This window comes from Benincasa hispida, chromosome 1 (assembly GCF_027475165.1).
Source record: "Benincasa hispida cultivar pf3 chromosome 1, pf3_genome.v1.1, whole genome shotgun sequence".
Classification (NCBI taxonomy): Eukaryota; Viridiplantae; Streptophyta; class Magnoliopsida; order Cucurbitales; family Cucurbitaceae; genus Benincasa; species Benincasa hispida.
The window spans coordinates 101,546,992-101,619,080 of NC_143478.1; the positions used below are offsets into that span (position 1 = coordinate 101,546,992).

General features: G+C 37.8%; 1 protein-coding gene and 1 long non-coding RNA gene across 4 annotated transcripts; both read left to right on the forward strand.

The window, feature by feature from the left end:
* The first annotated feature begins 6,356 nt into the window (after positions 1-6,356).
* LOC120070308 (uncharacterized) lies at positions 6,357-36,872 on the forward strand. The gene is made up of 2 exons (XR_005479851.2): positions 6,357-6,866; positions 36,674-36,872. It is a non-coding gene; the product is annotated as an uncharacterized LOC120070308 (long non-coding RNA).
* An 11,970-nt stretch (positions 36,873-48,842) lies between these two features.
* On the forward strand, positions 48,843-56,508 carry INT1 (inositol transporter 1). Of its 3 annotated transcripts, none has more exons than XM_039042096.2 (7): positions 48,879-49,225; positions 49,325-49,596; positions 50,328-50,398; positions 51,068-51,403; positions 54,488-54,595; positions 54,676-54,861; positions 55,696-56,508. In XM_039042096.2, the coding sequence occupies exons 2-7, from the start codon at positions 49,449-49,451 to the stop codon at positions 56,329-56,331; spliced, it is 1,485 nt and encodes a 494-aa protein (XP_038898024.1). In that variant the 5' UTR covers positions 48,879-49,225; positions 49,325-49,448; the 3' UTR covers positions 56,332-56,508. The 3 variants fall into 3 exon arrangements, with proteins under 3 accessions (XP_090173069.1, XP_038898024.1, XP_038898032.1); XM_039042104.2 differs by having other exon boundaries at positions 49,332-49,596; XM_090316943.1 differs by having other exon boundaries at positions 48,843-49,596.
* The last annotated feature ends 15,581 nt before the right edge of the window (positions 56,509-72,089 follow it).

A 72,089-nucleotide genomic window follows, 5' to 3' on the forward strand; every position in this document is an offset into this window, starting at 1 on the left:
TACACTGGTGGCCTTCAGTATTTATAGAGCTCAAGAAGCAGCCTTCTTTTCTAATGATTGCAATGATGGGCGGTATTAATTCTCCTACTCTGATGCGCCGATTAATAGTCACCAAAAGTTGAATGTACTTGCTACAGTGTGGCTTTAACGACTTGTCAACTAAATTTGGATTCGACCATTGTCAGCTTTCCATCCCATCATGATTTATTATGTTGTCACTTTGATGCACAATCTTTATGCGGCCACCTTTTTAACAAACTTCTCATGATCGCCGATCACATGACTTATGATCGCAATCTTCTAGCGCGTTGACACCTTGTTCCTTTGGATCGCAATTTTACTTTCGCCATCGCATTTTTCCTGCACAAAATAAGTAAATTAACTGCTTTTATGTGATGGGCGCTTGCGATCGTAATTCCTTTCAGTTTAGCACTTTTAGACATGATATTGCTTATTTTATCATCGCATTCTCTCATTGTTTTACTTATTTGAGTTGTAATAACTTGTATTTCTACCAGTTATCACACCCCCAAATTTAAAGCAATGCTTGTCCTCAAGCATATACTAAAGATTTTCTTTAAAAAGTCAACGACTTTTACCCTACCTAGACTTCTCAAGGTGCCTTATTCAAATTTCATGAACCAATGCCTTCTTAATTTCTATCCTGATCTCTTCCTAAAATATTTCTAATCTTTAGGGACCGCAAGTTTAGCCTTCAAAAAAAAAAAAAACTTTACTCATTTCCAGGACATCGCATGATTTATTTCAAACTTTCCTCAACTAGGGTGTTTCCAAGTGATTTTTATCCTTGCGCGATTTAGATACTCTTTTTGTGATCTTGCACTGATCCAAGTGCCCAGCCTTCGTTTTGGCTTGCTCCCACGGGTATCATACGAGTATCCAACTATGAGCAAGGCGCTCTTTCTCATTCAAAACTCGTGCCCATTTCTTTATTTGGTAGCGGAGTTGCGATCACTTAGTTTATGCGTTGATCACGATTCCCACCTTCGTTTTGGCTTGCCCCCACAGGTGTCATGCGAACATCCAACTACGAGCAGGATCTGATCTCAACGTTAATATATATATATATATGTATGTATATATATATATTGAATTTCTAAAAGTAGCAAGGTTGAAAATAACAATACTAGCACCCCCAAATTTACACACAACAATGTCCTCATTGCTGATAGACTAAATAACTCATGTGATGAACTTAGAAAATTTCATAAAAATCATAATTGACTTTCATGAATTGACTGTCCAAAAATTAATTTGACTTTAGTACATGTGGTAAGAAATAAATGCATGAATTTCATCATTGAAATCATAATTGGTACGGGGAAGAATGCGGCGACTAAATAAAGTAATCAAAATTCAATGATTGAGTTAAACAAAAGCGGATGCGATAGTAGAATTTAGCAATATTAAAATGAGATGCGAGAAGTGAAAAATTGAAAAAAAATGAGTCAAGGAAAGACACAAACCCCAAATTTGCTCTGTTGCGTGCATCATTTTTTATCACATCTTTTCTTGCGGTGGGTTGATCCTTTGATTGTGATGGGCCGACCAAACCGGTCGCGTGTTTTTAGGTTATCGCATAGCTCCATCGCAATCGTTCACTACGATCATTGCTAAATATCAAGAGGGTCAAAAGTATGAAAGAAAGAGTTGGTAATTCTAAAGAGTAGTGGTTATGCAAAAAGTAAGATAAATTCATGAAAGGAAAAAATCAAAAGGATACTAAAAAAAAAAAAAAAATCCATCCCTGATGAGTGTGTCGCATATCAACACAGGGACTACTCGTTTCTTCTTCATTCTGGATTCCTTAGGTCCACGGAGGTTTTCTCGCGATGAAAGTCTCCTCCATGATATATCTTGACTCTTTGTCCATTGACCTTAAATGCGCTGGTCCCTTCTTCATTTGTTAATTCGACTGCACTGTGCGAGAATACTTCTTTAATTATGAATGGTCCGGACTAGCGTGATTTCAATTTGCCCGGAAAGAGTTGTAGCCTAAAATTGAATAGCAAGACCTTCTAACCAACCTAGAGATTCTTTTCACACAGTCGCTTGTCATGCCAACGCTTTGTACGTTCTTTGTAGATCTTGGCATTTTCATATGCTTGAATTCTCCATTCGTCCAGCTCGAGTAACTGAAGTTTTCTCTCCTCCCCTACGGCCTTTAGATTAAAGTTAAGCTTCTTCACTGCCCACAACGCCTTATGCTCTAATTCCAATGATGGATGACATGCCTTCCCAAACACCAGGCATACAGGGACATGCCTATGGGTGTTTTATAGGCAGTTCTATATGCCCACAAGGCATTGTTAAGCTTCATGGCCCAATCCTTACGTGAGGGATTCATTACCTTTTCTAGAATCAGCTTGATTTCTCTATTAAACACCTCGGCTTGGCCATTTTTCTGAGGGTGATATGCAGTGGCGATCTTGTGATGGACATTGTATTTGAGCAGCAGTTTGTTAATGATGCAATTGACAAAGTGTAACGCAGTCTTTGTACTATGATGCAAGTCCATGCCATAAACTTGATGACATAGATTTTATGCGATGATGTGTGATACTACTTCTAGATATGTGTTATTAACAAATGTTCTTGTAGTATGTTGTGCGTTGTCATAAGTTTCCTTGCGTTGAAACCAAGTATAATTTCACCGCAAGTTTCCCCGTGTGATCCGAGGTCGAACACAGTGACTGTTTTAGGTTATTGCGTTATGTTTGTGATATATGCGACCAGGGGTTTTTTCAATTTATAAAAGAGTTTTGTGTACAAGTAATTAAACATGCAATAAAGTAAAGTAAGCGGTAAAAATGCGATAATAACATAAATTGCGTTAAAGTAAATTTCGATAAAGTAAATCTAAGCTAAGATGATAAAAGATAAAGAGGTCAAGGCTGGCTGTGAAGATATGCAAAGATCGTGTAATGCGGTGACAAGTCTTATGTATGAAGCAGAAACAGAAAATATAACTAATATAAACAGCGCAAGTTCCTTAATTGCGTTAAAGATATAAGTACTATTCCGCTTTTCCCTTGGCATACACCTCTCAGTGATCGGCCACGTTCCCACATCTCTGTGGTGAAACAAGGATGAACATAATGAACGCAAGGTTGCTTTCATCTCTGAAAGTACTACTCGCTTTAGTTAACGCATACTTCTAACCTTCTCTCGACAGATCAGAATGACATCTTCACTTTTGCTCTCACAGGTGAAGATGTCGTCTAGCATGCCTTAACTAAATGCATTTATCTCTTTAGCACAGATTAAGTTACTCATTTAATCCATATTAATTACCAAGGTATTAAGAAAACTTCATGGAGAAAACAATTAATGGAGGAACAGAAATAGACAAAGAAGTGGGAATGGAAATGATCGAGACATTCAATAAAACTATTTAGCGTTTGATACATGATTTGTGAATGAAGAGATTAAGAAGATAAAATACACTTGATGAAATAGAGTTAGAAACAAATACAAAGAAGCGCCAACGTCTTAGCGCCGATCTGGATGGAGATTTGCATGCCAGCGTGGATGGATGGATGAGCTTCCCTCTTAGGCTTCCTCAATCGGTAGCAGGGATCTAAGCATAAAGCTTCACAGTGGGGATCTGGCAAATTCGCACTGAGACTCACCTCTCAGCCTTGTCTCTTCTTTTCCTGTATTTCTTTCGATCAGTACCCAGCTCAGCTTTTCTCTCAATAATCTTGCATTAATTAGCCCTCGTATCAATTATACCCGTATCCAGTATACCCTCTCTGAATTCTATGGGGGTATTTATAGGTGAAAAGCTTTGACTCTTGGCTTGTGGACCCCACTTCTTGTTATGGAAATTCTGAAGATGGAGGAATAAATATTCTTTCGTTATGCAATCAGACCGTCAAATCTGCACAACGGTTAGTTGTACACGTGTCACAATCCTCTGCGTTTATGTTGCTCAGCTGCATCTTTCGATCGATTGCTCGCATGCGGTGTTGTTTTTATTACCGCATGTGGTTGAAATTTGCTCTGGATCGACTGTCGCATTGCGCCGTCATTGCATTAATCATCTCCTCATTGTGGTTTGACGAGTGCAATGTGACAGAGATGCGTTGTTCAGTTTCTCGTTGATTCTTGATCGCAAGCGGTGACTTGGTTTCCTGCAAAACAGAGTAAAAATATCCTCTTCTACTATCTTGACGATGTTAGTGGGTGTAATTGCGATAATTCATAATTATTGTATTTCTGAGCTACTTTTCATACAATTGATGCATATTCCTTCTCTTTTGGCCGCAATATCTAGAATAGGCAGCATAAATAAGTTGTATTTCTACAAGTTATCACACCCCCAAATTTAGATATATGCTTGTCCTCAAGCATATCTTCTACTAAGGCAATAAAGCTAAATTCCTCTCCTATATTTTTGCGTCGATTGGCTACTCCGAATGCTACACTTAGGCACATTTCTTAACAACGAAATTCTTAACAAGCCCTATTTATTCTTCTATATAACAAAATCCTGCTCAAAGATGCTTTTCTAGTTTTTAAAATAGAATGTTTATCTCTTCTTTGTCAAAACAACTTGATATATCTATATGCGGTGGTCAAACTTTGCGTTATTTATTAGAGACTGTTGGTCATGGTTACACTCTTCGTTTTGGTTTGTTCCGACGGGTGTCATGCGAACATCCAACTATGATTGTGTGCCAATTTCAACTTTAACTCATGATATTCCGAGGAGTTTTCTCTTACACTCTTTTATTTTCTTTTAATTTTTTTTTTCATATGCATTGTTCTTGGAAACCCACCTTCGTTTTGGCTTGATCCTATGGGTGTTATACGAACATCCAACTACAAGCAAGCTCCTTTCATAACTAAACTCTTATCAGGTTGGGAACATTTTTGAAGTTTTCCCTTGCACTGACATTGGAGTATTGTATAATTTTTTTTCTGGAAATGAACGCATTTTCTTGAAGATCACATATTCTTGATCTTATCTGCTCAAACCTTTCCCACCCCCAAATTTAAAGATGAGGAAGGTCCTCATTGCGTTGTTTGGATAGACTAGACAAACACTTAGAGAAAATATTTCAAAAAGAAGGTTTGAGCAGAACTGTGAAAGATAAAAGGTAAAGTACTGCTAAACTAAGAATTAACTAAGTGTGGGTCAGAATTTACAAAGAATGGGAAATGTCTCTAAGTATAAACATATATTACATCATGGCAGCGTAATGAATAACCCAAAAGTAAAAGATCAGAACATCGCAAATATTGTCAAAGGATGATAAAGAAAAAGGCACAAGCAAAAATGAGTGAATACGTACTCATTTTTATTGAACATTAACAAAGTATACAAATAATTAAAAATTAACGCAATACAAAATTGTTGCCTATACAAGGAATCAAAGAATGGAGCTGTTATCTTTTTTAATTTGATTTAGATGGGTGCATACTGAAAATTAACACCGCGCTTTTAATAACGCAAATACATTTTTGCTGAGGACAGGCAACAACGCATGCACCCCGCAACACACCCCATAACTAAACACGTTTCTGGAGGATCGGGTGCACGGTATTGCTACCAGCGCAACACTACCTCAACATAGTGCATTTAGCCAAGGACGGGCAAAGATCACATACGTGTGCAACACACCCCTCAACGCAATGCAGTTGGGTGTAATGGACGCAAGGTGTCTCTTTTTAACACACAATGCATCCATCATCGCGTTATATACCAATTTTCTTCTTTTTAAGTCATAAAAAATGCAAGTCGAAAAGACTTTGCGGTGTCTAATGTTTCATCCAATCATTCACAGAAATTAAAGAACAGTGCTACTAATGTATACAAATTAAAGGAATTTAAACATGACATGAAAAATTAAATTGAAGAGAATTACAGAAAGCATTAAATGCTACTCCTAAAAAGCAGTAAATAACGAGATTTAGAAAGAAGTAAAAGAAAACTGTAAAGAAAGCACGTAAACATAAATAGGGATGCTGATTGAAAGAAGTACTCAGAATTACCACAATCGCTTCCCCCGCAAGCGGTTTTGTAACACCCTGAATTTTCACTTTTTTACATAATTTTAATAATTTTGTTATTGTAGGGCATTTTTGAAATTTTGGATTTAAAGTATAAGTGCGGGAATTTAAGTGTTGACGTGAAAATTATTCAATTTTGAAATTCAATTTGAAAATTAATGGCAGGAATTAATTTTCTTTTAAAAAGGAAAGGAAATAAATAGTATAAAGTGGATTTAGGAAATGATTTAAATGTAATTATATTATTTCCTTTTTAGTTATTATTTTTTTAAATAAAAAGAAACCCATCCCTTTTAGTTATTATTATTATTATTATTATTATTATTATTATTATTATTATTATTTTAAAATAAAAAGAAACTCATCCCTTCTCCCCTAGCAAGAAACCCTTCTCCCCCAAACTTTTTCCTCTTGCCGCTGCTGCCACCCTCATTGCCCAAACCGACCTCACCGCCGCCTCTCCCACTGCCCAGACCGACCTCACCGCTGCCCATGTCTACCAGACCTGAAACTGCCAGTTTTTGTCTCGTCGTCGATCAGCTGCCGCAACCGTAGCTCTAGACGACGTCACGTCGTCACGTCTGAAGGTCTCAGTCAATGGTCGGTTGTGTCGCATGCCACAGATCTGTCGAGCTACGTGCTGATCTTCCTTCACCGTTTGTCGTATCGTTGCCGAGCCAGTCGCCTGTTAGTTTCGTCCACGCCACTCTTCTCCAACAAGCCGACGCCACCGGATCTCTTCAACCCAGACCACTCACTGCCCTCGGACGTCTTTGGCTCCTTCTCGTTGGATTTTGTTTTGATTTCGCCGGAATCCTTGATTTTAGGTAAGGTTTCGGTGATTTCTTGAATTTGTTTCTGTTACTCATTTGGTATGAGTTTAAATTATTTTTTATATGATAATTTTGGAGGTTGGTTTTGGGTATTTTATGAAGATTTTGGAGTCAAAGCTTGGAAGTGACTGTTGATCAAGTTTGCTTTGGGTTCTAGTTCACACTCTTTACTTTATCATCAATTGCTTGCTTGGAGAATGATATATTTAGATTTAATTTTGAGGTAAGTAATCTTACTACTGGAATTGCCTTTGAGGGACTGATTCCTCGAATGTCCGCCAAGGTCCATCCTAAGGCCTTTGCGTTATTTCTTAGGATCTGAATGAGCGCCTCTTCTTTATCCTTACTCAGTGATGCTGAAATGATAATCGGTAACGTGTTGTTACTTCCTAAGTAAGCATACTTAAGGTGCACGAGCAACGGCTTTAACTCTAGCACAGGTGGCTCTTCCAAAGATGGCTTAATTCATTGTGAGGTCCATTCAGATAACTTGAGCGGTTCAAAATTTGATTAAGTATGAATTGCGGCGCAGTCCTCCTCCAATATTGCGCCGATTCCAAGATCTTTTTCCTCCAGCTCCTTTAGGGGTTCATGCCAATGTTCTTCTCGTAGTTCCTCAATCTATTGGCAGTTTTCCATGTCACCTGAGTACTTCAATGCATTGAACACGTTGAATTTTACTTCTTGATCGTCGACCCTGATGGTCAATTCCCCTTTTTGCACATCGATCAGTGCTTGCCTTGTCACACCCCTCCCCAGACCACCTTCTTAGCCTAGAGAAAGGCGTGACTACAGCAGTTACCAACCCTTGGGCTGACACTTACTGCCTAACAACTCTTGCGGAATAACTCTGACACCAATTATAATTCATATGCAACGGGACGTCTTTAGGCCCACAATTTATTGACTTAGAAACATAATATCTTTAGAGTCATTACAACACTAGATTTACAAGTCCCAAAACCCACAAAACCTAGTCCCTATATGAACAATAGTAACATGTGTACAATATTAACCGTAACCACCTAGCAAACGGTTACAAGTCTTTTAGTCCTTTAGTGGCGGAGCAGATACTGAGCTATCTTTAGAGGATTTGACTGTTACCTATGGGGGGGGGAGGGGAGCCAAACAAAACATTTGAAAATGGGGTGAGCTTACGCCCAGTGAGTGACCGAGAAAACATAGTAAATTCTCATGCATGATTTCAGTAATGAGTTTTTAACTGAAACATAAACTTTTATAGTACTTGTACTACAGCATAAACATTTTCCAAGCGTAAAACATATAAAGCTGTTTTAATCATAAAACAGTAAAATCATTTCTCAATCCAACGTACCCTACTATGGGTAAAAGAATCCCAACACCAACTACTAGTCCAGAGAGAACCCTTTTGCTCAATCTCTGACTCTATTCACCTGTGGCCACAATAAGTACCCTCACACATTAGGTACTTCTGCTCAGATACCTTCTCAATGTCCTTCAGTATCGAGCTACTAGGATACCTTCTCAAACGTCCTTCAGTACCAATAGATACCTTCTCAAATGTCCTTCAGTATATAGTTGGGCGGATACCTTCTCAAGTGTCCTTCGGTATCGCATTTTACCAAAACTATTTATAAACGACTTTTCTCTTTAAAGCATGTAAAGTATAACACATATAAAACATGGCTTTAAAGATGTTAACGCATGCTGGATAAAATCAACATATGTAAATAGTTTTTCAACAATATGCATGCGTTCAAACCACAATTCAAAACTTGCTTGGAAACCACTTCATAAAACTAGTAGGCATGAGAATATTTTTGCAAACATGCTTTCTGTAAAATGGTGTAATCAAAATAGTTTAAGTAAAACGTTTTAGTCAAAACATTTTAGCCACTCACCTCGATTTCTTAGGAGCTTTTCACTCTAGTAGCTCCTCGGGCTCCTTTTCACCCCGAGAATCCAGATTCAACTTACAGCTTAGATTACTTATAGTTATGAACCTTATTTTGAAATACTTTCTTCTACAAAATTATTCTAAAATATCTAAGGAAGATTACTCTAAACTTTCAGATCCGAAATCCTCGTGGAATCACAGAATCTTCAAGACTGGCCCAGACTGATCTGACAGTCTGACCCTTCTGCCTTCTTTTCAATATCTAGCCCGGTTCCTTTTAGTTTTTCCCTCCAGAAGCCCCATTCTGAAAACTAGACTTTCAGAGCTTTCAGATGGCTTTGGAATCACTCCAAACGCACGAGTAGATTGGGAGATCTTCTCGTCCAAATTTGATACGTTCTTCTCAACCCTCACTGTTCTCCCTCTCCTTTACGAAATTTATGAATTTGTGATTTGAAAATGAAATCCCAAAGCTCTATTTATAGGCGTTCAAATCTCTCGTGGTGTTGACAGCACCTACTTGGCTGCATGGCCAAATGTTTATTTCTCCCCTTATCAATGCAAGCTTGCATCACCTTGTCCTAAGGTGTTTTCTTCATATGCGTCCACCAAATTTCCTTAGCCCTTAAGAATTTTTCTTATGAAGACGCTTAATTTTGGTTGACGTTTGCCCTTGCATCTTCAACCTTTGTTTGTATTCAATTTAAGGTTCCAATGTATAATCTACAAGAACGCGGCCAAATTCAATGCATAAATACTTGTCCGGCCGTTCGATGCATAGGCGAAGCCCTTCGATCGCGTGGGTGTGACGTTCGAATGCAACACCAGACAAGGCGTGGCTGACGCACAGGCTGCTCTCGCTCTCTCCACTCTCGCTGGTGTCGCTCTCTCCAACTTTCTACTTTCTCTCCCATTTTCTCTCCAATCTCACTCTCTCCCAGTTTCTCTCCAACTTTCTCTCCAATCTCACTCTCTCCCATTTTCTCTCCATCTTTCTCTCTAATCTCGCTCTCTCCCATTTTCTCTCCAATCTCGCTCTCTCCCATTTTCTCTCCAACTTTCTCTCCAATCTTTAGCTATTGTGAACAATGTTCTCCGTGTTCGTTTGCTCACCACTTTGTGATACTTTTACACGGATTTTCCAAAATTTTCCCAAGTAATTTCCTATATTTTCTGCATTTCACATAAATTCCATATTTTTCTCAGTCCTTCAGCCATAACGCACTTCACCTAATTTCTCCATACTTAGCCGAATTTTTCCCCAAATTTTCCAAACTTAATTTCCATATTATTCCACACTAGCTCAACCTACTTATTATTTTTCCCCAACTTTCCAACTCAATTTCATATTTTTCTTTTTGAATCCCCATTCCACACTAGTTGTTTCATCATCCTACTTATTATACAAATTTCATCACAATCTTACCAATTAAAGCTTAACTTAATTTATTCAAAGAAAATCTACTTAACACTTAGAAATTTCCTTCCCCTTAACTTAGGATTTAACTTTCACTTAGTTAATTCCTTTTATCACTTGCTTAAGTAAGGAAAATAGGAATCTAGGTTTCAAATTTACTTCCCCCTTAAGAAAATTTCGTCCTCGAAATTTACTCAAACTAACTCTGGTTTAAGGTTTCACAACAACCACTGTTGTAACCTTTCATAGTCTTGTCTATTACCACGCTTCTACTGCGCTACTCTGATATCAATTCCTTAGTTTGTCAACAATACTTCACCTAGCCACCTCTAAGCTAGATGTTGACCCCACTGTCTACAACATAACAATTCTTCTCAAACTTTAAATGAGAATAACTCAAGTTCATACTTGCCTCCCTCGGTAGATCTTTAGGTATGCATATTCTACCTTCTTTTAATAGCACTTTATCAGTTCTTAATTGGTAATCCGTCCTCAATCCTTTATTCACTTCTTCAGCTAACTTCTGAAGATCAGAATCCTTTAACTGTTCACGTAGAATATCTTCTACGAGCGTAGGATGTACTTGAAATGAAGCTAATAACCCTCCCTTTTTGACCAACTGATAATGCTGCTTTAGCATTAAATAACTTATGAATCAATGTACCCTTCACTGAATTGATACTAGCTCTAGCTGATCCGGTTTTTCGACTTAGAGCATCAGCTACCACATTTTCTTTACCTGGGTGATAGTCAATTGTACAGTCATAATCTTTGATCAACTCGAGCCATCTTCTCTGTCTCAAGTTTAGTTCCTTCTGATCAAAGATATGCTTTAGGCTCTTATGATCCGTAAATATATGACATCGCTCACTAAACAGGTATGTCTCCACAATTTCAGAGCTAACACAACTGCTGCTAACTCTAAGTCGCGTGTAGGGTAATTACATTCATGCTTCTTTAACTGTCGCGAAGCATAGGCTACTACTTTTCCTTCTTGCATCAGCACACATCCTAACCCTTGTCGGGATGCATCACAATAAACTTCAAATTCCTTACCTGGTGTAGGTAGAGTTAATACTGGTGTTGATACTAACCTTTGTTTCAATACCTGAAAACTATGCTCGCATTCCGGTGACCACTCAAACTTCACATCTTTTCTGGTCAGGTTTGTCAATGGAAGAGCTATCTTAGAAAAGCCCTCAACGAATCTCCTATAATAACCTACTAAACCTAGGAAACTTTGTACTTCAGTTACATTCAGGGTTCATTCCCAATTAACTATTGCTTCTATCTTTTGGGAATCAACACTAACTTCGTCAGCTGAAACTATATGCCCAAGGAATACGACTTGATTTAACCAAAAATTGCATTTACTAAATTTGGCATATAACTCCTTTTCCCTTAGAATTTGTAACACCATCCTCAGATGTTCTTTGTGTTTCTCCGCACTACTAGAATATACTAGTATGTCATCCATGAATACTATCACAAACTGATCCAGATAAGAATGGAATATCCTATTCATCAAGTCCATAAATACCGCAGGAGCATTTGTCAATCCAAACGACATTACTAGGAACTCAAAATGTCCATATCTAGATCTGAATACAGTCTTTGGAACATCTGTGCCTTTCACCTTCAACTGGTGATAGCTGATCTCAAATCTATCTTAGAGAATACCATGGCCCCCTTTAACTAATCGAAGAGATCATCTATACGAGGCAATGGGTACTTATTTTTAATGGTCACTTTATTTAACTGTCTATAGCCTATGCATAATCTAAGAGTATCGTCTTTCTTCTTAATAAACAAGACTGGCACTCCTCAAGGCGATACACTAGGTCTAATGTACCCCTTATCCATAAGTTCCTGTAACTGAAATTTTAACTCCTTCCATTCCGTTGGTGCCATCCTATATGGTGCTTGGGATATAGGTGCGGTACCAGGAATTAACTCAATAGTAAATTCCATTTCCCTATCAGGTAGTAAGCCTGGTAACTCTTCAGGGAACACATCTAAAAATTCTTGTACCATAGGTACATCCTCAAGTTTCAGTTTCTTATCCTGTGAAACTGCTACATAGGCTAAATAGGATTCACATCCTTTACTCAACAACTTCCTAGCCTTCACTTCTAATATTAAACTTCCTGGAAGTATTCTTTTACTTTTCACCAGGGTTATTTCTTTTTCACCTGGTTTCCTAAACACTATTTCTCTCTTAAAACAATCCATAGTGGCATAGTGTTTACTTAGCAAATCCATCCTAGGATAACATCAAACTCCAGTAATTCTAATGGAATCAAGTCAACCCAAAAACTCTGATTTCCAATAGTTACTTCAAAATTCCTGTAATACTCATGTACAATTCTTGTAAGGGAGTCAGCTTGTACTTGTCTTATTGTCTCAGACTTTTCAATGTACTGTTTTAACGATGTCTCCAGAGACGAGGTGCCGCAAGAGGTATCATATAAGAACGATTGGTCACAGGGTGGTATACCTTGAGAATTACCTGGGTTACAGTCTGGAGTAATGAAGACCAGAGGGTTGCCTCTATCCCCTTAATAACTGTTCTGATAGAAACTATGGCCCTCCTGGTTGTGATTCCCATCCCAACTTAAAGTTGGGTGATCCCACCAACTAGGGTTATAGATGTTGCCAACCGATTCATCGTAGACAGAATATATGGGTTGTTGATTCCATGGGCAGACTTTTACTGGATGTCCCTCTCCATATTGGACGCAATTCATTGTGGCCATGTGAGTCACTACAGTAACTTGCGTTGATACTTGAGAAAGAGTTCTCTGTTGGTTAGCCACTGTCTGGAGGAGTGAGGTCACTGTGATCATTTGATCGACCAGTGCGCTCATTATATCAGTTGACACATCAGCACTTTCTACTCTTTCTTGCTCTAGACCTCTTACCTCAAGCCCGATATCAATCCACTCATCAGAATATCGTGAGATGCGATCCAAGATATTCTTTGCTTCTGTATATGATTTGTTCATTAATCCTCCTTCTGTGGAGGCATCAGCAACTGCTTGCATTGATTGGTCTAAGCCATTGTAAAAGGTTTCCATCAGAATACTATCGGGAATCCCGACATGCAGATAGCTCTTCACTAATTGTCAGAATCCCACCCATGCGGTGCTCAAGGTTTCATAACCCTTTTGCTCAAAATTTAGCACATCCCTCCATCTCCTTGCATTGACGACTGGAGGGAAGAATCTGTTCATGAACCTATCAACCAACTGTTCCCATGCTTTAATCTCATTTGGCTTTAATGACTGAGCCCACCTCTTTGCTTCATCCCGTAGTGTGTACGGGAAAAGATATAACCTAAGTCTTTCTTGAATCACATCATGCATGGAGAATACGCTACACATGTCTACAAAATTCGTCAAATGCGCATATGGGTCTTCTCCGTGTAATCCTCTAAATTGACCCATATTCTGAATCATCTGCAGCATAATTGGTTTTATTTCAATGCTTACATTCTCCTCAATCGTTTGTCTTACGATTCCTCGTGAGAAGTTATAGAAATCCAGCGCTGCATAGTCTCTCATTGGGACGTCATGATCAGCAACAAGAAATATGGAGCCTTGCGCTGGCCCATTTTCCTTTTGATTCCCTGCGGGAGCCTCGTTATTATAGTCATACTTCTTCACCACTTAATTCGGCCCTGATGAACTCTTGTGCGAATAATACACTTGATCTCTGGGTCCACTTAGAATTTCTGGATCATTCCAGCACTCCTAAGCCGTCAGCCTGCTCTTCGCGTCGAATAGCCAGTATAAAGAGATCTATCCTACAAAATACCACAACCATGCTCAAACAATAAACCGTTAACCATTCCCCAGCAATGGCGCCATAAACTTGTAACGCAGTCTTTGTACTATGATGCAAGTCCATGCCATAAACTTGATGACATAGATTTTATGCGATGATATATGATACTACTTCTAGATATGCATTATTAACGAATGTTCTTGTAGTATGTTGTGCGTTGTCACAAGTTTCCTTGCGTTGAAACCAAGTATAATTTCACCGCAAGTTTCTCGGTGTGATCCGAGGTCGAACACAGGGACTGTTTTAGGTTATTGCGTTATGTTTGTGATATATGCGACCAAGGGTTTTTTCAATTTATAAAAGAGTTTTATGTACAAGTAATTAAACATGCAATAAAGTAAAGTAAATTGCGATAAAGTAAATCTAAGCTAAGATGATACAAGTTACAGGTTTCATGATACAAGATACTGAGGTCAAGGTTGGCTGTGAAGATTATGCAAAGATCGTGTAATGCGGTGACAAGTCTTATGTACGAAGTAGAAACAGAAAAGATAACTAATATAAACAGCACAAGTTCCTTCATTGTGTTAAAGATATAAGTATTGTTCCGCTTTTCCCTTAGCGTACACCTCTCGGTGATCGGCCACGTTCCCACATCTCTGTGGTGAAACAGGGACAAACGTAATGAACGCAAGGTTGCTTCCATCTCTAGAAGTACTACTCACTTGAGTTAACGCATTCTTCTAACCTTCTCTCGACAGATCAGAATGACATCTTCATTTCTTATCTCACAGGTGAAGATGTCGTCTAGCATGCCATAGCTAAACGCATTTATCTCTTTAGCACAGATTAAGTTACTCGTTTAATCCATATTAATTACCAAGGTATTAAGAAAACTTCATGGAGAAAACGATTTATGGAGGAACGAAAATAGACGGATAAGTGGGAATGGAAATGATCGAGACATTCAATAAAACTATTTAGCATCTGATACATGATTTGTGAATGAAGAGATTAAAAAGATGAAATACACTTGATGAAATAGAGTTAGAAACAAATACAAAGAAGCGCCAACGTCTTAGCACCGATCTAGATGGAGATTTGCTTGCCGGTGTGGATGGATGGATGAGCTTCCCTCTCAAGCTTACTCAACAGGTAGCAGGGATCTAAGCACAGAGCTTCACGGGGGGATCTGGCAGATTCGCACTGAGACTCACCTCTCGGCCTTGTCTCTTCTTTTCCCAGATTTCTTCCGATCAGTACTCAGCTCAGCCTTTCTCTCAATAATCCAGCATTAATTAGCCCTCATATCAATTATACCTGTATCAAGTATACCCGTATCCAGTATACCCTCTCTGAATTCTATGGGGGTATTTATAGGTGAAAAGCTTTGACTCTTGGCTTGTGGACCCCACTTCTTGTTATGGAAATTCCAAAGATGGAGAAATAAATATTCTTTCTGTTATGCAATCAGACCGTCAAATCTGCACAACGATTAGTTGTACACGTGTCACAATCCTCCACGTTTGCGTTGCTCAGCTGCATCTTTCGATCGGTTGCTCGCATGCGGTGTTGTTTTTATTACCGTATGTAGTTGAAATTCAGCTCTGGATCGACTGTTGCATTGCATCGTCATAGCGTTAATCGTCTCCTTATTGTGGTTTGACGGTCGCAATGTAACAAAGATGCGTTGTTCAGTTTCTCGTTGAGCCTTGATCGCAAGCGGTGACTTGGTTTCCTACAAAACAGAGTAAAAATATCCTCTTCTACCATCTTGACGATGTTAGTGGGTGTAATTGCGATAGTTCATAATTATTGTATTTCTGAGCTACTTTTCATACAATCGAAGCATATTCCTTCTCTTTTGGCTGCAATATCTAGAATAGGCAGCATAAATAACTTATATTTCTACAAGTTATCACAAAGTGGGATCCTTCATCACTTATTATGGCACGTGGGGAGCCAAAACGAGTGAAGATATTTCTTCGCAAGAATTGTAGAATTTCGTCGCATCGTTTGCAATGCATGATACCGCTTCAATCCACTTGAAGACATAATTGACGGCCAACAGGATGTATTTGTGACTTGATGGTGGAAATGGTCCCATGAAGTTGATGCATTAATTTATGCGATGAAATAATGTTAAGGAATGCAATGGTGGAAAATGCATTGTGCATGCAAGTTTTCTAAGTAAGACCCAAGTATAAATGCTACTGAGTTTCCTAGTAAGCCCAAGGTCGAACACAGGGATTAAGGAAAACAGTATGCGATGTTAATTTTAGATCACTTTGCGGTAACATTTAAATCAAGGTGTTGGTTGGTTTATCGTTTAAGGTATAAAAAGTATGCGGCGGATTTGAGGAAAGAGTAATTATGCGACAGATACACTGAGTATGCAGAGGAACAGGTTGAGAAGGTCTTTAGCTAGCATTTCCTAAGAATGCGTTCAAGCTATGCGATCATGCTACACTCATGCGACAGTAGTTCATTTTCCAATGCAAATGCAGTAGCTCCTAATTCTAGGACGCATGCGATGAATGCAATAATGTCTATAGAGCTTATTCTTAAGTCTCTACTTCTCACCTATGCGATGACAAAAGATGCACATAAGGACAAGGCGACCGCATGCTCTACTTCTCACCTATGTGATAACAAATGAAGATGTCGTCTAGCATGCTTTAGCTAAACGTATTTTATAACTTTAATACATATTAAGTTCTTGGTGATTCATATTGTTCATCAAGGGATTAAGAAAACATCATGAAGAAAGTGACTAATGGGTGAATGGAAATAGATAGAAAATTGTAAGCGAAATCTATCGAAACATTTAATATTTCTACTAAGTGTTTGATACATGATATGTGAATGAAAAGATAAAGAAAATATGGAATACAATGGAAGAGAGATAGAATAGATACAATCCGATGCCAATGTCTTGGCACAGATTCGATGGAGATCTGCTTGCCGAATCAGATGGTTTCGATGGCAGAAAGAGTTTCCCTCTCAGGCTTGCTCCACCGGTAGTAGGGGTCTCTACACAGAGCTTCGATCAGGTATATGACAGGTGGAATCTAAGATTTACCTCTCGACCTTATCTCGTTCTCTTCCCAGATTTCTTCTCTTCAGCACTCAGCTCAGCCTTTTCTCTCTAAAATCTTACAGCACTTAGCCCAGTATCCAATAGCATACTTTTCTCTTAAATCACTGGGGTATTTATAGGAGCAGATCCTTTGACTCTAGCCTTGTGGTCCCCACGTGATGGTTATGGTAATTCCGCAGATGGAGGCATATTATTCCTTCTATTATGCAATTAGACCATCAATTTTGCACAACCGTTAGTTGTACACATGTCTCAATCCTTCGCTCTCACGTTGCTCAGCTGCATCTTTCGATCATGGGTTCGCATGCGGTGTTTGTTTTTATTACCGCATGTGGTCGAAGCGTAGCTCTGAATCGACTGTCGCATTGTGCCATTACTTTAATAATCGTCTCTTCATGGTTGATCAATGGGTGCAATGTGACAGAGATGCGTTGATTAGTTTCTCATGAGCCTTGAGCGCAAGCGGTGACTTGGTCTCCTACAAAACAGAGTAAAGTTTGGCTTGTCCTCCATCTTTTTGGCGTTAGTGGGTGTAATTGCAAACATTTATAATTATTGTCATACTAGGTTAATTTTTATACAATTGGCACATAATTACTAACTTTTGGCCGCAATATCTATATAAGGTGGCATAAATAACTTGTATTTCTACAAGTTATCACACCCCCAAATTTAGATATATGCTTGTCCTCAAGCATATCTTCTACTAAGGCAATCATGCTCCATTCCTATCCTATATTTCTGCGATGATTGGTTGCTTCGAATGTTACACTTAGGCACATTACCTGACATCGCACTTTCCTTCTATCCTTGCTAATTCTTAGCAAGCTTTACTTTATTCTTCTATGTAAAAAAATTCTACTCAAAGACACCTTTCGAGTTTTCAAAATAGAAAGTTTATCTCTTCTTTATCAAAACAACTTGATGTATCTATATGCGATGAGCAACACTTTGCGTCATTTATTCACTTAGAGACAGTTGGTCATGGTTACACTCTTCGTTTTGGCTTGTCCCCACGGGTGTCATGCGAACATCTAACTACGGTAGTGTGCCAGTTCTAACTTTAACTCATGATAATCAGAGGAGTTGTCCCTTGCATTCTTTTTTTTCCTTTTTGGTTTATACAACGTCGTTCTTGGAAACCCACCTTCGTTTTGGCTTGCTCCTACAGGTGTCATACGAACATCCAACTACGAGCAGGCTTCTTTCACAACAAAACTCTTATCAAGTTGGGAATAGTTTTGAAATCCTTGTGCTGACATTGGAGTTTTGCAAAAAAAAAAATTTTTTTAAAACGAAAATGGACGCATTTTCTGAAATATTGCATACTTCTGATTTCATCTGCTCAGACCTTCCCCACCCCCAAATTTAAAGATGAGCAAGGTCCTCATTTCGTTGTTTGGATAGATTAGACAAATACTTAGAAGAAAATTTCAAAAAGAAGGTTTGAGTAGGACTTTGAAAGATAGAAGGTAAAGTACTGCTAAACTAAGAGTTAACTAAGTGTTAGTCAAAATTTACTAAGTATGGGAAATGTTTCTAAGTGTAACATATAATACGTCATAGCAATGCAATGAAGATCGTAAAAATACAAGAGTACAAATATAGCAAAGATTAACAAAGGACGATAAAGAAAGAGGCATAGGCAAAGAGTAGAGTGAATTATGTACTTTGATTGTATTGACTATTAACAAAGTGTGCGAATATATTACAAATGATCGCATTACAAGAATTTTTCTATTGCCTGTATAGGAGTCAAAGAATTTGGTTAACTTACAATTTGCATCGGAAGGGTGCATGATTTGCAATTCATGTCATGCTTCTAATAAACGCAGATACATTTTTGCTGAGGATGGGCACACGCATACATCCCCGCAGTACACCCCTTAATTAAATACATTTCTGGAGGATACCTCAACATAGTGCATTTAAATAAGACCGGGCAAAAGACGCATATGTGTGCAACACACCCCTCACCGCAATGTATTTGGGTGTATTAGATGCATATCTCCCCTTCTTTCTACTTACTACACCCAACCTCTCGTTATATACCAGTTTATTTTCCTCTCTTCTTAACACAAGTTGAAAAGGTCTTATGGTGATTTATCGAACATTCACAAAGTCATGTGCCCACACTACTACATTTAACGTATGTAAACATATGAAACTTCTAGAACAATAAGGCCTAATCCTATTAAACAGTGATCATAAAATGAAACAAACGGTAAAAGAAATCCATAAAGAAAGCAAGTAAACATAGATGGGAAGGCCGACTGAAAGAAGTTCTTAGAATTACCGCAATTTCTTTCCCTGCAAGCATTTTAATCCTGCTTGCCCAAATCAATGGTGTCCATGCGCCAATCAAAGTTTCCCCCATAATACGATTTGATCTGCTGACCATTGACTTTGAATGCGCTGCTCCCATCCAACGTTGTTAATTCCACTGTGCCGTGGGGAAAGATTGTCTTGATCCGAAATGGCCCGGACTAGCGAGACTTCAACTTTCCAGGGAACAGTCACAAACGCGCGTTGAATAGCAATACCTGCTGACCTTCGGTGAATGTTCGATCGTTTATGCGGTCATCATGCCATTTCTTCATTTTCTCCTTATATATCTTGGCATTTTCATAGGCATCCCTTCGCCATTCGACCAACTGATTCAATTGTAACTTCTGGACTTTCCCCGCACTGGCTAAATCAAACTTCAGCTTCTTGCATGCCCACATTGCCTTGTGTTCCAACTCAAGCGGCAGATGACAAGCTTTTCCAATGACCAGGGCATACAAAGACATGCCAATTGGTGTTTTGTAGGCAGTCCTGTAAGCCCATAGTGCCTCGTCAAGCTTGGGTGACCAATCTCTTCTGGCAGTATTAACCACCTTCTCCAAGAACGTTTTGATCTCTCTGTTAGAGATCTCTACCTGCCCATTAGTCTGTGGGTGATAAGCAATTGCCACTCGATGGCTGACGTTGAATTTAGTCAACAGGTTAGCAATTATGCGGTTGATGAAGTGAGAGCCCTCATCGCTGATTAAGGCACGTGGCATTCCATAGCGCGCAAAAATATTCTTCTTAAAAAACTTCGCCACAAGGGCTGCATCATTCTTGGCACATGCGATGGCCTCAACCCATTTTGATACATAATCAACTGCAACCAAAATATATTGATGACCTTCAGATGGTGGGAACGAGCCCATGAAGTCAATTCCCTATACATCAAATACTTCAACTTCTAAGATTGACGTCAATGGCATTTCATTTCTTTTGGACATATTCCCTTTCCTTTAACACCTGTCGCATTGCACAACATGGGCATGGGCATCCTTGAAGGCCAAAAGTAGCCGCATTGTAAGACTTTTGCTACAGTCCTTTGCCCCCCGAAATGTCCTCCATATAGGGACTCATGACAGAGTTCTAAAATGCTCTTGGCTTCGTGCTCAGGAACGCATCGACGTATTATATGATCATGTCCTTGTCTATATAGGAATGGATCGTCCCAGATATAAAATTTTGCGTCATGTCTTAGCTTCTTCTTCTGCTAGTAGGTATAATCATCCGGTAGTTGACCGCAAACTATAAAGTTTACTATGTTCGCATACCAGGGAACATTAATGCCTACTGCCATCAGCAGCTCATCGGGAAATCTTTCCTCAATATCTTTTTCTGGCCCTTGAACCTCGCAAGTTTCCAGTCTTGACAAATGATCTGCAACTTGGTTCTCGGTGCCCTTCTTATCTTTAATTTCTAGGTCAAATTCTTGCAGGAGCAATACCCATCGTATCAATCTTGGTTTTGCAACCTTCTTCATCATTAGATATTTAATCGCAAAGTGATCTGTATACACCACCACATTTGTACTGATCAGGTACTGTCGAAACTTCTCCAATGCAAATACCACTGCAAGCATTTCTTTCTCTGTGGTCCTATAGTTCTCCTGTGCGTCGTTCAGTGTTTTGCTCGCATAATAAATGGGATGCAAAACCTTTTCCCAGCATTGACTCAAAACTGCGCCTACAGCATATCTGCTAGCGTCACACATCAATGCAAAGGGTTGCGTCCAATCTGGCACAACCAAAATCGGAGCGGAGATAAGTGCATCTTTAATGTGTTAAATGCTTTAGTGTAGGCATTATCAAAATTGTACTCGCAGTCAACTTCAAAAAGTGCACTAAAGGGTCTTACGATCTGAGAGAAATTGCGAATAAAACTTTTATAAAATCCCGCATGACCCAGAAAGCTCCTTAGTGTTTTTACATTCACCGGTGGGGGTAATTTGGAAATTGTGTCGATTTTTGCTTGATCAACTTCCAATCTTGCCTTGGAGATTTTGTGACCCAGAACTATTCCTTCCTCCACCATGAAGTGGCATTTTTCCCAATTCAGTATATGTAACGACTCGACCCCCTAGGACTTAGGTAAGACCGTTACTAAAATAAATGCATGCACAGAATTTAAAAACGACGCTCAGTTATTTGAAATAAATGCTCATTAAATAAGAGAAGTTCAAAAGACGTTTATTAAATGCAATTGTTAAAACAGTTAATAGGGTACCCAAAATTCTTAAAGGCGAATCAAAGGCATATAAAAGAAATAATCCTTAGTAATAAATTTTAAATAGTAAAACCAAATAACAGATTTCAAGATGCAGAAGCAAAAAGGTCTAGTCCGAATGACACGATCATGAATTCCGTTGCACCATCGTCGGTACATCAGTAGCCCCACCACTGGGGTCAGGCTAGGCATCTATGTCCTCTAGATACCCGCATATGGCACATAAACACATGAAACAGACAAGAGACTGAGTCCTATCCTATTGTAGTTAAGTATGCCCATAAAATTGGTGAATCCCAAAAGAAACACAAAACTGGTGAATCCCGAAGGAAACAAAAAACTGATGAATCCCGAAGGAAACACAAAACTGGTGAATCCCAAAGGAAACACAAACTGGTGAATCCCGAAGGAAACACAAACTGGTGAATCCCGAAGAAAACACAAACTAGTGAATCCCAAAGGAAACACAAACTGGTGAATCCCGAAGGAAACACAAAACTAATGAGCATCTAACTAATTAATGAGGATATTCACACAGTCTCAACGTTCAAAGAATCAACACTGTACAATTCTAAAACATACATGAAATCCTTGGTACCATGGCTCCATCACATACACATAATCCTCAACAACATATTATACAACATTCATGTGAACCTTACATCATAATTCTACAACATACAAGTATGCCTCAACACCAGCAGATCAGACGTCGACATAAGAAAACACATACCATCACATACTAACGATCAAGTGCCTAGGTGTGTCTTTAAACAATTCAGAACTCGTGCCAGAACATACTTTGATTCAGGTCATACTATCAATCAACATGCTAACAATTTACCATAATATACACTCACCGTGCTAGCATACAACTAAAGCCTAGCCCGTGGGCAGTTCCAGTGGTAAGATTACTTACCTCTAATCACAACTTTAGAAACTAGTAAGCTTAGGCTCTTCCTTGCCCGAAAAAATTGAAAACCCACGAGATCAACTTAAATCACCCACAACGAAAACATCAAAAAGCTCAAGATTCTCCCTGAAATTGAATCTGAACACCCAAAGTTTATGGGTAAATATTGGGCCAAAATTTTAAATGGGTAATCAAGAACGTTCAAGAAACCCGAAAAAACTTATACCAAACTCAAAATCTGGAGAAAACCCAAACGACATTGATCGATGGGCGAAAATCTGGTGGGCGTCGGCCAGATCTGAGAAGCGGTCGTCAGCGACAGAACCCCCTGCACGAAACGAACAAATCTGCGAAGCAGTCATCGCGGCTGGACCTAAATTGGCGGCTGGAATGAGTGGAAAGCGTTGGGTCTAGTGGTGGCGGTGTTGGCTCGATTGAAAAGGACGGCCGGACAGGCGCAGTGCAAATGTTGTTGTGTGAAAAGCGGCGTGGACGCGACGACACCTCAGGCGCGAGAGGCTAGCGCGCTCCAGCGATAGCATGAACGGTCGAAAGTGGACGGTGACTCGGACGAAGTTGGCGAGGGCTGACGGTGTGGCGTGCGGCTGAGTCTCGGCTGGAGGAAGAGGGTTTCGGCGGCCATTACTCCTTCACGAAGAAGAAGATGAAAATTCTTCTTCTTTTTTTTCCATTTTTTTTTCCTTTTTAGCACGCTTCTCGAGGGAGAAATTAATATATATATATATATATATTCTTTCTTTATTTATATATACATATTATCTCTTCCCAAAATTTCAATTTCTCAAACTTCAAAAAAATAAATTCAGTTTCCAAAATAATTCCATCTTTCCTTAAACTAAATTCAAATTTCCAAATCTTTTCAAATATTTGCTTTAATGAATTCTCAAATAACTATAACTATATATATATTTAAAATTCTTTCCTCTTCCTCTTTAAAATCCAAATTTCAAAATTAACTCAATTCTCCCCATAAAATCTCAATTTTGACATCGACTTAAAATTAAATTAATGCGTCATAAAAATCCAAAATTTTCCTTTAAACACACTAAATTTCAGAATTGACAAAAAGTTCTCAATTAAAACAAAAATGTTGAATTTAATTTTATAACTGCACAGGATGTTACAGTATAAGATTTTTTTCCATGCATCTCTTCAAGACTTTCTCAAGGTTGGTCAAACAGGAGTCATAGTTACTGCCGAAAACTGAGAAATCATCCATGAAAATATCGACTGACTCCTCCAAGTAATCTGAAAATATTTCCATCATGCATCATTGAAAAGTGTCTGATGCATTACAGAGTCCAAATGGCATGCGTCGGAACGCGAACGTACCAAAGGGGCACATGAAGGTTGTCTTGTCCTGATCCTCCGCCGCAATTGCTATTTGGTTATACCCTGAATAGTCATCAAGAAAGCAAAAAAATTCGTTCCCCGCAAGTCTGTCCAACATCTGGTCAATGAACGAGAGTGGAAAGTGGTCCTTTTTTGTGGCCAAATTTAGCTTGCGGTAGTCCATGCAGATTCTCTACCCCGTAGTTGTTCTTGTGGGAACCAATTCATTCTTGTCATTGGTGATGACTGGCATCCCCCCTTTCTTTGGAACACACTGCACTGGGCTTACCCAGCTGCTATCAGATATCGGGTAAACGACACCGGCATCTAGCCACTTCACTATTTCCTTCTTTACAACCTCCTTAATGGCAGGGTTTAAGCGACGCTGCCTTTCTACTGATCCATTCTTTCCTTCCTCCTGACGAATCTTGTGCATGCAATACGAAGGACTGATTCCTCGAATATCTACCAAGGTCCATCCTAAGGCTTTTGCGTTGTTCCTTAGGATCCGTATGAGAGCATCTTTTTTCTCCTTACTTAGTGATGCAGAGATGATAACTGGTAACGTGTCGTTACTTCCCAAGTAAGCATACTTTAAGTGCAACACAGGTGGCTCTTCTTAAGATGGCTTAATGCGTTGTGAAGTTTGTTCAGATAACTCAAGCGGTTCGAAATTAGATTCAGCATGAATTGCGGCGCAATCCTCTTCCAATATTGCGTCGTCTTCAAAATCTTCCTCCTCCCTTTCCTTCAAGGGTTCGTGCAACTATTTTCCCTACAGTTCTTCGATATATTGGCAATTTTCTACATCTCCTGGATACTTCAACGCATTGAGTACGTTGAACTTTACCTCTTGATCATCGACCCAGATGGTCAACTCTCTTTTCTACACATCAATCAATGCTCGCCCTGTGGCGAGAAATGGGCATCCCAGGATGATAGGGATTTCTCTATCTGCCTCATAATCCAATATAATGAAATCTGTAGGGAAGATAAAATTGTCTACCTGCACGAGAACATCTTCTATCTTGCCTTCTAGAACCTTTATTGATCTATCGACTAACTGTAATTTAATCGTGGTTGGTCTGGGTTCGCCGATGTCCAGCTTCTTAAAGATTGACAAGGGCATCAAATTTATGCTCGCCCCCAAATCACACAGTGCGTTCCCGACCATCTTCTCTCCTATGGTACAAGGTAATGTAAAAGTCCCAGGATCCTTCATTTTAGCAGGGAGATTATTTTGAAACAAAGCGTTACACTCGTATGTTAGTGCAACTGTTTCATTTTCTCTGATCTTTCTCTTATTGGCTAGAATGTCCTTGAGGAATTTCACATAGCTCGGCATCTGCTCTAATGCTTCTATTAAGGGAATATTAATATGCAGCTGTTGAAGAACATCCAGGAACCTCTAAAATTGCTTACTATCATCTTTCTTCAGCCTGGATGGGAAAGGTGGAGGATCCCGGCATGTTTCCTGCTCACTTTGCTGCTTAGTGAGGTCCTGTGCTTGCTGTGTGTTGTTGGTTGGCGGTTAAGTTGATTGAGAATTTAAGTCTTGAGAAGCGTCATTTTTTGTAAATAATCTTGCTTCTGAATTAGGGTTGCTTTCGTTATTTTGTACTTGGTCATCATCAATAGTTAAATCAGCTGGTACTGTTACCGCATCTGGTACCTTCGGCGTAATGGGGGCTGTTGTTCTGCCGCTCCGCAATGTCACAGAATGACATTGTTCTTTACCTTTTAGCCCAAATATTCCTAGACTTCCTTGTGATGTACCAGGTGTTTTCTTCTTTAATTCTCTCGCAAGCTGATCTATTTGGTCTTCTAATTCTTTGATAGAGTCAGCTTGCGACTGTCTCATTGCCTCACTCTTTTCAATGTAATGCTTCAGTGACATTTCTAGAGACAAGGTACTGCAAGAGGTATCATATGCAAACAGTTGGTCGCATGGTTGTGTACCCTGAGAATCACTTGGACTGCAGTTCGAAGGGTTGCCTCGATCCTTTTGATAACTAAATTGATAGAAACTGTGGCCTTCGTGAATGAGATTCTCATCCAAACCAAAAATTGGGTGATCCCCCCAATCATGGTTGTGGTCGTTGCCCCATGATTCATCATAAATAGCATATACGGGTTGTTGATCCCATGGGTAGACGTCTGTTGGATGTACCTCTCCCCATTGAGTGCAATCCATAGCGGTCAAATGAGTCACCACGTTAACTTGTGCTACTCCTTGGGACAAAGTTTTCTGCTGATTAGCCACCGTCTGGAAGAGCGATGTCATCATGGTCATTTGCTCGACCAGTGCGCTCATTGTGTCTGTTGGCACATCGGCCCTTTCTACTCTTTCTGGGTCCAGACATCTTACCTCAAGCCCATTATCAATCCATTCGTCAGAATGTCGTGATATACGATCCAAAATGCCCTTTGCATCTGTATATGACTTATTCATTAATCCTCTCTGCAGAAGAGTCGGCAACTGCTCACGTTGATGGGTCTAGACCATTGTAAAAGGTTTCCATCAAGATACTATCAGGAATCCCAATATGCGGGCAGTTCTTTACTAACTATCAGAATCGCACCTAAGCGGTGCTCAGGGTTTCATAACTCTTTTGCTCAAAATTCAACACCTCTCTTCACCTCCTTGCATTGACAGATGGAGGGAAGAATCTATTCATGAACCTATCAACCAACTGTCCCCATCCATGAATTTTGCCTGGCTCTAATGCTTGAGCCCACCTCTTTGCTTCATTCTGCAATGTGTACAGGAATAGATATAGTTTAAGACTTTCTTGAGTTACACCAGGCAGAGAGCATGCGCTACATATGTCTGCGAAGTTTGTTAAATGTGCGTGTGGGTCTTCTCCCGGTAATCCTTCGAATTGTCCCACATTCTGAATCATTTGCAGCATGATAGGTTTCATCTCAAAGCTTGCATTCCCCTCAACTACTGGTTTTGAAATTCCTGGTGAAAATTGTAAAGGTCTGGCATTGCATACTCCCTCATAGGGATGTTCGGATCAGTGGCAAGAGAAACAGGATCTTGCACTGGCAAATCTCCCCTCAAGTTTTCAGCAGAAGCCATATTCTCTTCAGCCATACTTCTTCGAAAGTTAATTCAACCCTGATGAACTCTGCGTAAAGAATATACTTGATCTTTGGGTCCACTTAGAGTTACAGACCACCCCCAGTACTCGTAAGTCGTCAGACTACTCTCCGCATTGAACAGTCAGTACAAAGAGATATGTCCTGCACATAACATGAAAATATTCAACATTAACCGTTAACCAGCTTCCCCGACAACGGCGCCATATACTTGTAACGCGTTCGGTATGTATGATATTAAATGCTCACAATGATGTCTTTGCACAACATTCATAGCCAGCCTTAATCCTAGTATCTTGCACATAAAGCCTGTATCTTGTAACATCTAGCTTAGGTTTATTGTATTTTTATGTCTTATCGCATCTTTACCGCTTTCCTTTATTTTACTACAATTTACATACTGTACACACCTTTTATAAAAAATTAAAAACTTGGTCGCATATACCATGAACATAGCACAATAATCGTAATCACTTCCCTGTGTTCGACCTCGGATCACACCGAGAAACTTGCGGTGGAATTACATTTGGTTCCATTGTAAGGAAACTTGTGACAATGCAGGCATACTACCTGAGCAATCCCTAATTAACGCATAAATAGTAGTAGTATTGCATCATTGTGAGCATTTAATATCATACATACCGAACGCGTTACAAGTATATGGCGCCGTTGTCGGGGAAGCTGGTTAACGGTTAATGTTGAATAACTGTTAATTTTTAATTCTTTGTATACTTTGTTAATATTCAATACAATTGAGTACATATTCACTCCTTTCTGCCTGTGCTTTTTTCTTTATCATCCTTTGTCAATATTTGCGATGTTCTGATCTTTTACTTTTTACATTATTCATTGTGTTGCCATGATGTAATATATGTTTATACTTAGAAACATTTTCCGTACTTTGTAAATTCTGACTAACACTTAGTAATTCTTAGTTTAGCAGTACTTTACCTTTTATCTTTCAAAGTTCTGCTCAAACCTTCTTTTTGAAATTTTTATTCTAAGTGTTTATCTAGTCTATTCAAACAATGCAATGAGGACCTTGCTTATCTTTAAATTTGGGGGTGGGGAAGGTTTAAGCAGATAAGATCAAGAATATGCGATGATTAAGAAAATGCGTTCATTTTCCATTTTCATAAATATATATATATATATAAACTCCAATGTCAGCGCAAGGGAAAATTCCCAACCTGATAAGAGTTTAGTTGTGAAAGGAGCCTACTGGTAGTTGGATGTTCGTATGACACCCGTAGGAGCAAGCCAAAACAAAGGTGGGTTTCCAAGAACAACGCAATAAAAGAGAAAATAAAAGAGTGTAAGAGACAACTCCTCTAAATATCATGAGTTAAAGTTGAAATTGGCACACAACTGTAGTTGGATGTTCGCATGACACCCGTGGGAACAAACCAAAACGAAGAGTGTAATCATGACCAACAATCTCTATTAAATAACGTAAAGTTTGACCACTGCATATAAACATATCAAGTTGTTTTGACAAAGAAAAGATAAACATTATGTTTTCAAAATTAGAAAAGCATCTTTGAGCATAATTTTGTTATATAGAAGAATAAAGTAGGGCTTTGTTCAGAATTAGCAAGGATAGAAGGAAATTGCGCTGTTAAGAAATGTTCCTAAGTGTAACATTCGGAGCAGCCAATCAACGCAAAAATATAGGAGAGGAATTTAGCATTATTGTCTTAGTAGAAGATATGCTTGAGGACAAGCATATATCTAAATTTGGGGGTGTGATAACTTGTAGAAATACAAGTTATTTATGTTGCCTTATCTAGATATTGCGGCCAAAAGATAAGGAATATGCATCGATTGTATGAAATTAGCTCAGAAATACAATAATTATGAATTATTGCAATTACACCCACAAGATGGTAGAAGAGGATATTTTTACTCTGTTTTGCAGGAAACCAAGTCACCGCTTGCGATCACGGCTCAACAAGAAACTGAACAACACATCTCTGTCACATTATGCCTGTCAAACCACAATGAAGAGACGATTAATGCAATGACGGCACAATGCGACAGTCGATCCAGAGCTGAATTTCAACCGCATGCGGTAATAAAAACAGCACTACATGCAAGCAACCGATCGAAAGATGCAGCTGAGCAACGCAAACGCGGAGGATTGTGACACGTGTACAACTAACCGTTGTGCAGATTTGATGGTCTAATTGCACAATAGAAGGAATATTTATTCCTCCATCTTCAGAATTTCCATAACAAGAAATTGGGTCCACACCCAAGAGTCAAAGCTTTTCACCTATAAATACCCCCATAGAATTCACAGAAGATATACTTGATATGGGTATAATTGATACGAGGGCTAATTGCTGCTAAATTACTAAGAGAGAGGCTGAGCTGAGTACTGATCGGAAGAAATTCGGGAAGAAAAGAGACAAGGCCGAGAGGTGAGTCTCAGTGCTATTCTGCCAGATTCTCGCCGCGAAGCTCTATCCTCAGATCCCTACTACCGGTTGAGCAAGCCTGAGAGGGAAACTCATCCTTCCGCACGATCCATCCACATTGGCAAGAAAATCTCCATCCAGATTGGCGCCAAGAAGTTGGCGTTTATTTGTATTTGTTTCTAACTCTATTCATCACTGTATTTCATCTTCTTAATCTCTTCATTCACAAATCATGTATCGAACGCTAAATAATGAATGTCTCGATCGATTTCATATCCCCTTCTCTGTCTATTTCCATTCCTCCGTTTATCGCTTTCTTCATAAAGTCTTCTTAATCCCTTGGTAATTAATATGAATTAAACAAGTAACTTACTCTGTACTAAAGAAATTAGAATGTTTAGCTAAAGCATGCTAGATGGCATATTCACCTGTGAGAGCAGAAGTGAAGATGTCATTCTGATCTGTCGAGAGAAGGTTAAAAGAATGCGTTAACTAAAGCGAGAAGTACTTCCAGAGATGGAAGCAACCTTGCGTTCATTACGTTTGTCCCTATTTCACCACAGAGATATGGGAGCGCGGCCGATCACCGAGAGGTGTACGCCTTGGGAAAAGCGGAACCGTACTTATATCTTTAGCGCAATTAGGAAACTTGCGATGTTTGTATTAATTATCTTTTCTGTTTCTGCTTCGTACATAAGACTTGTCACTGCATTACACGATCTTTGCATAATCTTCACAACCAGCCTTGACCTCAGTATCTTGTATCATGAAACCTATATCTTGTATCATCTTAGCTTAGATTTATTTAACGCAATTTATTTTATTATCGCATCTTTACCACTTTACTTTACTTTATCCCATGTTTATATTTTTGTACACAACAACTTTTATTAATTGAAAACCCTTGGTCGCATGTATCACAAGTATAACACAATAACCTCAAACAGTCCCTGTGTTCGATCTCGGATCACACCGAGAAACTTGCAGTGAAATTATACTTGGTTTCAACGCAAGGAAACTTGTGACAATGCACAGCATACTACAAGAACATTGTTAATTAACGCATATCTAGAAGTAATATCACATGGACTTGAACCTTGCATCATATGCATCCATGCGTTGTGTGACATAAGATCAATTTCTAAGTTACAGTTTACATCGAAGTTTTGGCCTAGCTTATAGAAAGCTATGGGTACCAAGTTATATTTCAGTATAGCTTTCCATCCACGGACGAATGGTCAGTCTGAACGGACGATTCAGACACTAGAGGACATGCAGAGAGCATGTGTATTGCAATTCAAGGGCAGTTGGGATACGCATCTGTCATTGATCGAATTTGCGTATAACAACAATTACCATTCGAGTATAGGAATGGCACCGTATGAGGCACTATCGAAAGACCATTGATAACTTGTAGAAATACAAGTTATTTATGTCGTTTTATTTAGATTATGTGGCAAAAAGAAGGAAAAAGTTGTGTCGACCGTATAGAAATTGGCTTAGAAATGCAAAAGTTGTAAAGTCTTGTAAGCACACCCGCTAACCCCATTGCGATGGCAAAATGGAATGTCCAATTCTTTTTTTTTTTTGCAAGAAACAAGTCACCGCATGCGACAACCACTCGAGGATAAAGAAAGAACAACGCATTATCACCGCATGCAGCAATCGTTCAAGAACAAAGTAAGAACAATGCAATTGCAGCGCATGCGATGATCAATCATGGATGCAAACGATCAACGCATTTGCACCCCATGTGGCAATCATAACAAGATCAACGCAATTTCACCACATGCGGTGATCGATCAAAGATGAAAGAGCGATGCATTCACAAGGACTTCTGAAATTGTACAGCTTTTTTGTTGTACAATCTGACAAATTGAATGTGGAGCAGAGCGGATATTCCCACTAAGCCATGGCAGGAAAAAGCAGCTTTTCAGAGCAGGACTACTAACACAGGAGGTGCCAAGGTCTATAAATAGCTACATCAAATTCAAAGAAAGGAGGCTGGTCTGAAGAGACAACTTAGAGAAAATCTGAGGAGAAAGACAAGACAAGACCGAAAGGGAAGTCTCAAGAACAAGAAATTCATTCCCATTCCCGAAGAGAAGCTCTGTGCAAAGATCACTTCTACCTGGAAAACAAGCCTGAGAAGGAAGTTCTTCACTACATTCCTACTACACGCCGGCAAGCACATCGTCTCCGATCGGGATCCGTGTCAAGACATTGACACGCTTTCCTTATCTGTTCTCACTTTCTATTCATCAACTGTCTTCATCTTAGATACCACATGATGGAACATGAGACATACGCAGCGGAATAAGGATCTAATTACACTCTAATTGCTTTTAATTAAAAGGAAAATAGCATGCAAGCCTACTTAATTAATTAGGGTTTTTTGAAGAAATTACCTTTGAAGCTCCCGAAACGTTTCCATCTCCACCCGAACAAGAACGGACCACCACTAGAGCTGACCTACTATCCTCTAGACTCAGAAGCGGGTTGTGGGACCCAATGGATGAAGAAATCAAAAGAGAGAAAGAGATGAAAAATAGGAGATAAATTTTGGGTTGGGTTTGGGTTTTTATTTTTCAGCCCAATTTTGAAAACTATTTTGGCAAAAGTGGCAAAAAATTTTAATCCAAATTGAAAAGCCCATATTTATAGAAAAAGACCATGCAAAATTACATGAAACAAATTCATAAAAATCCAACACCTAAAATCCACTATCTAAGTGGGCTTAATGTCTCCACTATAAGCCAACACTTAGCCCACTATTTTGTTAGTGGAATTATCCAACAAAAGTTTGAATTTTCCCACTAACTTTAGTCAAAGGGCAAAATAGTCATTTTGTCAAAGTCAAACTTTGATCAAAAAGTCAACATTTTGACTTTTTATGATTTTTTCCCTGTTGACTAATTTTGACCTCCCGAGCATGAATCCACATTCATTTTCTCTAAATTTAAATCACATTTGAATATAAGATCGGTCAAAGTTTGACTTTTCAAAGTCAAAAGTCAACTCTTTGACTTTTTACATCTTTGACCATTTCCATTATTGCCGAGCTTCCGAATATGAATGTATTCATATTCTTGATATTTAAATCACATTTAAATATTAAAGATGTATCTCTAAACTGAAAAATCGACCACTATATCACATATACTTGTCAGTTTCTCTCTCTTCACCTAATTCGAACAATTCGAATTATTCTATCATACTGTTCTAAGTTTATTCCATATGAGCTAGTAGAGGAACCTAATGGACCTATAGATCATGGGCTCCAACGATCCGAGATTAGCTGGCTAAAACTCTTTTAGACAAAGTTAATCAACATTCGTTAACTCACGGGTCATTCCACTATAGTCCCGTAGTTGCACTCCCCTCGCTATAGATATATTTGTGTCCATATGATATAACCATGATTAGTAAGCTAATCCTTCACAGGTTTTTCGTAATCTCAGCTGGGTCATAAAAACCGTTTTACCCCCAAGACTACATCTTGTTTTTTAAGTTCCACTGATCCTCTAATGAACAATTGGTTTAAGGTCCAACCTATAAACTGAACTCCTCTGGGGCCAAGGAGAGGGTGGAGCCCCTTGTTCAAGACCTGGATTCAGTACTAAAGGGAACAACCTATCTACTATCCCTATAATGGGTAGGAGTGAATTTCGTCTTACACCCTATGTTCCCAGCTATCCACCTGATCTTACTCCTGAAATGGGAGGCTTATTGGGCCAGCGATAATGAGCTGCCCTCACCTATGCAGATCTAAGGATAATTCCGAGTGAACAGGAGTACATAGTTAGCTCAGGATTAAGATTAAGTTACCTAGGTCATCAATTAACGAAATAGTCAGTTTTATACATAAAACGACATTTAGAACGTAAAAAGTGACTATTTCATGGTTCAGTCTTATGTAAACTCTTTACATAGGATGCCCCCACTCACATATCTCTATATGAACGATTCAGGATCACATCGTTTGTACTAACTACAAGTGGGCCGCATCCATAGTGTCCCTAGAACAAGGCGCCCAACCTTATCCCTATACTATAGACTATTTTGGCTATATATTTGAACTTGATCCACATTTATGTCACTACATAAAGTTCAAACTACATTAAATAGCCTCAGGACCTTAGTTTATTGGATTCAAGATTACAATTTCAATAACAATTTTATCGAAAAACAAAACAGAATATGTTTATCAATTTACAAACTACGAGTTTTAGGATATAAAATCCAACAGGGATGATGCCAAGAAAGGAGAAAAATTTGATTGTGAAGTCATCGTTGAAGAGAGAAAAACGAGCTTTATTGAATTTTAAGTTGTAAACTTATTTGGATGTATAAGACGTTTGTCTTTAATTGACTTCTTTATTTGAACTTTATTGAATTTTAAGTTGTAAACTTATTTAATGGATTTGTTAGTTTTTAAATTGTGTTTATTTGAATGTATAAGATGTTGTGCACTAGTCAAATTTCAAATAAAATCACTTGAATTAAAAAATGAGGAATTCGATAAACTTATTTAATGGATTTTTTGTGGGTTAATGATGACATGCAGAAATGCATGACATCTTAGGTCTTTTACTTAGAATTATGAAGGTTGTTAGGCAGAATATGTGTCGATCATGATAGGAATTCACAAGAATATGAGCTTGCGTCGATCAGCATGTCGAATCTTAGCTAACCCATTATTTTGTGTTAATTATGCGTTCAATGTTCTATTTTTGTAGCCAATGCAGGAAATGAACGCAAACGTGGAAACCAGACCATCGCATAGATGACCGCATGTGGAGAAACACTCCATCGCAAGGAAAACGCATCGATCAACGCATGGATGCTGCGGTAATTAGCCGTATGCGTCCATCGCATGGGAGTTGCGCTCGTCAAGCGATTACGGTCATCATTTAGAGTTGTGGTGTTAAGCGAATGCGGCCATTGAGTGATTGCGGCTACGTGACAATGCATTCTAATGGGATCAACGCAAGGTAGGTGGAATGAACGCATCAACGCATCTACCTCGAGAAAATCCAAAGCTGATGTTGACATTTCACCTACCATGTCGTTAGTGGCAGAGGTTCAGAAAAGGACTAACACGCCAAACGTTAGACTCAAAGCAGTCCAATTAATGTTGTCGGTGACTCAAGCTCTATAAATAGAAGCCGATGAGCTGAAATTCATTTTATCCAAAGTTTTCACCTAAGGTTCGCCTATGGCGGATCCTTGCGATCCAGAAAAATGTGTGAGAAGACGGCTGAGAGTTCTTCACCTCCTTCATCCATTCCAAGTGATGACTGGAGTTAGATCTCGAGAGAGTCAGCTTCTCCGCCCATCCATGGCACCATCGGCAGCCTTGATGCACATCTGCTGGAAGCAAATCTTTGCTTCCAGCCGGTCATCTCTTTTCCTTTCTTTTCTTATATTGTATTGTATAACATTTTGGAATTAAGAAATCAATACAATATGTTTTCAATGCATTTCTCTATTCCTTTGACTCCATCTCCATCTTCTTGCTTAACATCTTACTTTCATTGCAACACTTAGTGGGATTGCTTGGGTATGCGTTGCGCGAGTATGTAAGTAATCTTAAGATTACTCACATAATCGTGCAACGTATACCTCTCGGTAGTTTACTACGTGCTTCATATCCCTAATCCACATGACTAAGTATGCAATACCTAGGCAATCCCACTAAATGTTGTAATGAAAGTAAGATGCTAAGCAAGAAGTGAAGATAGAGTCGAAGGAATAGAGAAATGCATTGAAAACAGATTGTATTGATTTCTTAATTCCAAAATGTTATACAATACAATATGAGAAAGGAAAGGAAAAAAGATGATCGGCTGGAAGCAAAGATTTACTTCCAGCGGATGTGCGTCAAGGCTGCCGATGGTGCCATGGATGGGCGGAGGAGCTGACTCTCTCGAGATCTAACTCCGGTCAAAGGCTCCAGTTGTCACTCGGAATGGATGAAGGGGGTGAAGAACTCTCAGCCGTCTTCTCACGTGTTTGTCTGGATCACAAGGATCCGTCATAGGCGAACCTTAGGCGAAAACCCTGGATAAAATGAATTTCAGCTCATCGGCTTCTATAAAATAGAGCTTGGGTCGCCGACAGCATTAATTGGATTGCTCTGAGTCTGACGTTCAGCGCATTAGTCCTTTTCTGAACCTTTGCCACTAACGGCGTGGTAGGTGAAATGTCAACATCAGCTTTGGATTTTCTCAAGGTAGATGCATTGATGCGTTCATTCCACCTACCTTACATTGATCCCATTAGAATGCGTTGTCATGTAGCCGCAATCACTCAATGGCCACATTTGCTTAACACAGCAACTCTACAAGATGACTGCAATCGCTTGACGACCGCAAATCCCATGCGATGGATGCATACGGCTAATTACCACAACATCCATGTGTTGATTGATGCGTTTTCCTTGCGATAGAATGTTTCTCCACATGCAGTCGTCTATGTGATGGTCCGGTTTTCACGTTTTCGTTCATTTCCTGCATTGGCTACAAAAATAGAACATTGAACGCATAATTAACGCAAAATAATGGGTTAGCTGAGATTCGACATGCTGATCAACGCAAGCTCATATTCTTGTGAATTCTTATCACAATCGACGTATATTCTGCCTAGCAACCTTCATAATTCTAAGTAAAAGGCCAAATATGTCATGCATTTCTGCGTGTCATCATTTAATCAAAATTTAATTAAAATCAAATTTTAATTAAAAAAGAATGGGGAATCCTCGCGGGGAATCCCCACAGAGAATCTGCACGAGGAATCTCATGGAGAATCCCCGCGGGGAAACAGGAAATGGGGCCCCATGGGAACCCTGTTTCCCCAACGGGGGAAGGGATGGGGAAAAATTACCCCCGCAGGGTCAGGGATGGGGGACGCTCCCCCCCCCCCCCCCCGGCCCCATTGCCAACCCTACGGAGGGTCCTTCCCCCAAACAAGTTGAGGTTCAGTAAGGTTACGCTCAAGAGCAGACTAGAGGAATCGCTCTCTTGTAAAGATATTTAATGTGGAAGCTGAGGCCTAAGGGCCTACCAGAGCTGATGTCTATGATGCCTATGTTATGCTTAAATTCTGGTAGAGAAGTTTTATGTAATTACATGTTTGACTATTTTCTCAGTTTTCAGCTACGCTTTTCAGTTCATGATCTCTTTGTTAAGCATGATTGATATGTATGTCTTTTATGTTTCAAAGGTTAGTCACTCACTGGGCTTCTAGCTCACGCTGTTTAAATGTCTTCTCCACAGGTAGCGGTCATTCCCCAGAAGACGACTCTAATGTTGCTCTACCACTCAAGACCAAAATGTTAGAAAGTCTAAGTGAGGGTTATGTATAAAGCAGTACACATGTATTATGTCATGTAGGGACTAGTGGATTGTGTTGGGCTTACTACTTATGTAAAGTATAGTTGTATTATTGAAGAGTAATGTAGAACTCTGTTAATAATTTTCATTTGTCTTAAGTTGATGATTGAGTGTATATATAGATATATATATGCATTTCAAGGTTCTAAGTCACGTTAAGCAGGTTAGTAGGCAGTAAGTACCGACAAGAGGGTTGGTAACTACTGCTGTCACATCTCTTTAATAATGATATAATTATAAAATTTATGAGATTTTATAATTTATAAAATTATATGAGATTTGTAATTATATGAGATTTTATTAATGTCATGTAGGGTTGGTAACTACTGCTGTCACATCTCCTTGCTAATGTCACATCTCTTTTTAATTAAGCGGGTTAGTAGGCAGAGGTTAGTAGGTAGTAATTATAAAACAATACATTTATTATATGAGATTTTATGACACAAACTTCAACAAAAATCAATAGTAGGATATCTTTAGTTCAAGAAAAGGATATAAAACTAGCTTAATGATATGAAGAAGTCTCAAGACAACGATAACTAATATAGACTTGTCCACATGTAAGTTTAAATTGCTAACCCATGAAAGCTTCAATTGGTTTGATCTTATAATCACTATTAAGATCACATTTATTTTTTATGACACATTTGTGGCCATGGTGTAATATTTTCTATTTGATTAGTAGTATTCATTTGACTTCACTATATTACGGTTGAATGCTAGATTAGTTAGAAATAGAAAGAATATGTTAGTTTTTTTAGAGGGTAAAAGATAATTGAAAAGAGTTAGGAATTAGGGGTTAGGTTGGGTTGGATTGGGTTGAGAGTATTTTTTTAGACTAACTTGAAAATTTAGATTAATTGGGTTGACAACCCAAAAGACTTCAATAAAGTCTTCAACCCAACCCAACTCGACCTTTAAAATTCGGGTTGGATTGGGTTGGATTGTCGAGTTATAGTTTATTTTTTCTTTTCGATTAAAAATATATAAATTTATCTACAACACGTGATTAATAACTAAAATTTCATAAAATTCAAATATTAAATACCAAATATTTATGATATTTATTATAAACTTTAAATAAAGATAACCATCATAACAATTTTAAAAGAAATTACTAAAAAAAATCACTAAATTAATCAAACTATATATATATAATTCGGGTTGGGTTGGGTCAACCCAAATATTTTTTTTAGTCAACCTGCTACCCAACCCAATCCGATGAAAATAGAAAAAGTTTAACTGAACACAATTCAAGAACAAAATTAATCCAACTCATCTCTTAATATGTTGGATAATCTTGATTGTTCAGATTGTCGAGTCATATGAACACTCCTACTAAGAATCAAATTAAAATCGGTAAAAATAGAGGGAGATATAGTTAAAACTAAGATCATGAAACTAAATTAAAACTAACTAATTGGATATAGACAATTTGAGTTTATATGAGGTGTTTGGTTGGAATATAAACTCTCAACTAACTTGAAATATTGGTTTGTTTGAAAGGTTTAAGTATGATATTGGTCTATCTACCCTTGTAATAAAATAATGATGATAATAATAAGTAATGGCATATGTGATAAGGCTTGAAATTTAAATTAAAGTTTTAAGAGAGAATATTATAAAGTTAGTCAATTATCCAATGATGATAACCCAGAATATAATCAAATCACGAATATTTTATATAAAAATTTTCAGAAAAGAATAATTATACTATTAATAATAAAGAAAAATAAAGAAGCTTTGAACAGTGACATAGGAGTAATGATCCTAATAATATTGTGACATTTGCTTTCTTTCGACCATGTTCTTAATCTTATCGGATTATCATCAACCACATACTTTTTATAAAGAAAAAATAATAATAATAAAAAGAAAAGGAAAATATTAAAACTAAATACAAGGAAATTAAAGTCCAACTGATAAATGACTCGAAAGTATATCAACCACATATTTTTCTTTTTAAATAACTCTTGAGAATTATCACAATATTTTCCATCTGACACGTCATTTTGATTTGGCTTTTTCGACAATTGGGTTCCAAACCGGAATTCGAAATTGGGTAAGGCAATAATGTCTAGCCATGCTTGAGTATGTAGAAGGTGGGATGGAGTTGGGATGACTTCTATTTTTATCTTCGATATGCACTTTATTTTTCGTTTCTACAAAATTTTTTATAAGAATCGAGATGTGCAGAAAATTCACGAGATCGAATTACTATTTGAAATTTTTTTTCCATTTGTTTTTTCTTAAAAAAAATTAATTAACTTAAATCATTATTAAAAATAGTTAAATTTCTCACGACATAGATATATTTAAAATGTTTAATTTTCATTCTTTCTATAGATTAAAGTCAGAATATTCCAACTATATATTATAATCTCAACTTTTTTAGGTATATATATATATATATATATGAAATGGGAAGGGAATATATAATCCCGTCTCCATCCCCATTTACCCAATAGGAAGAATATTCTCTCCACTTCCTCCCTTATTTCCTAAATAATTAGAGATTGCCTACCTCGTTTAGAGTAGGATTCCAGTCCAAAGCTTAAATGAACAACTTTAGTCCAAAGGAAAAAATTAAGGCATAAAGTATTTGGAAGATTAATGAATTTGTTGTCTATATTACTCTTATTGTATTAAATATAATAATAATAATAATAATGCCTATCTCCAAATTAAAAATGTGACCAACAATGGAGTTGTTTCAGTATAACAATTGCGAGAATGACGATTGAACTTCTGATCTCAAAGAATGAAGAGTATGTCAATTATTATGGAGTAGTCGTAGAGTTTTTTTAGACAATAATAGGTGTAGAGTTTTGAACATTCTTCTAGTTATGAAGTTATACTTAGACCTTTTATGTTTTAAATATTTGATCTCGAATATGAAATTTTCTATTTAATTTTTTTCTTTTTTATTTTAACTTTACTTAAAATATTGACTGTAATTTAAAAACTAAATAAATATCATCATCAAAATTTATGGACAACTTTAGTTAAAAATAACTTTTGAAACAAAAATGTTTTTAAGTAAATTAACTTTTTTTTTACCTATGTCATGATGGGATGAAATCAAATCTCCAACTTTGAACTACCAAACTATATGAATTAGAATCATTTTCTGATCACAAAGTCTATGAAAAAATTGAGAAATACATTACTTTTTGTCCTTCTAACCATCTCAAACCTCACTAATATTTTGTTAAATTATAATTTTAGTCTTCAAATTCTAAGATTGGTATTTATTTAGCTCAAACTTTGAATTTCAAATCTAAATATGTCATTCGACTTTCAATTTTATGTCTGATAAGTTTCTGAAAATTCAAAGATTTTAAAAATCAATTATTCTATTCTATATAAATTTAAAGTTTGTATCTAATAGAACTCTAAACTTTTCATTTATGTTTAATAGAACCATATATGAAAGAAAAATTAAAAATCCAAATATCAAATTTATATTTTATTAGTTTAAAAACTAAATAAACAAATGGATTAAATTTGTATTTTAACTAAAATATATAAAACCATCAAATAGAACAAAATCTCCCATCAAAGGAGGATGGGAGGGAAAATGATTTTGATTCTTATCCAAATTGGCACTCTGTGCTGTCCTGATTTAATTTGCAAACACAAGCTCCTCCATGACAGTTTTATCCTTTTCTACAGTTATTCTTTGTTAAATATATTTACAACAAATACAAATACACGGTATTAAATTTTCGTCTCACGTGGTTTCACGAATATAACAATGGATTGATATTTTTATATTTTATCAATATTTTTATATTTTTATAGATTTTATAAAATGAATTGATATTTTTATTATATCGAAAAAAAATTTAGGAAGATTTTCAAAAATAGAAAGATAAGGAAAATTATTTACACAAAATAGCAAAATTTTAATCTTTCTTAGATAGAGGCGGATAGAATTCTTTCAATGTCTACTAGTATTTTTTTTTTTTTTTTTGTTATTTCTATAAATAGTTTGACATTATTTCTATTTAGGAAAGTTCTGAAATTTTTAAATATAAAAAACAAGTAACTAAATGTCACTCGTATAAACATTTTAATTGGTATAAAAAAAACATGTAATATTTATTTATTAAGTTAAATAATTTATTTGAATGTTTTGTTATTATAATTTTTGGGTCTTTTTAAATATAAAAATATTTAAAAATATTTATACTTCATAACAAAAAGTTCTAAAAGGAACTTTTTGCTATAAAGTGTAAATATTTTTAGGATTTTTCAATTTATAAGAATTTTCCTATAATTTTTCTGCAAATATTTATCAATATTGATCGACATTTTATCAATATTTCTAATAATATTTATGTAAAATTGAGACATCCACATTTTCGTCAACATCCACATTTTAAATCTTACACGAATATAACAATGGTTAAATTGTTTTGAAAAGTTAAGGCCCCGCTTGGTACCATTTTATTTTATTTTATTTTATTGAAAATTAAGTCTATATCATTCACATTTCTTACCATGATTTACATATTTTTAACATAATGGTTCAATTCTAAGCCAAATTCCAAAGATATAAACAACTTTTTGAAAGCTACTTTTTTTAGTTCTCAAAATTTGGCTTTATTTTTTAAATCATTGGTGAAAAGTAGATAACAAAGGAAGAAATTTGGAGATAAAAGTAGTAACCATAGACTTAATTTTCAAAAACAAAAACAAAAAACAAAATGGTTACTAAATGGGACTAAATCTTTAAAGTTTGAAATTTTTCTTGTATGGGCAAAAAAGGAACCAAGTAAAAATTTATCATTTCAATAATTATTTCACAATTCAATGGTATTTTTTTAGATAATTAATCGAATAATATAAAAGTTATGGGAAAGGAACGATAACTAGAGATATACATAGGTTGGATTGGGTTGGAGGGTTTTTTAAATCAATTCAAAAATTCGAGTTGATTAGATTGACTACCCGAATGACCAGAGTCTCCAACCAACTCAACTCCCCAACCCTTAAAATTTGGATTTGGTTGAGTTGGGTTGTCGAGTTATTTATTTTTTATTAACTTAAAATACTTAAACTTATGTACAATATATTTTAATAATATTGGAAATTCGGTTGGGTCAACCCGAATTGTTAAAAGTATAAACCGGACTCGGTTGGGTTATCTAGATTGTTCAGATTATCAAGTCATTTGAACACCCCTAACAATGACTTTTAGGGGTGTTTGATAAATGGGTATAAGTTGTTGGGTTGGGTGGGTATTTATTACCCATATTTGTTATGCCCATAAAGAAAAACGGTGGATTATTAAAACCACCTTTTTACCCACTCAAAACTAACCATAAAAATCAGTGATATTTTCATTTTCTCCTCTCTTCCCTCATCTTCGCCATTTGGATTCTCCCCATATCTGTTTTTTTTTTTTTTTTTTTTTTATCGTCAAACCTTTGGAACATCACTTTACAAAAATTTGATATGATGATTTGGTTCATTGTTTTTGTTGGATTTCTTCCAAGGACCGATCTTATCTTATGTTATGTTCTATCTGAGGCCCTCGCTATGTTATATTATAAATATGAAAAAGAACATATATTTTGTGAATTTTTTTTAGGAAACGGCCACATATTCGGTCACTTTATATTATTTTTGTGATCTTATGAAAAATGTTACTGTACTCCATCACATTCTCACCATCATAATCAAATGAAAGGTAACTATCCTATATACAATTTCAATTCCAAATATACTATCCTTATCATATAAAAATAAACAATATGATATGTGAAATAATTAATGTTAAGTTAGTAAGATTCAATATATATACATACAATATACCAATTAGTAATTGGGATAATTACCTTCTATATATATACATACATTCAATATATATACATACAATATACAATATACTAATTAATTGAGTAGCAATATGAAATGTATTTTGTTGTTATGTTTTACAAATTGAAGAGAATTAGAATTATTACACTTTTTGAAAAGAATATATGAAAAATAATCTATTATGTTCTACAAATTGAGAAAAAAAAATTGAGATTGCTCAGTTTATGTCATAAATGATTTGAGAAAATACGTGTATATTTGAAAATTAATCAACAATAGCAAAACATAAACTAAATAAATAAAAGAATGAAATAAAAAACAAACAGAAAAAAATAGAACTAATCTCATTCACAAAAAACTGCATCAGATCCTTCAACTCAACTCAATTCAACTCTGCACAACAAACACAGGCAATGATTACCAACTCAACTCAACTTTACAAATAAACATAAATAATTTAACTCTTCAGATAATTTAACTCTCCAGATAATAATTACCAACTCAACTCTCTACTTTTATCACACACCAAACACACCCTTAGTGTTATTGAAGTAACCACTATTCACTATTTTGATATAGGTTTAATGGTTTAATTTTTAAATTTTAAACTCATTTTATGGTATTAAATTTTCATTGACATGCCAACATTTCATCTATATTTCTACATTCACATGTACTCAACATGAATATGAGGGTTGAATCAACATTTCCATTATATCATTAAAAAAATATACAAAATACTAAAACATATTAAAAAAAATAATAAAATATTGAATAAAATATAAATGATAAACATTTGTTTGAAAAATGTACAATATTAGTTACTAACTTTTTTATTTTTTGTTTTTAGATTTTTTTTCCTAAATATTTATCTACATCAATATTTAATCTCAATATTTTTTATTATCCTAAAATTGAAACCTTGATATTTTTATTGACATCAACATTTTAAACTTTGTTGTCTTAAATATAGTCAAGCTATTTTTTCCATCTTCCTTGTTACCTCACCAAACAAAATCAGATGAATATTTTATTCGTCTCCCACCAACATGTGAGCTAAATATTTTCTAATCCTATGTAAAAAAAGAGCATAGCTCAACTTCAACTGCCGTAAAGCTCATGTTCTTAATCTTGAGAATAGAGGTTCAATTTTTCTATCCATATATATCAAATATATAGTCTCTCACATACCTTAAATTGTACATTGTGTTGTGCGAGATACATTGGAGTGTCCCTTAATTCATGATTATCGTGTAACTTGGCTTTCAGAGTTAATGGCTCTTTCAAACCATATCGTTTGCGTATTTTAAGTGCTAAAATCAATGGTTACCTTTTGCCTAATTAAAATCATATTAGAAAAAAAAATTGGTAAACAAAACTAGTCACCTCATCTAATATTGTCATTTTATCTTACAATATATCCCATTCAAACTTGTCAACTTTGTCTCCATTTCACACCTTTAAACTTTTGAATGTTTTTTTATTCTTAAGAATTATCAAATTTGAACATCTTTATAATACATGACACACCATCAATTACTCTATTGAAAATTGAGACAATTATCAATTTATATTCTCGAACTTTAGAGTTTCTAGAAATTTAAACCATAAATTAAGAATTTTATCAATTTAAATCTTAAACTATCAGAGTTGTATCAATATAATTCCTGAATTTTGGAATTTATATCAATTTAAACCCCAAACTAATATCTATATCAATTAAACCAAAAACTTTCACAAGTGTATCAATTTAAATCTTGAACTTTCATAAATATATCAATTTAAACCTTGAAGATGGATAAGTGTATTCAGATAAAACATAATGAAGGGTTTAAGTTGATACAATTATGAAAGTTCATGGTTTAAATTCATACACTTATAAAAGTTCAAGGTTTAAATTGATACAATTATTAGTTTCAAGTTTAAATTGATATAGTCCTCAAAATTTAAATTGATACAATGGTTCGTTTAAGATTTAAATTGTTACAATACCTAAATTTTAGGAGTATAAGTTAATATTTGCCCTAAAAATTGAGGGTGGATGTCATGTGATAAAAGTCATCGTAAACACGTGTCACATTTATCTGAATTTTTTTAATAATAAATAAATAAAAGAAAGGAAAACGTATCACATTTCTTTAAATTGTTTGGACAAATAAATAAAAGAAAGGAAACTTATATTAGGGTCTCTTTGGTAGGAAATTTGAAAGCATAAATTTGAAAACAAATTGATTTAATAAAAATAAAGTTGTATTTTATATTTTCAAATATGTTTTTTAGTAATAGATTCAAAAATTGGATTCTATAACTTTAAAAATTATTTTTAAATGGGATTGATACTATATTTATAAATCATAAAGCTAGTTGTAATTATCCAATTAATATTAGTTGATTATAAATTATTATTAATTTATTTATATAATGTTTTATGTTAAAAAATTATTAATTATTATTTTATAATATTATATAGGTTATAGTGCATTACATAATATATATATTTTTAAAAATGAAATGAGTTTATAATTTGACATACTATATTTTCCAATTTTTTTTTTCTATTTAATATAATTCTTCCTTTTAAAATTTATAATTACAAAATTGTGATACAATGAAAACATAAAAAATATTATTTTCAGAATTTACACCGTTTGAATCACATAATTCTAATATCAATTTTTAAAAATAGAATTCGGATTCTCAATCAAACAACCAAACGGACCACTGCCTTTTTAGTTTATGAGTATTCAACAATATATATGATTCATCTTTATGGTGTTGAAATACTCTCAGTACTTTAGTTTTAAAAGTTAAGTTTAAAATGGACTTTTAATATTAATATTGTTGTTTTCAAAACTTATTAGAGAAATATTGTTGTTTTGAAACTTATTAGAGAAATATTGTTGTTTTGGGAATTCGAGGCTAGAGGTCGAACGTTGAGAACTCGACTAATGTGGAGGTTGAACGTTGAAAACTCGACGAACAAAGAAAAACTTGGAAACAATACATAAACCGAAACTTCAACCCTCGACAAGGGAAATCTCGCGAATCTCGCTTAGGTTGTCGAAGGTTGAAGTTTCGACACACATCCACCCTCGAGATTGCAGGTTTATTACTTTTCTTTTTCCCTCATAGAGGAAATAAAGTAATGAGATGGTATACTATATGTATCTGCGTACTCGAGCTGCTTCTAACAACCTATGCATTTTGTTATCATTTCGAATTAGATGGAGGCTTGTGGGATTGATGTGAGGGAGTGGGGATGACTATATTTCTGGGAGCGAACTCATAATCTCATTACTTTATTGATGTGAGGAAGGTGGAATGTGTAATAATTAAAAAGGAAAAAAAAAAGGAAAATTTGTATGGTATTCTCGCTCTCGCTCAAAATCTTGCTCTCTCACACTCTCACTATCTCTCATAATCTCGCTCTCAAATTTGATTGGGAAGTTCAGTGACAAAAAGAAGGAGATTCATTAGCTCGTTATTTAGTCAGACTTGCTGAGATGACAGAATCCGTTTGAAAACAACAATATTTTCCTAAAAAAAAAAGAAACTACTTATTTAAAACAACAATATTTTTACAAATAGTTTGAAAACAACAATATTTTCCTAAATAGTTTCTAAAAGTACAATATCCTTTTAATTTTCCAGTAAAATTGGAGGTGTCTTTTTATTTTTGTCAAAAAATGGAAATAATAAGATTTTTGGCAAAAGTATGTTGCGTACATAATATATATATTTTTTAATCTCCAAATTGTCCTTGATATGGTTGATTAACAATTTTTTCGGGTGCTGTGTAATTGAAAAACACAATATAGAGACCGTGTATCAATTCTCAATAGAAATACAATGTAAATAGAATCATCAGGTATGAGACTTCAACCTACGGATTCACGAGATAAAGGTGTCAAATTTTTCTCCCATTTTAAAATTTGAATTGACGGTTTCATATCTATTTTGATTTGATTTAACCACTTTTTGAAAATATTCATAATTAATCAATCTTTAATTTGCCTGTCACCATTTTGATTTTAATTTATAATATATCTTTAGATTTTACATTATCTTATTCGCTTTTTATTATTCTAAATTTGGATTAATTTTTTTTTATCCAGATTAGGATTTTACTTAATAATTTATATATTATCATCTAACAAATAGTATGTTTAATTTAAATTTTACCATTTCTTGTATTTTTTAATCACCTTTTATTCATTATCATCTTATCATATTATTATATCATTAATTTTTCTTTTTGACAAACAAATAAGTATTAACATTTGCAATCTTACTTTTTTGCTATGCCTCTATAATGATTTATGCTTCTTTTTGTAAGTTTTATGGTTGATAGAGTTACAAATACAATGTTAAACGAGCTCCTTTCTTGATGTTTCTCCCCTGAATTATATTTGAATTTATATTTTATTATCAAATTAGATGTTATTTAACTACTTATAGAATTAATCACAAGAAACAAAAACTTCTGGATTTTTCTCTCCAGTTTATATTTGAATTTACCTTTTACTATTAAATTTGATTTTATCTAACTAACTTTCGATTTGTTTAAATGTTTGTTACAAATTCAATTATACTTAAAAAGAAACATATAAATAGGAATAACTTTAAATGTTTAAAACATGTGCATGTATATATATATTCTATTCAGTTTATCATCATCATCATTATTATTATTAAAATAAGATAACAAAAAATCCTAAATCTCATATTCTTCATCGATCTTCTTCACTTAGCCGTCATCCAAAATCTCTTTTTCTCCTTCTCAATCTCATGTCTGCGATCGTTGTTTAGTACCCGTTTCTTGAATTCCATCGTCTTGGCTAGCTTTTGACAACCACCCTTGCCAGGTCGCCAACCTTTTTTGCTCGCATACATATTTCCTACTTTTGCTTCTACTTTGAATATATTGTTTTCAACAATGATATTATGGGATTGATAGTATTTAAAGTTGTCTTTCAAGATTCTATGAGCAAAATGGTCACATGGAATGAAAGCGATGAAACTCCTTACAACTGGTTTGGTTTCAAACGTAATCATGAGCCCAATAGTCACATCGTCATGTAGTTGCAATTCCTTCAAATACTCATGTGCCAACAACAACTTCACTAGTACAATCAACTTTGCTCTTTCTCACCTTGGAAGAAGTCCATCGATGTAGACATCTATAAGTTTCTAGTGATCCCCACCGCTTGGTCGTCATCTTCCCTCGCATACACGCATTTTATAGGCAGTTGGAAGCATTTTTAGAATGTTTAATTAGAGTGTATTTGTGGTATTCAAGTTGTTTTTGAAACAGTGTATATTTGCATCCTTTTTTGTACTTAATTTTATTGTTTTAGGTTAGTTTTGTCATTTACTAATTAGTATTTTCTATTATATAAATTCGTTTTGTTATTTTTATAATTTAAAAATCTTTTTTCCATTTTTCGAATGAAACTTCAAAATTTACTATTTCTCTTGTCAGCCTTATTAATGTTTCCAAATACTATAACTCACAGTTAATGTAATACTATTTCAATCAAATCTCTCTTTGTTATGATGTTTATTATTTCATACTAATTTTCTCTTATCTTTATTAACACTAAAATAGTTTGCACGAGATTAGTTATTATAACCCACGTACTATTATAACCACAAATTATAATAACCAACTCAATGTCCCAAACGTAATCTAATAAATTTTGAAATCTTATACATGTTTGGCTCGAGGAGTTTGTAGGTCCCATAACTAAAAAAATATCAATTTCATAACTTATTAATTCATTACTTTTGGACCTCATAACAAGACAACTTCTTAAGACTTAAGAACTCTCCATGCTAGCTAAACAACCCAACTTCTTACCTCAAACACTCTCTTAAGAACCAAACACATGAAAAATTTATAGACAAAAATGTAAGTTTTCTTCCAAGAAATCTTAAGTCTCGTTTAGTAATTATTTGATTTGGTTTTCAATTTTTGAAAATTAAGCTTACAAATATTACTTTCCGTCAATTTATTTTGTTATTCACTTATAATCAATATTCTTAAAAATCAAGTCCAATTTTTTAAAACTAAAAATAGTTTCTAAAAAATTCTCACTGTTTTTAGAATTTGATTAAAAGTTCATGTGTTCAATAAGGAAGGTAAGAAATGCATATGAAATTTGAGGAAAAAAAAAACATAATTTATTATTATTATTATTTAAAAAAAAAAACTAATCATAGATTTGGATAATTTAAATTGGACAGAGGTGTTATATAAGCTGAAAATGATGTTCAATGTTCCAATATTTCTGGTGGTTCGGCTTCGCTTTAATCTGGAGAGAGAGATAGAAACAGGGAAGAAGGAAATTTTCTGTTCGTTTGGCCGTGAAAATTTTCTTGGCTTCTGTTTCAAACTTACACTCAATGATCCGAGGCTTCAAAGTGAAACCGATCCCTTGAAAAATCCCTTTTTTACTCATTTCTTTAATTCCGTCGCTATAATTTGCTTGGAGCTGAATTCTTCATGTTCTTCCATTTCATCATCTACCTTTAATCACTGCTCCTCTTTCATTTTCTGATTTTTTGTGGCTCACTGTTCGATTCAACCGCCAATCCCTTTTAATCTTGGTGGGTTTTCGTTCAGCTCCCACAATTTTGCTTATTTTTTTTAACCTCTCTTCCAATTTCCTTCAATTCTCCTTCTGAAACCATTAACTTGATTTCTAGTTTTCAGGGCAACTCCATTTCTCCATATTGGTCGTTTCAATACTCGAATTTTCTGGATTAAAATTGGTTTTATTCTTCTTGTATTTCACCCGGATTCTCAGAATTTCGACTGTTTTTGCAAAGGATGACACTCACGCTTGAATCACAGCCCGGAAGCTCCGGGTACTTGGATATCTATCCTGAGAGGAAAATGTATTATTTTAAGAATCCTTACGTGCTTGGATTGACGGTGGTTGCTGGGATTGGTGGCTTGCTCTTCGGCTACGATACAGGTGATATACGAAATCTTCAATCGACCAACTGTTTTTGTTGTCTTAATCTATCGGTTTTTTGTGTTCCAGTTTTTTTGTCTAACATGGTAGAAATTTTGGTTACCGTCGATTTTCTGCTCTTACCTTTTCCTCCCCTTCAGTTTATCCAATTCTTCTTACAAAGTAATGATCTGTCACGAAGAATCTGTAATTTTATTCTGATTAGATGATTTCTTGTGCAAGGCAAGTCGTACACATTTATGTTGATTTACCTTTTTTTTTTTTCAAGTTTTGATGGATGAATGGTCTGTTCTTGCATATTTGACGCTCTTCATCCTCTACTAGATAGAGATACTGGGTGTTTCAGCAGGACCCTTTTTATGAGGATGGTCTTCTTATCAATCTCTTTTGATTTAGTTGCTTTTCTGACGCCGTTATAGAACTCTGAAACTCAATGGCTCTTTTCTGATGTACAAGTGCACCCAAACATAGGTCTAACTATTACAATGCAACCAAAATTTTTCATTCCCTTTCCTGGCTGTTGTTTCTTTCAATTGGGACATGTAATATGACGACGTTTCTTATACAAAATAATAATTAAAAGAAGAAAGATGGGATTAAGCCTCATTTGTTGAATCTGTAGTGCATTTAGAATAGGATCTGCAGTTTACCTCCGTGTTTTCTACTTTACTGGTTTTCTAATTAGCTTCCTTCGGTTCCAATTCTGAGCTAGAAATGAATGCTGAATGCAGGTGTGATATCTGGAGCTCTTCTTTATATTAAAGATGATTTTGAAGCTGTCAAAAACAGTAGTTTCCTACAGGTAAACATCCTGAATTCTGGAAATCAACTTCTTGTCTTCTCTTTTTCCTTTTTTTCTTCTCACTTTTCCACTCTCTCTCTACACCCCTTCCTCTCAGATGATGTTTTGTTCACGAGTTAGTTTTGTAACTTGAGATTACAAAGATAGAGTTATATTTGGTATGTAGGTTTCTTCACCCCAGGCTATGGGTTTATTAAGTTCATAGGTTTAACTAACTTTGACTTGTGAAATCTATCTTTTATAATGCATACTAGCTCTTATAAATTATAAATGTAAGCATAAGGGCACTTCTGCTCCAGGAGATGCAGGAAATGTATGAAATGTATTACCATCAGAATTAGAAGCACCTTCGGCGCCCGTAGTTGATGCATTTGCTACTGAATTGCCTGTAGGGAAATCCTTCAATCCTCCTTCTACTAGCCGACTAGGAGTTCGCTTCTAATCTTATCCGGTGAAATAAGATTCTAGGTTCTTTTTGGAAACTACGAACCAAACATTAACTATACGAAGCTAAGTACAAAACAATCCTTATGCAGATTTGATAAACTCAGAGTTCCCGTCCTCACATTTATTAAAACTAAGAACCAAATATCCTCTCAGGTTTTTTAGTTCCTCTTCCTCATACATGGTTCTTTTTATAGTGGAATCCTGATTTAAGAAAAATGGCAGGAAACAATTGTGAGTATGGCTTTGCTTGGTGCAATTGTTGGAGCTGCTGCTGGGGGATGGATTAATGATGTTCATGGACGGAAGAAGGCAACCCTCCTTGCTGATGTTGTCTTCGCACTCGGTGCTGCTGTAATGGCTGCAGCTCCAGATCCATATATTCTTATAGCAGGAAGATTCCTAGTTGGCATTGGCGTGGGTGTGGCGTCTGTCACAGCTCCAGTATACATTGCAGAAGCATCCCCATCTGAAATAAGAGGAGGACTAGTCAGCACTAATGTGTTGATGATAACTGTTGGACAGTTTCTCTCCTACCTCATAAATCTTGCATTTACCCAGGTTAGGTTTATCTCATTTCGATGTCTCTTGTTGTGTGATATGACTTAGTTTTGTTCTCTTTGAGAAAGAAAAATGTATATACATGGTAAAAGACACGGCCTGATGGGTGCATCTAGCAGAACGTTTCTAATTATGATTAATGATCATGAAACTAACTCTGAATGAAATATTTGTAGTGTATTTTTCTGCTTTTGCACTTGCTTGATTGTGTGTTATATGAAGGCATGAAGCTATCTTTGTCCTGTTCTCTGCTAACAGCTCTGTATGGATCTTGCCAATTGTTGGAATGACCAAAAAGATTATTGGAAAACAAAAAAAGATTATTGGAAAACAAGAAAAGTTCAGTACAAATCATGTCAACTTAGATAGATAGTTGGAATGGCCCCTCAAATAAACTGGAGCATAATAAATCAAAATTATTGTTATAGATGTGAGCTTCATACGCCATAATCAAGATATGGGACATCTTAGAATTACCATGAAGATCTGCAGAAGATTTTAATTAACTAATGAAAATTTTTGAAAAAAATGGAGTGCGTTTTTCTGTATATTTTGAAGAGTTTCCACATCTCTAAATTATTAGACTTGAGTGGAAGAACAAAAAAGGAAGGGAAAATAATCTCTAAACCTAAAGGAAAAAATATGTGAACATACAAGCTCGGTATTAGGAGGCTGTTGAAGGACTAGGTAAAAAAAATATGTGGCAATGAATTTGACTGGTCAAATAAAGTTGAAAAAAATGGTCCATTGAAAAACTTGGATTAAACTTCAACACCTCTTTTTTCAAGTTGATTGATATATATTTATAAGACTTAATTTGGTTTTCAGATTTTCATGAGTAGTTCTTGAAAGTGCCTTTGTAAAACATAACTGCAGTTGGAGATTGGTAAATAAATCTTCCTTATATCCTTTTATATCAGATGTTCATGAGTAGCTCTTGAGAGTATCTTTGTAAATATGTCCGCAATTGCAGACTTCTTGAGGTGTGGATTGGTAAATAAATCTTTCTTATATTCTTTTATTGATGTGATGATAATTAATCTCAACATGTATTTTCAACGGCAAAAAACAAGACTACAGAGCTCTACACACGTCAGTTATGTATCTTTCTATGTGACTATGTCTTGGTGTAAATTTAGCCCCCTTTTTATAATTAAAGTTTATGTCAACAGCCTTTGTATATGTTGGGGATCTTTGCTATACTTATTTTTCTTGATGGACATAGTAAGGTTTTGTTGGTTCATTAATATTGGTTTTCAACTTTGGGAGAATTCTTTTTAGTTGTATACTTGTACGCATTCACTAATGCTTGGACAATATTTTTGTTTCAGCACTGATTCCAGACACCAAGGATTGTGTCTCGATTTTCCATGTAATACGAATTAAACTGATTTTAATGTTGATTTAATGAAAGTAGTATAAATTTGGGAAAACATTTGAAAGCATTCTTTTTCTCCCAATTCCAATTTTCTGGAATAGTCGCTGAATATTTTCTAACTCCCAACTCCATACCCACATTATTTATGATAACCCTTCTCCATCAAACTTACTACATATTATGCTTCAAACGAGCGCAATAATTTCATTTATGGGAATGGAGTTTTATGCATTTATGGAAATGGAGTTTTATGTCTAAAATTTCATTTTGTACCTTCTTTATTCATATAAGAGAACTTTACAAATGCCTGCTACATATTCAATAGTTACTTTCAAATATCTTCAATATTTGGGTTTAAAAAAATCTGCATCTTATTGGAATATATGTTGTTGACTTTGGATATTTCATTTTTCAACGAAATGGTCTCTTATCCAAAAAAAAAAAAAAAAAGAGAAAAATGGATGTTAGGATAAGAAGTGTGGGCAGGGTTATTTACTAATATGGTCACACTATGTTGAATTGTGATTATTATTTATTCAAATTAAGAAAAAAAAATAAAGTTTGATTCATAACTCTTAAGTTCACCAAAACATTTCCAAAAACTAGAAAACAGTTATGAAAATACTCGTTCATAAACCAATATTTGAACAACTGTGTCCTTTATCATTGATTCATTACGTGATGTATAAGCTGTTGTTGAGCGATGCTGTTATAAGTAATTTAGTTTGTAGTTCATTGCCAAACAATTTGTGCTATTGGTGCTCATTACCTTACAATTTACTGGAATGAAAGGTTTTCATCTTGCAGTTTGAAGAGGCGGCATCAAGATAGAATTTCAGGATGCTAATTTAAGATTTCAACTGAGTAACATGTGAAGGAACCTGTTCCTTTCTTTCTTGCCTAGCTTAAGCTGCTTCATTCTTTCTCTTAGTTGTAATTGTCCATCACCCTGCCTTCATAGATTCTTTTCTTGAAAAAATAAAAAAAAAGGTTTCTAGTTGGGGTGCTCATTTTTCTTTTCCTTTTTTCTTTTAAAATGAAGGTACAAAAGTTTTAGTTTTCATTCAAATGATTTGCTTGCTTTTTCTTCCATTCATTTATCAATATGGGATGGTAATGATGATTGTGAAAACTTAAAACTTGAAGGCTGAAGCCTTTTTAAGTTGCCGATAATCTTCCTAGCTTTTGCCCCTTTTTCTGAATGCACTTTAGAAGACTAACATCCTCTGTTGAAATTTGTAAACCTTTTTAATGTTTACTTTAAAACTCTTTGAAAGTTATAATTATAATTAGATCTTTTAACCTTGAAATGTTTCAATTCCACCAGATTTTTTTTACTCATAAATTTCCTCATAAACTTGTCTTGTTGGGGAAATTTGAGGAAACAAACTTTATTATTCGGTTGATGATACTAAACTTATGACGATTAAGGATCCCAATGAACCTTTCCATGGGTTCTGATCCTTATATCAGCGAGATACCTTTAGAACAATATCTTGCTAGGTTTCTTCGCATCAACCAGTTAAAAATTTCAGAGAATTATAGACTTATAGTATACTTCTATAATCTAAAGAAAATATTAAGGCCTGATGATCCCTTGTTCTGGATGTGGAAAACTTATTTTCTAGCACAATTAGTCCAACGCTCTCTCTCTTGGAATTTGAAATGTCATATTGACTCTCTGAAGTGGTGACACGCTTGGTCAGGTCTCTGGAACTTGGCGTTGGATGCTGGGAGTTTCAGGCGTTCCAGCTGTGATTCAATTTGTTTTTATGCTTTGTCTGCCAGAGTCTCCAAGATGGCTTTTTATGAAGGTGCATATAATTATTGTTTTAAATTTGTTCAGTTCTTTTCTGTCACATATTTAGTCAACATCATATTTCATGAATTGCAGGATGACAAATCCAAAGCCATTTCGGTGCTCTCTAAAATTTATGATTTTCCTCGTTTAGAAGATGAAATTGACTACCTTTCTTCTCAACTAGAGGAAGAAAAGCATAAAAAGAAAAACGTAAGCTACATGGATGTATTTAAATCAAAAGAGATCAGACTTGCGTTTCTGGCCGGGGCTGGACTTCAGGTACAACTCCTGACTAATAGTAGGAGTTCAAATTTATTGGCTTGAATGCATTACAAAGGCTAAAAGTATGTTTGGAATGGTCATGATTATAGTGTTTCTGAAAGAACCTATGGAATCCTTTTTGTGCTTCTTTCAGCGAAACACTTTGCTACAGATATTAGTGTTTTTAGAATATTCAAGATGTTTTGTAGCTAAGCATCATAAATAACCTGAAAAGGGCTTTTTTTCTTTATTAGTCAAGAGCAATTATCCCAAACATTAAAATTTTCCACTCTGCTTGTTGAAGCTCTCTCTTATGTTCTTCATACCTTTAAATTTGAGTAGTTCACTGATCTTCTACTTAATTGCCCTTTCCGACCACTCAAACATAATTTCTCAAGGACATTCTTTGAATTAAGAACTTGATTAGATGAGATTTTGAATTTACCCGTGTAAGGATCAAAGAGAGGCCGCCTTTCAAGGCCGTTTTCTTTGGTCTGCAGGGATGTGTGCTCTATTGTGGGACTTTTGGGGCTGAGGAACAATAGTGTTTTGTGGTGTGGAGAGGGAACTCAGTGAGGTTTGATCTTGAGCGAGGTTTCATGTTGCTCTTAAAGTTTCGGTTTTGAAGACCCTTTGTAATTATTCCATAGGTATCTTACCGAGTTGGAAGTCCTCTTTTTAGTGGAGTTTTTTGTGGGTTTGATTTTTTGTTTGTCCTTATATTCTTTCATTTTTTTTTTTCTCAATTAAAGAAGTTTCTAAAAAATTATATATATATAAAACAAAAACAAAACATGGAAGGATCATCTCGCTAAATGTAATTGCTGAGGTAAATTCTCCACTTTTATGCAGGCATTTCAGCAGTTCACTGGTATCAACACAGTCATGTATTACAGCCCAACTATCGTCCAGATGGCTGGCTTTAGGTCCAACCAGTTGGCACTCCTTCTATCCCTCATTGTTGCTTCCATGAACGCTGCTGGAACAGTGCTTGGAATCTACCTTATCGACCACTTAGGGAGGAAGAAACTTGCCATTTCGAGCTTATCTGGTGTAGTAGTATCACTTGCCATTCTTTCTGGTGCATTCTTTGCGAGCCAATCTGGTTCAGCAGATGGTCTGCATGGATGGATTGCAGTGATTGGATTAGCTCTCTACATTGCTTTCTTTTCCCCTGGGATGGGACCCGTGCCGTGGACCGTGAACTCAGAGATATATCCCGAGGCTTATCGGGGGCTTTGTGGTGGCATGTCAGCAACAGTCAATTGGGTTTCAAATTTGATTGTGGCTCAAACGTTTCTTTCGCTCACTGAAGTAGCTGGAACTGGTCCGACTTTCCTCATCCTTGCAGGCATAGCCGTGCTCGCAGTAGTGTTTGTTGTCATGTATGTTCCTGAGACACAGGGACTGACATTTGAGGAGGTGGAGATGATTTGGAAGGAGAGGGCTTGGGGCAGGGATTCAAATACAGAAAGCCTTCTTGCTTGAGTAAATGGGGGGTTGTGATATATATATATATATGTGGGTAGAACTTTTTGGATGATGTTGGAGACAGATTGTATGTTGGTATTAGAATATGCTTCAAATCATAATGTAGCTTGTGTAATTTCAAATTGAGCATGGTTTATATTCATAATCAAGGCAGCTTCTTGAAATTGAGGAACATTTCAAATGCCTAAAGTTTCCCACCTTCAAGTTTAACTCATTAGTCATTTTAGAGTAACAAAGAAATTTCGTATATCTGCTGTGTATCCTTTTTACGTGGTGTAGTCCACCCATTGTCTATAATAGGGATGTTTGAAATCATTTTTAAATGAAAGGATAGTAAACTAGACAAATGATAGGGATTTGTTTGGAATTATCACTACTTTTTACTTTGATATTGGCAACATTTGGTGAACATTTTTATATTTTCTTAACATTAAAAAAAAAAATTAAAAATTACACTTATGATCTATATTGCATTGGAGTCCCTGAGTTTTTAAACTTGGAAATTTTAGGTTTGGGATAATTTTGTTTTTGTCCCTACCATTTACACTTTTGAGCCTCTGTTAACTTTGGAGAATTTTATTATTATAAGTTGACACGACTAAAATAGAATAATTATTGAGAACTTGAGGAGTACAACGAAAACATGAATTTTAATAAAATATAATATTAAAATAAATATAATATAATATAATAATAACAAAATAAATAAATATTAAAATAAATTAAACATAATATATAAATAAAAAAAATAAATTAGAAAAATATAAAATAAGAAAATTTTCTAAATTCTCCACTTTATCCAATTTTCATGGAATTAGCCCAATGTGTGTCTTCCAAAACTCCTCAAATGCCACAGACAATTTGACAAATATGAAGTGGATTACATGGACACTAGTGTGTAATTTTGAGACACATGGACAACACTGGGAAATGGGATATGACACATGGTCAATGGACATTAAGCATGAACATTTAATGGGTATCTATTATCATGATATATATAATATCCCTTAGATGCCCATTATATATATGAAATATGCCTTGCTAAAACCTTACTAGGAAAAAACCAAAAGGAAAAAAAAAATTCTAGTGAAGGGAAAAAAATACATATTTCATATAATTTATACTCCTAAAAAGTATATTTACTCCCTCTCATGGAAACAACAATTGAGATCTTTAAGTCCCTGCATTCTTATGTTGTGCACCAATTTTTCAAAGATTATGGTAGGTAATATCTTTATAAATAAGTCCGACAGATTATCTTTCAAACAAAATTGTTATACAATGATGTCACCATTTTCTTCAAGATCATGAGTGTAAAAAAGCTTTGGTGAAATATGTTTTGTTTCTATCTTTTTAATATATCCTCCTTTGATTTGTGATATGTATGTCGTGTTGTCTTCGTATAAAATTGTTTGAAGATTTTTATTAGAGGATGTTGGGTGCAAAATTTATATTTAAAATGGTCCATTGATTATATTTAAAACAGTCCATTGATTATTCTTAAAACGGTCCATTGATTAATTTTAAAACGGTCCGTTGATTATATTTAAAACAGTCCATTGATTAATTTTAAAACGGTCTGTTTCGATGCTGAAGGCCTATAAAAGGCGAGGCCTTCAGCAGTTCGTGAAAGACAAAATTCGTTTTCTAAATTCCCTCTTCATTTTCCTCTTCTCCTCCATCTTAGCTTTCCCAGCAGTGAGTTTAGAAAGGGTGTACATTCCGATTGGTAACGGTACATTTTCGATCGGTTTCATTTGGCTATTTTATCCTGGGGACGACGTGACAATTTTCAGACCTACTTGCACACTTGGGCAGAGTCGCGAAACGTCTTAAAGAGAGTGAGCTCCGCGACTCAGCCTATAACGAGTTTTTGTTTTGCAGGTTTTGCTTTTCTCTTGATTGTCGTGCCTTGACGGTTTACAGTTTATCGTTCTGAGGGCCCTGCCGTTCCAAAAATTTTAAGACCTTTCCACATCTTTAATGGCCCTTAGTAGTAACAATGAGATATTTGACCTCAGTCCATTTCGGTTCGAAGAAGCGAACTTCAAGTGGTGGAAGCAAAAGATGTTGTTCTTCTTCACCGTCAAGAAAGTTGCTGAAGCTTGTACCAGTGCTAAATCGATCGTCCCTTTAGAAGAACCAACTGAATGACAAATAAAAGAAGCTGCTGACTAGGAGGAGAAAGACTTTCTATGTAAGAAATTTATTTTAAATGGTTTGATTGATGATTTGTATAACTACTACAGTACAATGATAAGACAGCGAAGGAGGTCTGGGATGCCTGGGCACATGGCTAGGAACTGTAGGAACAGACGTCGTCTTTCTGGTCAGAGAACTTGATAGAAGAATCGTTAGTCACCATGATCACAAAAGTAAATGTGATCGGTGGTTGTGAAGGGTGATGGATAGACACTGGCGCGACGCCCATGTCTGTCAGACCTTAGTCTATTTAAAACTTATACTGAAACTAAGGATAAGAGTATTTTGTTGGGAGATCACCACTCCACGAAAGTTGCTGGAACTGGCGAGATAGAACTGAAGTTTACCTCTGAGAATACCCTCATGTTGAAGGACGTTCTGCACACTCTGGAGATACGAAAGAATTTAGTTTCGGGTGATCTCCTCAATAAAGTCGGGTTTACTCAAACTATAGGGGTGTTGGGATTGGTGTCCTAATTCTCCCGGAGTCTCATTGTTTTGTAAAGATACACATTGTTCAATGAATAAAATAAGTGTTATTTAATTCTGACATTTACACATGTCCAATAAACAAAGCTCCTTGGTTATCTTATGTGAACTTAAGCATGTATATGTGATATACAAGTGGATCATGCCTTAAGTGATAACCTAAATAGGTCTGTAGTATAAGAATTAAGGTCGGATACCCGATCCTAGTGACACTACGGATATGACCCGCTTTGTAGAGGTTTGCAAGTGTTGTAAACTACTACAGATGGTAGATCCTGACCATTCACGTGGAGACGTGGAGCGGGGGTGTCCTATACAAAGAGTTTGTATAAGACCTGGACCATGAGATGACTAGACTCTGTATATAACGCCGTTGATACTAGAGACTTGCATCTCACCTAAAAGACCATAGGTGACACGACCTTAATTCTGAGTATTTTGGGAACTCCTACCTTTGAGGGCGGTCCTTTGATTAGTATGGGTGAGAGTGGCCAGATTTCCAACTCAACATGCCTACCTTTTTGGGGACTTGTCTAATCCGGGAGTTGGGAACTTAATCCACAATATGGAATTCACTTCTTTCCTGAAGTAGGGATAAGTAGAGAGATTGCTCCCTTAAGGGCTGATTCCAGGGCTTGAACATAGTGGTCACAGCTTCTCTTTGGAAGAGAAGACTCAGTCATAGTAGAATTATGACTTATGTTCATTAGAGGGATCAGTGGTACTTAAGGAGACAAATGTAACTATAAGGGCATAACGATTATTGGCCCAGCTGTACTTACGAGCAATCTATGAAGGGTTGTCGCACTGCTGATTGGTTAAGATGGACACATAATATATCTGTGGTAAGGAGAGTTCAGTTGTCGGTCTTTAGTGGAGTGCCTGGCAGTTATCCTATGTCTAAAGAGTTTAGTCAGTTATTCACGTACTGTTGAAGGTTTGAGCTACTGGTTCATGAGGTCCCCTTGGTAGCTTAATGGAATCAGTTGAGGATCAGTTCTTGGTGTTGATTTGAAATGTTCAAATTGACAAAAGGTATTTTGATTATATATGATATAATTAGTATGATTTATGAGATACATCTAGTGGAGGATTGATGTAAGTGAGATTTATATTAAGTACCATGGAATAGAAAAAAAACTATAGTTTATATGTTTCATGAGATGAAATATTAAAACTATAGGTTATAAATATAGTATGATAAGTTGGTTATCATTTATATTTATAATAATATTAATTATTAGATAATTAATTATTTTTCTTTTAAATAACCAAAATAGTGGGTGGTTATTGAATCATGGGAATCGTGAGTTTAAAAGGAAAATGGTTTTCTTATTTAGAAAAGGAAGTTTTACAAAAAATTGGAAAAAAAATTTGAGTTTTCTCTCTTGCGAAAAGAACTCACGTAGTCGTCAAGTAAATTCGGATTGGGCGAGCTAAAAGATTGTGCAGTATTTACTAAACGATCGCATAGTTTTGCTAGACGATCGCTGGCCCAAGGTAAACGATCATGTAGAGTCTTTAGATGACAGATCGAGCTAAACGATCGCATAGCTTTTGCTAGACGATCGCTTAGCTTTATCTAAACAATTGGACATCGACCTATACGATAGGTCTCCGCCATCTCCCACTTGCCCAGTCGTGTACGCGATCGGCATTTCCTCCGTTCGTCTACCTTATACTAAGTTCGAACAGAGCCTACCTTCTGGATTCTCACACCGAGAATACCAAGGTAGCCTTGTTGGTGGTGTCAGACTCAACTCGACACCGTCGAGGTTTTCTGGAGGCCGTTTGTGGTGCTGTGGAGGTTGTTCATGTTGCGGAGGAGTTCATGACCGAGGAGATCGTTGAGGATGAGCGCGAAGTGTTCGTTGCGGTGTTGCGGTCATGTAGATCGGGCGTTCGAGGCTGCTGTTGTTCGAGCGTTCATGTGCAATGGAGCGTGGAGACACTTCTGCCATTGTGCGTAGAGTTTGCTTTTTGTGCATTATAGTTTTTCATGCTGTAATTTCTCTGTATGAATTGTATAACTGCTGGTTTGAAGTCAATTGTAAATATATGTTCATTCATGATTGTAATTTGGAATTATCGTTCTTCCGTTGCTCATGGAAATCTCGTTTCCAATTTTCTTCAAGGGGCAAACCTATATACCCTTACAAAAAATAATGTATTTGTAGGGAAAGGGTATGCAACTAAGGGAATGTTCAAATTAAATCTAGACCTTAATAAAATGAAATATTCTATGTAAATGTTGTGTTCTATGAATATTTGGCATGCTAAACTCTGTCATGTGAATAAAAATTTAATTAGTAACATGATTAGGCTGTAAATGATACCTAAGTTATCCACGAATGATTTTGATAAATGCAAGTATTGTAGTTAGGCTAAAATTACTAAAACTCCGCATAAATCTGTACTTAGGAATTCTGAGCCTTTAAATCAAGGAATAGTGGGGGCTCTGGTTCAAGTGATATAACCCTAGTTAAAAATCCTAACCCTAGAGAGGAAACTAACCCAAAACATAGAAGAAGCAAAAGAGCTAGAACCGCCAAAGATTTCAGAAAGGACTTCCTGACCTACAATGTAGAAGAAGACCCTAAAGATCTAAGAGCTGCCCTGTCCTCAATAGATGCCAACCTATGGCAAGAAGCCATAAATGATGAGATGAACTCACTTGAGTCAAATAGGACTTGACACTTAGTAGATCTACCCCTAGGATGTAAGGAAATAGGGTGCAAATGGATCTTAAGAAGGAAACTTAGACCTAATGGGACTGTCGACAAATTTAAAGCCAGGTTAGTAGTGAAAGGGCTTTAGACAGAGAGAAAACGTAGATTTCTTTGACACCTTCTCCTCTATCACTAGAATTACCTCTATCCGTGTCCTTTTCTCTCTCGTTGCCCTTTATAACCTCATAGTACATCAGATGGATGTAAAAACTGCTTTCCTAAATGGTGAACTTGAAGAAGAGATTTACATGGAACAACCTAAGGGTTTTGTTGTCCATGGTCAAGAAAATAATGTGTGTAAATTAGACAAATCTCTCTATGGACTAAAACAAGCTCCTAAGCAATGACATGAAAAATTTGACAACCTTATCCTATCTAAAGGTTTCAAGATCAATGAAAGTGACAAATGCATCTACCATAAGTTTGATAATAACCTCTGCACTATCTTATTGATCTTTGGGTCGAACTTGCACGTCATAAATGATGTAAAATCAATATTGAGTGTGAACTTTGGCATGAAAGACTTAGGAGAAGCTAGTGTAATCTTAGGCATAAAAGTAAATAGGTTTGAAAAGGGAATTTCTTTAGATCAATCTCACTATATAGAAAAGATTCTAAAGTAATGAGTGTAAACCAGCCTGTACTTCTTATGACCCTAGTGTCAAGTTGTTCAAGAACATTGGTGACAGTGTTAATCAATCTGAGTATGCGATCATCATAGGCATTCTTAGATACGCTGCCGATTGCACTAGGCCTGACATAGCTTATACTGTAGGACTACTTTGCAGGTTTACAAGCAGACCTAGTAAAGAGTATTGGAATGCTATAGAAAGGGTCATGAGATACTTAAAGAAAACCCAAAACCTAGGATTACATTATCAAAAGTTTCCCGTTGTCCTGGAAGGGTCCATCGATATTGATTGGAACTCTCTTTCGGATGATTCAAAGCCTACAAGTGGATATATCTTTAATATAACTGGAAAAGCTGTCTCTTGGAAGTCCAAGAAATAGACTATTTTATCCCAATCTATGATGGAGTCAGAAATAATAGCACTAGCGACAGCTAGTGAAGAAGCAGGTTGGCTTAGAAGTCTACTATCAGAGATTCTCTTATGGGAAAAGCCGGTACCAGCCATATTGATCCATTGTGATAGTACTGCAACAATCGTAAAAGTTTAGAACTGTTACTACAATGGAAAGAGACGTCAAATACGTCGTAAGCACAGTATCATTAGAGAGTTTCTCACTACTGGTGCAGTTAGAGTAGATCACATACAGACTGATGAAAATTTGGCAGATCCTTTGACGAAAGGATTGGCCAGAGAAAAGGTTTTCAGAACCTCAGAAAGGATGAGACTCATGCCTGTCGAAAAATGAATCACAGTGAGGAAAACCCAACCTGTAGACTGGAGATCCCAAGAAATAGGTTCAACGAGTAATAATTGATCACGAGTGATATATAGTGAATCATGCTAAACCAAACACAGAGTTCCATTCCTATGACTTAAAGTTTGAGCATGATATCCTGAAGCGTAAGAAAGGCTGAACTCAGTTCTTAATGAGATCTATACTTGGTGACAAGTGGGGTACCCAGCTACAGAAGTACCCTTGATAGACTCACCTGTGTGAATGTGGAGGTGAAAGCCGCTTCCTATGGAGTTTATAGGCAAACTCTCTAGAGCATTCACCAAACCGGGATTCACGTGCTAGGCCTTAAAAGCATGGGCTTTCATACTACACCCTAATAACACTCTGTGTGAGATGCTATTAGAGATAGAGTTCAAAACCAAGGGTTACTCTAGTATATTTTGAATCATCTACACTATGTAAAGGTTCAAGTCATAAGACACCTTTGCTTATGCACAATGTTGTTGAAATTGCTCGATGAAAATCTTTCCTCTCTTCTCGTTTTGTTTAAATTTCCAAGTAGGGGATTGTTGGGTGCAAATTTATATTTAAAACGGTCCATTGATTAATTTTAAAATGGTCCATTGATTATATTTAAAATGATCTGTTGATTAATTTCTAAAACGGTCCATTTCGATGCTGAAGGCCTATAAAAGGTGAGGCCTTTAGCAGTTCGTTAAAGAAAAAATTCATTTTCTAAATTCCCTCTTCATTTTCCTCTCATCCTCCATCTTAGCTTTCTGAGCAGTGAGTTTAGAAAGGGTGTACGTTCCGATAGGTAACAGTGCATTTCCGATCGGTTTTATTTGGTTGTTTTATCCTGGGGACGACGTGTCAATTTTCAGATCTACTTGCATACTTGGGCAGAGCCACGAAACATTTTAAAGAAAGCGAGCTCAGCGACTCAGCCTATAAAGAGTTTCTATTTTGCAGGTTTTGCTCTTCGCTTGACCGCTGTGCCTTAACGATTTACAGTTCGTCGTTCTAAGAGCCCTTTCGTTTCCAGCAGAAGACAAGCCACATGTTTTATGAATGTGTTGGGTCATTGATCTTAGTCATATACATTCTCGGCTAGCCTCGTGAATTACAAGAATTTCAGCATGATTTGAGAAAGTAGCCATTATGGTCTGTTTCACTGACCACCACGATACAACAAATCCAACACATGTGAATAGATAACCTATTTGAGATTTAGCTTTGTGTGGATCAGATAAATATCCAGAATCTGCATAACCAACTAGATCAAAATTTAATTTATTTGAATAAAACAAACTCATGTCGTCGTTCCTAAAAAATAACAGAGTATATGCTTAATTCCATTTCAATGTCTTTTTGTTGGAGAAAAACTATATCTTGCTAATAAATTTACTGAAAAATGCAATACCTAGTCTTGTATTATTAGCAAGATACATTAGTGCACCAATTATACTAAGATATGGTACTTCAGGACCAAGTTCTTCATTCTCATCTTGAGGTCAAAATATATCTTTCTTCACATCTAATAAACGAACTTCTATTGGAATATTCAATGGATGAGTTTTGTTCATATAAAATCTTTTCAAAATTTTTCCTACATAAATTGACTCATAAACCAATATCCTATATGCTAAATGCTCAATTTATAAATCAAGGCATTTGAAAACGGACCCAGGGGTTTAGAACGATGAGAAAAAGCCGTGCGCGCAGATGGTTTTGGGAACGGACCTTGTCTGGTGCCCCAAACGGCTATCGGGCCCGACGAGGGTGCCTCGGAGCCCAATTTTTGTGCGCGAACTTTTCGGAGGGCAAAAATCTGAAAACGAACCAAGGGGTTCAGAACGATGAGAAAAAATCGTGCGTGCAGACAGTTTTGGGAACGGAGCTTGTTTGGTGCACCAAACGGCTATCGGGCCCGGCGGGGTGCCTCGGGGCCTAATTTTTGTGTGCGAACTTTTCAGCGGGCGAAAATTTGAAAACGGACCAAGGAGTTCAGAACGATGAGAAAGAGCCATGTGCGCAGACGGTTTTGGGAACAGAGCTCGTTTGGTGCCCCAAATAGCCATCGAGCCCCGCGGGGGTGCCCCCGGGTGCAATTTTTGTGCGTGAACTTTCCAACGGGCGAAAATATGAAAACAGACCCAGGGGTTCAGAATGATGAGAAAAAGCCATGCGCGCAGACAGTTTTGGGAATGGAGATCGTTTGGTGCCTGAAACGGCTATCGGGCCCGGCGGGGGTGTCCCAGGGCCCAATTTTTGTGCGCGAACTTTCTGGCGGGTGAAAAATCTGAAAACGGACCCAAGGGTTCAGAACGATGAGAAAAAGCCGTGCGCACAGACGGTTTTGGGAATGAAGATTGTTTGGTGCCCCAAACGGCTATCGGGCCCGGCGGGGGTGCCTTGAAGGCCAATTTTTGTGCGCGAACTTTCCGGCGGGTGAAAATTTGAAAAATGGACACAGGGATTCAGAACGATGAGGAAAAGCCGTGCGCACAGATGGTTTTGGGAATGGAGCTCGTTTGGGGCCCCAAACGGCTATCGGGTACGGCGGGGGTGGCGCGCGGCCCAATTTTTCTACACTAACTTTACGGCTGGTGAAAATCTGAAAACGAACCCAGGGGTTCAGAACAATGAGAAAAATCCGTGCGCCCAGAAGGTTTTGGGAATGGTGCTCGTTTGGTGTCCCACCGGCTATCGAGCCCAGCGAAGGTGCCCCGGGGCCTAATTTTTGTGCGCGAACTTTTCGGCGGGCAAAAATCTGAAAACAGACCCAGGGGTTCAGAACAATGAGGAAAAGCCGTGCGCGCAGACGGTTTTGGGAACGGAGCTCGTTTAGTGCCCCAAACAGCTATTGGGTCCGGCAGGGGTGCCCTGGGGCCCAATTTTTGTGCATACACTTTCCTGCGGGCGAAAATTGAAAAACGAACCCAGGGGTTCAGAATGATAAGGAAAAGCCGTGCGCGCAGACGTTTTTGGGAACGAAGCTCGTTTGGAGCCCCAAACAGCTATCGGGCCCGCCGGGGGTGCCCCAGGGCCCAATTTTTGTGTGCGAACTTTCCGGCGGGCAAAAATCTGAAAAACGGACCAAGGAGTTCAGAATGATGAGAAAAAGTCGTGCGCGTAAACGATTTTGGGAACGGAGCTCGTTTGGTGCACCAAACGGCTATCGGGCCCCGCGGGGTACCCTGGGGACCAATTTTTGTGTGCGAACTTTCCGACGGGCGAAAGTCTGAAAACGGACCCAGGGGTTCAGAACGATGAGAAAAAGCCATGCGTGTAGACGATTTTGAGAACGGAGCTCGTTTGGTGCCCTAAACGGCTATCGGGCCCCGCGGTGGTGCCCCGGGGCCCAATTTTTGTGCATGAACTTTCCGGTGGGCGAAAATCTGAAAACGAACAAAGGGGTTCAGAACGATGAGAAAAAGCCGTGCGCGCAGACGGTTTTGAGAACGGAGCTCGTTTGGTGCCCAAAAGACTATCGGGCCCCGCAGGGTGCCCCGGGGCCCAATTTTTATGCATGAACTTTTAGGCGGGCGAAAATTTGAAAATGAACCTAGGGGTTCAAAACGATGAGAAAAAGCCGTGCGCGCAGATGATTTTGGGAATCGAGCTCGTTTGGTGCCCAAACGGCTCTCGGGCTAGGCGGGGGTGCCCCGGGAGCCCAATTTTTGTGCGCGAACTTTCCGGCGGGCGAAAATCCTAAAACGGACCCAGGGGTTGAGAACGAAAAGAAAAATCCATGCGCGCAGACAGTTTTGGGAACGAAGCTCGTTTGGTGCCCCAAACGGCTATCGTGCCCGGCGGGGGTGCCCCGGGGCCCAATTTTTATGTGCGAACTATCCGGCGGGCAAAAATCTGAAAACGAAGCCAGAGGTTCAGAACGATGAGAAAAAGACGTGCGCGTAGACATTTAGGAAACGGAGCTAGTTTGGTACCCCAATCGGCTATCGAGCCTGGCCGGGGTGCCCCGGGGCCCAATCTTTTTGCACGAACTTTCCGGCGAGCGAAAATTTGAAAATGGACCCAGGGGTTCAAAACGTTGAGAAAAAGCCGTGCGCGCAAATGGTTTTGGTAACAGATCTCAATGGGTGCCACAAACGGCTATCGTTCCCGGCGGGGGTGCCTCGGGGACCAATTTTTGTGCGAGAACTTTCCGGCGAGCAAAAATCTGAAAACAGACCCAGGGGTTCAAAACGATGAGAAAAAGCCGTGCGCGCAGACGGTTTTGGGAACGGAGCTCGTTTGGTGCCCCAAACAGCCATCGGGCCCCGCGGGGGTGTCCTAAGGCCCAATTTTTTAGCGCGATTTTTCGGCGTGCGAAAATCTAAAAAAGGACCCAAGGGTTCAGAACAATGAGAAAAAGCCGTGCGCGCAGACGGTTTTGGGAACGGAGATCGTTTGATGCCCCAAACGGCTATCGGGCATGGTGGGGGTGCCCCGAGGCCAATTTTTGTGCGCGAACTTTCCGGTGGGCGAAATCTTAAAATGGACCCTGGAGTTCAGAACGATGAGAAAAAGCCGTGCGCGCAGACGGTTTTGGAAACGGAGCCCATTTGCTGCCTCAAACGGCTATCGGGCCCGGCGGGGGTTCCCCGGGGCCCAATTTTTGTGCGCGAACTTTCCAGCGGGCGAAAATCTTAAAACGGAACCAGGGGTTCAGAACGATGAGAAAAAATCGTGCGCACAGACGGTTTTGGGAACGGAGCTCGTTTGGTGCCTCAAATTGCTATCGGGTCTGATGGGGGTGGCCTGGGGTCCAATTTTTGTGTGCGAACTTTTCGGTGAGCGAAAGTTTGAAAATGGACCCAGGGGTTCAGAACGATGAGAAAATGTCGTTCGTGCAGACGATTTTGGAATGAAGCTCGTTTGGTGTCCTAAACGACTATCGGGCCCGACGGCGGTGCCCCGAGGCCTAGTTTTTGAGCACGAACCTTCTGGCTGGCGAAAATATGAAAACGAACCTAGGGGTTCTGAACAATGAGAAAAACGCCGTGCGCGCAGACGGTTTTTAGAACGGAGCTTGTTTGGTGCCTCAAACGGCTATCAGGTCTTACGAGGGTGGCCCGGGATCCAATTTTTGTGTGCGAACTTTCCGGCAGGTAAAAGTCTGAAAATGGACCTAGGGGTTCAAAACGATGAGAAAATGCCGTGCGCGCAGGCGGTTTTGGAAACGGAGCCCGTTGGTGCCTCAAACGGCTATCAAGCCCGACGGGGGTTCCCTGGGCCCAATTTTTGTGCGCGAACTTTCCGACGGGCGAAAATCTGAAAACGAACCCAGGGGTTCAGAACGATGAGTAAAATCTTTGCGTGTAGATGGTTTGGGAACGGAGCTCGTTTGGTGCCTCAAACGGTATCGGGTCTGACGGGGGTGGCCCGGGGTCCAATTTTTGTGCGCGAACTTTTCGGCGGGCGAAAGTCTGAAAATGGACCCAGGGGTTCAGAACGATGAGAAAATGTCGTGCACGCAGACGATTTGGGAACGAAGCTCGTTTGGTGCGCCAAACGGCTATCTAACTCGGAGAGGTGCCCCGGGGCCTAATTTTTGTCAGCGAGCTTCCGACGTACGAAAATTTGAAAACAGACCAAGGGGTTCAAAACGATGAGAAAAAGCCGTACACTCAGACGGTTTTTGGAACGGAGCTCGTTTGGTGCCCCAAACGGCTGTCGGGTCCCGCAGGGTGCCTCGGGGCCAATTTTTGTGTGTGAACTTTCTGGAGGGCGAAAATCTGAAAACGGACCAAGGGGTTCAGAACGATGAGAAAAGGCCGTGTGCGCAGACGGTTTTGGGAACGGAGCTCGTTTGGTGCCGAAACGGCTATCTGGCCCGGAAGGGTGCCCCGGGGCCTAATGTTTGTCCGCGAACTTTCTGACGGACGAAAATATGAAAACAGACCAAGGAGTTCAAAACGATGAGAAAAAGCCGTGTGCTCAGACGATTTTTGGAACGGAGCTTGTTTGGTGCCCCAAACGGCTATTGGGCCCGGCGGCGGTGCCCCGGGGCCAATTTTTGTGTGCGAACTTTCCAGAGGGCGAAAATTTGAAAATGGACCCAGGGGTTCAGAACGATGAGAAAAGGCCGTGTGCGCAGACGATTTTGGGAACGGAGCTCGTTTGTTGCCCCAAACGGCTATCGGACCTAGCGGGGTGCCCCGGGGCCCAATTTTTGTGTGCGAACTTTCCGGCGGTGGAAAATCTGAAAACAAATCCAGGGGTTCAGAACGATGAGAAAAAGTCGTGCGTGTAGATGGTTTTTGGATCAGAGCTCGTTTGCTGCCCCAAACGGCTATCGGGCCCGGCGGGGTGCCTTAGAACCCAAATTTTGTGTGGGAACTTTCTGGTGGGAGAAAATCTGAAAAATGGACCCAAGGGTTCAGAAAGATAAGAAAAAGCCGTGCGCGTAGATGGTTTTGGGAACGAAGCACGTTTGGTGCCCCAAATGGATATCGGGCTCGTCGGGGTTGCCCCGTGTCCCAATTTTTATGTGCAAACTTTCCGGCGGGCGAAAATATGAAAACGAACCTAGGGGTTAAGAACGATGAGAAAAAGCCGTGCGCATAGACTGTTTTGGGAACGGAGCCCGTTTGGTTCCTCAAACGGCTATCGGGCTCGGTGGGAGTGCCCCGGGGCCAATTTTTGTGTGCAAACATTCTGGAGGGCGAAAATCTGAAAACGGACCCAGGGGTTCAAAACGATGAAAAAAGGCCATGTGCGCAGACGGTTTTGGGAACGGAGCTCGTTTGGTGCCCCAAACGGTTATCTGGCTCGGAGGGGTGCCTCGGGGCCTAATTTTTGTCCGCGAACTTTCCGACGGACGAAAATATGAAAACAGACCAAGGAGTTCAAAACGTTGAGAAAAAATCGTGCGCTCAGACGTTTTTTGGAATGGAGCTCGTTTGCTGCCCCATACGGCTATCGGGCATGGCGGGGGTGCCCCGGGGCCAATTTTTGTGTGCGAACTTTTCGGCGGGCGAACATTTGAAAACGGACCCAAGGATTCCGAAGATGAGAAAAAGTTGTGTGCGCAAACGGTTTTGGGAACGGAGCTCGTTTGGTATCCCAAACGGCTATAGAGCCCGACGGGGGTGCCCCGCGGCCAAATTTTTTTGCGCGAACTTTCCTGCGCACAAAAATCTGAAAACGGACTCAGGGGTTCAGAACGATGAGAAAAAGCCGTGCGCGCAGACGGTTTTGGGAACGAAGCTCGTTCGGTGCCCAAGCGGCTATCTGGCCTGGAGGGGGGCCCCGGGGCCTAATTTTTGTCCGCGAACTTTTTGACGGACGAAAATCTAAAAACAGACCAAGAGGTTCAAAACGATGAGAAAAAGCCGTGCGCTCAGACGGTTTTTGGAACGGAGCTCGTTTGGTGCCCCAAACGGCTATCGGGCCTGGTGGAGGTGCCCCGAGGCCAATTTTTGTGTGCGAACTTTCTGGAGGGCGAAAATCTGAAAACGGACCCAGGGGTTCAGAACGATGAGAAAAGGCCGTATGCGTAGACGATTTTGGGAAGGAGCTCGTTTGGTGCCCCCAACGGCTATCGGACCCAGCGAGGTGCCGCGGGGCCCAATTTTTGTGCGTGAACTTTCCGGCGGGGGAAAATCTGAAAACGGATCCAGCGGTTCAGAACGATGAGAAAAAGTCGTGCGCGCAGACGGTTTTTGGAACAGAGCTCGTTTGCTGCCCCAAACGGCTATCGGGCCTGACAGGGTGCCTCAGGACCTAAATTTTGTGTGCGAACTTTCTGGCGGGAGAAAATCTGAAAATGGACCTAGGGGTTCAGAAAGATGAGAAAATGTCGTGCGCGTAAACGGTTTTGGGAACGGAGCACGTTTGGTGCCCCAAACGGATATCAGGCCCGTCGGGGTTGCCCCGTGTCCCAATTTTTGTGCGCAAACTTTCCGGTGGGGGAAAATATGGAAATGGAACTAAGGGTTAAGAACGATGAGAAAAAGCTGTGCGCGCAGACGGTTTTGGGAATGGAGCTCGTTTGGTGCACCAAACGGCTATCGGGCCCAACGGTGGTGCCTCGGAACATAATTTTCGTGCGCGAACTTTCTAGCGAGCTAAAATCTTAAAATGGACCCAAGGGTTCAGAACGACGAGAAAAAGCCGTGCGCGCAAACGGTTTTGGGAACGGAGCTCGTTTGGTACCCCAAACAACTATTGGGCCCGTCAAGGGTGCCTCAGGGCCCAATTTTTTTTTTGCGCGAACTTTCCTGCGGACCAAAATTTGAAAACGGACCCAGGGGTTCAGAACGATGAGTAAAACCATGTTCGCAGACGGTTTTGGAAACGGAGCTAGTTTGGTGCCCCAAACCGCTATCGGTCCCGACGAGGGTGCCCCGGGGTAAAATTTTTTATTGTGAACTTTCTAAACGACGAAAATCTAAAAACGAACCCAGGGGTTCAGAACGATGAAAAAAAGCCGTGCGCGCAGACGGTTTTTGGAACGAAGCTCGTTTGTGCCCAAACGTCTATCGGGCCCTACAGTGGTGCCCCAGGGCCAAATATTTGTGCGCAAACTTTCCTTCGGATGAAAATCTGAAAACGGACCTTGTTTTGGGAAAGGAGCTCGTTTGGTGCCCCAAGCGGCTATCGGGCCCCGCGGGGGTGCCTAGGGCCCAATTTTTTGCGCGTACTTTCCGGAGGGAAAAAATCTGAAAACGAACCTAGGGTTCAGAAGGCTGAGAAAAAGCTGTGCGCGCAGACGGTTTTGGGAACGGAGCTCGTTTGGTGTCCCAAATAGCTATCGGGCCCGGAGGGGTGTCCCGGTGCCCAGTTTTTGTGCGCGAACTTTTCGGCGAACGAAAATCTGAAAACAGACCCAGGGTTTCAGAACGATGAGAAAAAGTCGTGCGCGCAGACGGTTTTTGGAACGGAGCTCGTTTGGTGCCCCAAATGGCTATCAGGCCAGGCGTGTGTGCCCCGGGCCCCAATTTTTGTGCGCAAACT

Excerpts from the sequence above, each read along its gene's own strand:
- INT1 (XM_090316943.1), top strand. The coding sequence starts at position 49,449 with ATGACACTCACGCTTGAATCACAGCCCGGAAGCTCCGGGTACTTGGAT. Across the intron at positions 54,596-54,675 it reads CAAGATGGCTTTTTATGAAG|GATGACAAATCCAAAGCCAT; the intron begins GTGCATATAATT and ends CATGAATTGCAG. Across the intron at positions 54,862-55,695 it reads TGGCCGGGGCTGGACTTCAG|GCATTTCAGCAGTTCACTGG; the intron begins GTACAACTCCTG and ends ACTTTTATGCAG.